Here is a 72089-nt window from a genome sequence, read left to right on the forward strand (position 1 = left end):
TAGGTGGATTGGCCATGATAAATTGCCCTTAGTGTCCAAAATTGCCCTTAGTGTTGGGTGGGGTTACTGGGTTATGGGGATAGGGTGGAGGTGTTAACCTTGGGTAGGGTGCTCTTTCCAAGAGCCGGTGCAGACTCGATGGGCCGAATGGCCTCCTTCTGCACTGTAAATTCTATGATATCTATGATCTGCTTGGACACCTCTTCATGTGCCAACAACCCCACATCCAGTCTCCACTGTGGGCGCTGGCCCCCCCGGGCCACGCGCCAATCCACCCAGTGTGGCGCATGGGACAACTGTCCCAGCTATCCTTTCCTCAACCTTGGCTCGTCCCCTATCTTTAGTGCGTCTCCTGCAAAAATGCCACTTCCGCCTTCAGACTCCTCAGGTGCGCAAACACACATGACCATTTGACTGGCCCATTCTGCCATCTCATGTTCTATGTGACCAGCCTGGTTGAAGGGGGGTGGGGCGGGGTGAGGGCCCCCTCCTGCTCCCCTACCGGCATACCATATCCCTTTTTGGGCTAGCCCCCGGCCTGTGTCACGTGACCCCCTAGGCCCACCCTCAGATGTTCACCATCATCAATCATTTTCGAACTGCACCACATCAACCACACCCTAGTCAGCAACCCTACCCCCCAACCTTGAACAAAACACCAATCCCACCCCCCCGTGCCTGTCTCCTGACAACCCCCTACTTCACTCCCGTTAATTAGCCCACCCAGCTTGCATGGTGGCCCTGCCCAAGGCCTCCAACATCCCTACCACCCCAAACTCCCCTCCCTCCCAACCATACTCCCCTAAAGAGTCACAAAAGGTGCACTCACCCTTGATGTTCCCCCATTAAAAGTCTGCCCTCCAGAAAACCCGCCATTAAAGACTTTGTTAAAGAAAAACGTTTTAAAAACACTCAAACTTCTCCAAAGTTCAATGTCCTCACTCTCCTCCCAGTCCATTTCCTCTTCTGGGATACCAAAATAGTACTCTCACTTCTGGAAAGTCACACATAGGCGGGTTGGGTGCAATACTCCGAAACTCACAGCCTTTTTAAAGAGGACCACCTTGACCCGGGTGAACACGGCCCACCTCTTCGCCAGTTCTGCTTCCAGGTCTAGATACATCCGCAGCTCATTCCCTACCCAGGTGCACCTCCTGGTCTACCTCCTCCATTGGAGAATCTTCTCCTTCTCCAGAAAGCGGTGCAACCGCACCACCATCGCCCTCGGTGGCTCGTCCGCCTGCGGCCTCCTCATCAGCGTTCGGTTCCCCCTCCAGAGGCCGGTCAAAGGTCCCTCCCCCATCAGCTTTTCCAGCATTTTGGCCACGTACGTGGCGGCCTCTGCACGCTCGATGCCTTCGGGCATCCCCACGATCCTCAGATTTTGTCTTCTGGAGCGATTCTCCAGATCCTCCTCCTTCTCCTTCAGCCTCTTTTAGGTCTCCCGCATCACCCCCACCTCAGCCACCAACGAGGCCAACTGCTGGTGGCCGCTGTTGTCACTCTATAGAGTGGCTCCAGGTTGGTACCCAGCGCCCCATCCTCCCGCTCGGAGCCAATAGGGCCCTGGGGGTCACTTTGGGTTGGGGGGGGGGGGGAAGGTGGATTGAGCCCCGGCTGCCCCTCTGGCATCTGGCTCAACCAGCTCTGGCGGCTCTCCAATATCTGCAGCATGGTGTTGCCGCTCTTGCAATGCTCCTCGGTGGATGGGACGTGCTCTGAAGTGCCCCATCTAGGTCCACCTGGGACTGGGACATGTCCTCCAGTGACTGGGACATGTTGTTGAGGCATTCAGCCATGGCCATCATTGACTGAGCTACACCTTGGACACCACCAATGCTGCTGATGTTGTGCACCAGTCTCTCCACTGCGATTGCTACTCTACCAGTGTTGGCTTCAGTGCCACGCATTGCTGGTGTATTCTCCTGTGCCCGTAGCCTCTGGGATTCCTCCAATTGGACCTGCTGGAGTCTCACTCATGTCCCCCTCTGAATATCATGGCCGCACCCTATCGTCTTCATCAGCTCCAGGTAAACCTGGTCCAGAGGCTCAGCGTCTGGCAGAGACCCAGCTGGGTCCTGGGGTCCAGCAGACCTCCGACTGCTGTCTCGCTTGGGTGTTCCTGCCTCTACCTGATGTGCACCAGCAACTGTGTGGTGCTCACTAGAATAGCCGCAGAAGCTGACCACTACTGTGTCTCTGCACTGGTGAGGAGTGAGGATGACAGCTGTGCCGCAAATATGGTGGTCTCCTCGGAGCTCCTCTCAGAGGTGTTCTCATGGGAGGCTGGGGGGAGGGGTGTGGGTGGTGGGGGACCACCCTGGATGGACCGGCACCATTGGATGGAGATCGTGTGAGAGAATAGACATGTGGTCAGTGGGTGGGAGGGATCAGTCTGGGAGCCAGTGGATCCTCACCTCTGCCCGCGACCACTCTGCGGCCTCCAGGGCACGTTCCTCATAGGGGTTGAGGACACTGATGTCAGGCGCCCGGTTTCCCATTAGGGCCCTGTTATAACCTGCCTGCTTACCATTGGCTGGGGACTAATGACAATCCCACAATCCTGTGGGAGTATGAGCTTCCCCAATGAGGGGGGTGGAGAAATCATTAGCAGACTCCCTGTATAAATAACGCTGGCCAGTTTGGAACTAGCAGGAAGGAGAAAGCAGCAAGGGAAGTTGCTGCTATTATGTATATATATATATATATGTTATTGTAAATAAATGTTATTTCTCGTATCCTTCAAACTCGTGCTGGATTCTTCGTGGCCCTCACAAAACTGGCGACGAGGGTTAAAGTGAATAGCTGTCCACACTGCTGAAGCCACCTCCCTGGATTTTTGTTGGATACAGGTTGGAAGTTGTTTTCTATTATACCATGCCTCTGTACGGACGTTTGGATGTTTTTGATGCTGCGCTGGAAAGCTGGAACCAGTACACACAACGGATACGTTACAATTTCCGGGCAAACAATATCACTGAAAACGAGCGCCAGGTGCTCATATTGCTCACCGCCTGCGGCCCGCATACGTTTGGGGTGATTAGGAGCCTTACGTACCCAGCTGTGCCGGACACCAAAACGTTTGAGGAACTTGCGAATTTAGTGGGGCAGCATTTTAACCCAGCCCCGTCCATGATAGTCCAACGTTACCGGTTTAATACCGCTGAGAGGACCCCGGGAGAATCCCTTGCCGATTCTCTATCCAGGCTACGCAGGATTGCGGAGTACTGTGACTATGGTGAGACCTTGTCAGAAATGTTACGCGACCGTTTGGTTTGCGGTATTAACAATGCGGCCACCCAGAGAAAGTTGTTAGCTCAGCCAACATTGACTTTTCAACAGGCCATTCAAATAGTATTGTCCCGAGAGAATGCAGAACGAGGAGTGCATGAGATACAGGGAATGGAGGTGCATGCCTTGGGGTGCAATCCCTTCCGTCCGAAAACATCCCCCTGCACTCCTGCGGTACCTTGGGTGAGACGACGTCCTGATCAACGCCAGTGGCCGTCGAACATTCCTCCCCGAAGGGAGCCTTCTCCAGAACCAATGGATGAGGAGCCATGTCCGTGTCAGACTTGTAGGCGCCGACCCTGTCGTGGACGCCGATCCTGGGGGCGCCAGAGGCACCGTAGTTCCAACCGAAACTGGGACCAGCCCAGGGGCCGTACCTACCATGTGGATGAATCTGCGGCGACTACTCCTGAGGACGTGGAGACGGAGGATGACTGCCTGCAGCTGCATTGTGTGGCAGCTGCCGTGTGGCCCCCATTAAGTACGCGCAGATCGAGGAGGGGGGCCTGGCAGTGGTCTTTGCGGTGAAACGTTTCCACCAGTATGTGTACGGCCGCCACTTCACTATCGTGACTGATCATAAGCCTCTGCTGGGACTTTTCATAGAGGATAAGCCAATACCGCCCATTGCTTCCGCACGGATCCAGCGCTGGGCTTTGTTGCTCACTGCATACGAGTATTCTCTGGAGCACAAACCAGGAACGCAGATAGCGAATGCCGACGCACTGAGCCGATTGCCTTTATCGACCGGCCCCATGTCGACCCCCACGACCGGTGAGGTGGTTGCAACCCTGAATTTTATGGACACCTTGCCTGTCACGGCATCACAGATCCGTGAGTGGACCCAGACGGATCCAGTCCTGTCAAAGGTTCGACACATAGACCTGTATGGTGGGCAGCATAGACAGCTCCCGGGCGAGTTGCGGGCATTTTCCTCCAAGCTGTCAGAATTCAGTGTGGAAGATGGCATCCTCTTGTGGGGGACGCATGTGATTGTCCCGGAAAAAGGACAGGAGCTGATACTAAGAGACTTGCACAATGGGCATCCAGGTGTGACCAAAATGAAAATGTTGGCCCGGAGTTATGTTCGGTGGCCAGGCCTCGACGCCGACATTGAGAAGGTGCATCAGAAGCTTCCGCCGGCTGTGCCCCTACATCACTGGGAATGGCCAGGGCGGCCTTGGGCGCGCTTGCATGCGGATTTCGCCGGCCCTTTTCAAGGATCCATGTTCGTTTTATTAATCGACGCCCAGTCTAAATGGCTAGAGGTGCATAAGATGCTAGGCACAATGTCCTGTGCAACAATTGAGAACCGCGCGGAGATAGAGACGCCGAGATGACAGAGGCAGCAGACTCTGACTCCGAGATGGAGACACAGGACGCATCAGAGGGGGAATCCTCGGGCCCACGGGCCATGGATGTACAACCGTTACGCCGTTCATCACGGAAGTGCCAGTCTCCGCCTCGTTACACACTGCCCGATCCAGCGCCTCGTGCAAATGGTGTCCGGCCTGCGGCAAAACGAGTCCGACGCCCTCCTTCGCCAGGGTCTTCGGTGGATTCCTTGGACTTTGGGGGGGAGGGATGTTATAACCTGCCTGCTTACCATTGGCTGGGGACTAATGACAATCCCACAATCCTGTGGGAGTATGAGCTTCCTCAATGAGGGGGGTGGAGAAATCATTAGCAGACTCCCTGTATAAATAAAGCTGGCCAGTTTGGAACTAGCAGGAAGGAGAAAGCAGCAAGTGAGGTTGCTGCTGTTGTGTATATATATGTTATTGTAAATAAATGTTATTTCTCGTATCCTTCAAACTCATGCTGGATTCTTCGTGGCCCTCACAAAAGGCCCTCTCCTGTTTGATGTGGGCCAACTTCTCCTGCAGGGACACAGAAAGGGGCATTGTTATCCACATGCTTTGTTCTGTTGGGGTGGGGGGTGGGGGAGGGGGAGTATGGGGGGTGGGGCAATAGGGAGTATGGGGGAATGGGGAGTATGGGGGTGGGGTGGGGCGGGCTGGTGTAGGCGGCACTGCTGGACATGGGGGGCCAGGGCACCCATGCAGATAACCTCACATTCATCTACATTATACCGCATCGGTCATGCATGTGCCCACTCACTCAGCCAGTCCAAATCCCTCTGAAGCATCTCTGCATCCTCCTCACTGCTCACCCTCCCACCCAACTTTGTATCATCTGCAAATTTGGAGATAATACATTTAGTTCCCTCTTCCAAATCATTATAATATAATGTGAACAGTTAGGGTTGTAGCACAGGTCCCTGCGGTACCCCACTCGTCACTGCCTGCCAATCGGGAAAAGGACCCATTTATACCAACCTTTTATTTCCTGTTTGCCCACCAGCTTTCTGTCTATCTCGAGTCACGACCCGAGGGCAGCACGGTGCACAGTGGTTAGCACTGCTGCTCCACGCGCCGAGGACCCGGTTCGTTCCTGGCCCCGGGTCATTCTCCATGTGGAGTTTGCACATTGTGTGCACACCCTCTCAACGCAAAGACGTGCCAGCTGATTGTACCAGTGCTTTCCAAATGCTGTGCTACGAAATCTTTGATAATGGACTCTAGCAACTTCCCTACTACCTACGTTCGCCTCACTGGTCCATAGATCCCCGTTTTCTCTCTACTTCCCTTTTTGAATATTTGGGTTATATTAGCTACTCTCGAATCTGTAGGAACCAGAGTAACGTAATTGACGTCACATCGCTTTTAAAACGACGCCACCAGCAGAGACACAGGGCAACGCAGGAAGATGGCCGCCCGACACGCAGCACCGAGGTTCCGGGACCGGGATATCGAGGCGCCCCTGGACGCCGTGGAACAGAGGAGGGAGGCCCTGTACCCCGGACACGGCTGCAGGGTCGCAGCCAACACCAGCCGGCGCCTGTGGAGGGAGGTGGGAGACGCTGTCAGCGCCGTGGGCATAACACCCAGGACAGGCAGCCAATGCCACAGGAAGGTCAATGGCCTAGTCAGGGCAGCCACGGTGAGTGCATTCCACTGTACCCATGGCACCACCTCCACCCCCTCCCGCATGATGGGCGGTACAGCACAGCTGAGACCCACATGCCTGCGCTCACCCATGCAAGCTGCATTGGCAGGATGGCCTCCGAACCAATGCCAACATACACCCAGCCGCTGGGCTGCAAGTAGTCTGCCTAAAACTGTTGATCTTTTTCTCTTCCCCCTCCCCCAGGAGAAGCACACCCATAACAACCAGGAGCGTTCCAGAAACGGAGGGGGTCCATCTGAATTGTGCCCCCTCACCGTTTATGAACCGAGGGCCCTCGACCTCGCTGGCGGACCAGAGGACCGGGAGGTTGCCGATGCAGAGATCGGGGGCGCACCTCCAAGTGAGCCCCCCCCTCTGACTGCCCCCCTCCCGCTCCTCCCATTCCCCCTTCCCCCCACCTCCCATCGCACCTTCCCCCCTTCCCCCCTCCTCCCATTCCCCCCTCCTCCTCCCATCCCCCCTTCGCCCCACCTCCCGTTTCTTCCCATCCCCCCCTCCTCCCATCCCCCTTCCCCTCCTCCCACCTAGGACACCCAAACACAGGGGACGGACGGACAGGACACACCACCCCAGGGGACCGCGGACTTCGGGTCCGATGAAGACCTCAACATAACGCCACTGCTGTCTCCTCCAGCCTCCACCATCGCAGAGACACACACCTCGGTTGGTCACCTTAGCGCTGAGGCTTCAGGGACACTCACTGGTGCGCACAACACGGTCATCCCGTTACAACAGGTGGAGGTAGAAGCAGCCGAGGGGCCGGGCGGTCGGAGGGCAGCCGGCCCCAGTAACCAGCTGCCACCCCGACGGGTCCCGGGTTCCTGGAGTTCCCACACCCACCCATAGACCCAATGTGGTCAGGGACCCTGGGACAAGTGGAGGGGGTGACGGCCGGCTTGCGGCACCTGCAGACGCAGGTGGAGGAGTCCACTTGCGTGCAGGAGCAGGGAGTGGTGCTGGTCATGCGTGCCATCCAGGCTGAAACCGCACGGGTGGCATCCGCGGTGGAGGCATGGAGACAGTGTCAGACATGGGGAGCAGTATGCGAGGCCTTGGGCTTTCCGTGCAGGCGGGGGCCGTGGCCCAGGACATGGCTGCCCTCTCACAGGAAGCCATGAGCCAGTGCCAGCGGCACATCGCAGAGGCACTCGATGCCGTGGCCCGGTCTCAGCAGGCCATGGCTGAGAGAATTGCCGCCATTGGCCTGCTGCTGGCCGGCTTCACCCAGACACAGACAGGGATGGCCAACTCCCTGAGTTCCATGGCTGCAAACTTGCAAACCCTTGTCAATACCAGGGCAGGCCTCCATGACTGGCAGTGCCAGGTGCCAGGGGTGCCTCGGGTGCAGGATCCGCTTGCACCCCTGTCCCATGGAGAACCCCGGGGACCATCGGGCACCCCGAGGGAGGAGGAGGTGCTGAGGCCCGTTCCGTGTCCCCCTGCAGGGGAGGTCCGGGAAAACCATGACACCTCGGACCCTCCCCTTCCGTCCCAGGTGCACCTGGTGGGCAACAGGCTGGCAGCTCGCCATCCCAGTCGCCCGAGTCGCAGCCTGGCCCATCCAGGCCGGGCCGCCCCAGGAAACGGCCGCCAAAGGGGTCCCTAGTGACAGGGCAGAAATCACAGGAGTCCACCTCCAGATCTGCTGTACCGTCTGGGGAAGCATCTAGACGTAGTCACAGGGACCATAAGGCCAGAAATGTAGACACTGAGTACGTGGGCACGTGTGCAGGGCACTGACTAGTTATAGTGGCTATGGCACGTGTATGAACTGTTTGTCATTAAAATCACTTTCACACCTACAGCAGCTGCCTCTGTGCTCTGCCCGATGCGTGCAGGGGTGGGGTGGGAAGTAAGCGCCAGTGTGTGGAGGGGTGATAGGACGTCGAGCTCAGGTGAGTATGGCGTACGCCCACACCCGCCTTGGGTCCCACTCGCCACCCCGCCCCCGGGCAGACGACGGGTCCGTGCGCTGCAGTGTCCAGGCCGCATGCAGGGGCCACCCAGGTGGAGGGTGTTACTGTGGCCATGAGTCAGACATTGTCTAAAGATGTAGAGTCCGGGGCTCATCGCAGAGCGGGCTGTCATCATCCTCCACGCCATGCAATAACCCGCTTCCACTGGCAACCGTGTGAGCCCTGCCAGTTGTGCTGCAGGTGGATGTGTAACGGAGGGTGGTGTGCATGCGGGTGGTTGGTGGTGGGCGGGGTGAGTGTGGTTGGTGGTGGCGGGGTGAGGGTGGTGCCGTACTGTGCAGTCGGTGCCCATGCTCAGACAATCTCCCCCCCCCCCCCACTAGTCTGTGAACCTTGCGGCTATCAACTCATCCCGTGCCCGCTGGCCCAGCCGGTATTGGTGGGCAGCCTCCCGTCCCTGTCCAGCCCGGATATCCCGTACATTGCCGCCCCCCTCCACATCCACCTCATCTGGGGAGGCATGCCCTTCATCGTGCTCCCCCCCTCCCCCTCCCCCTCCTCCTCTGCCTCCAGCACATCGCCCCTCTGTTGGGCTATGTTATGCAGGATCCAGCAGACCACAACGGTGTGGCCAACCCACTCCGACGGGTTCTGGAAGGCCCCTCCAGACCGGTCAAGGCACCTGAAGCGTATCTTCAGCAGCCCAAAGCACCTCTTGACCACACCCCTGGTCGCTGCATGGGCATCATTGTAGCGGGTCCCCGCATCAGTCTGTGGCCTCCGTATAGGCGTCATCAGCCACGCCCGCAATGGGTAACCCTGTCGCCCAGCAACCAGCCCCGCAGCCGAGGGGAGGGGGGGGTCCCAGCGAACATGCCGGGGATCAAAGCTTGTGCCAATATGATATGTCGTCTACCCCCCCCACCTGCAGACCGTTATGTTTGGCCATCACCCAGCGATGTTGGCCGCCGTGGCAGGTGCCGCTGCCCTGCATGTAGCCCTATGGGAGCTGGAGCAGGGACGTGCCAGGGAGACGGCGGAGGCGGGGTGGCGAGAGGTCCCCACTCGGCGACTGGACCGACCCCGTCATGTAGAAGTTCAGGGCGACTGTCACCTTGACGGCCACCAGGAGAAGATGTCCACTCCCAGTCCCATGCGGTGCCAGGTGTAACATCAGGTCGCAGATATGGGCGACAGTTTCCAGCCTCATCCGGAGTCTCCTCCTGCATGCCCTGTCCGTGAGGTCCTGGTAGGACATGTGGCGCCGGTACACACGAGGCCTCATCGGGCACCTCTGTCGCCGTGGCATCACCTCTTCCTCCTCCTCCTCCCCGTCCTGTCGTGCGGGTGGCCCTCCAGCCTGGCCAGATGCCACCTGCCCCTCTGTGGCACGCTCCTCTGCGGCAGCCTCCGCCGTCTCCCTGGCACGCTCCCTGCTCCAGCTCCCATAGGGCTACATGCAGGGCAGCGGCACCTGCCACGGCGGCCAACATCGCTGGGTGATGGCCAAACATAACGGTCTGCAGGTGGGGGGGTAGACGACATATCATCATTGCACATATTCCCCTCAGCAATCAGGTGCCATGGGCTGCATGGTCGCCATTGTTACCAGCTGGCACCTAGCCACGCAACCCCCCCTCACTCCCCACCCCACCCCACCTCCCCCATATCCCCTCCCAGCATTCCTCACCGCCCCCCCCCCCCCCCCCAGATCCCCTCCACGGCGGCCTCCTCACGCAGACCCCTACCTCCTCCTTCGTCGGCGTTGGCCAGCACGACTGGTTGACGCCGTTAAAAAAGATGCTTGATTTTCGCCGGCGTGGTCTCATCGGCGGTACTTCGGCCCATCCGGGCCAGAGATTCGCAGCAGGCCATGGGGCACGCCATGCCAATTCTGGCGATTCTGCGACACAGATCCCCTGTGGCGAGGTTTTTCCCGGGTCAGTGTATCGCAGTGCCGGCGTCGGAGCGGCATGGCGGGATTCGCCGCCCCCCCGGCGATTCTCAAACCCAGCACGGAATCGGAGAATCCTGGCCACTATTTCTAGGACAACTTCCTGAAGCACTCTGGGATGATGATTATCAGGCCCTGGAGATTTATCCACCTTCAATCCCATTAATTTCCCATGGAGTCCAATACATCAGAAAGGTGCCTCATTTTCTCAAGGGCAATTGGGAATGAGCAATAATGTTGACCTTGCCTGCAATACTCACATCCCATGAATGAAAACATTTAGAATAAAGATGGAAGTAGGGGCTCTTGGTGATGGAGAGAATATGGAGTTGGATGTTCTGGTAAGTGTAAAATAAGAGAGCAATTTTGCCAAAAGTCTGGTTCAGTCTTAACCTCTCACATCCTCACTTTTACATCAGAGGATTGATTTTAAACATCGTATCTGCTTAATCTACAACACCTGAACAAACATTTCATGACTTTCTAGATAGTGAATGAGTTCCAGACAACATTTTGCATTGATTGATAATGGAATATAGGAGTCAAATTCCCTATTGTGTCATCAATATTTCTTCATTTGTAAAGTTCAGCTTCGACCTATGTTCCCAGCAGATTTTTTGCCTTTGTATTACAACCATCTGGAGACAGAGATGTAGCCAAGACAAGAGAATATGTGAAAACACTCAGAAAGCATGAACTTCGCAATATGAACTTGGCTTAATTTTAGGCCACTCCTGCTGAAGACATTTTTAGAGGGCGAGAAAAGGTGCCCAGGGATGTCCGTTTAGAATGAAGGAGCATCACAGTTTAATATTGGAACTGACCTTCTGCTTCCAGACTTAGTTTTGAATCTAGCCAGAACAGGAATAATAGTTTCCATCTTTGCCAGCCACCGTGAACTGTTAAACTGCTACAGTGAGATGTGCTGGGTGTTCTGGATCACATACAGGTCACCAACACTTGAAGTAGTGCAACACTATTTTATTAAAAGGTTAACTATTTAAACATACTTGAACTGTGGGTAAATACGATACCAGCTTTAACTAAAGACCTTTGCCTTGTCCTAACCAGTTCATACACTCAACACATGGTGAATGTCTGTGTTGCAGGCTGTGACCTCTGTGCTCCTAGCTAGCTGCTACTCGAATGAGCGGGAACTCTGATGTTCCCTGTCTTTGTAGTGCGTGTGCTCTCACTGGTGATTGGCTGTGGTGTTGTGTATGTTGATTGGTCCCACTGTGTGTCCAGCAGTGTGTGTCTGCACCATGATATACTGGTATATATTATGACACAGTGGAGCATCCAAATAAAAGAGCATTACCTAGATGTTAGATTGCTATTTGCTAGGGCCTGACCTATCTACCATTCTGGAGGCTGTATCCTGAAAAGATTGAAATGGACATTAGGCAAGTCAAACCCAATGAGCAGACTACTTCACCCAATGGTAACAGTTACATTCCCACTACCTATTTATCATTGTGTGTTTATGAGCAAGGAAATTAGACGCTCCAGAAAAATATCGGGTGGAAATTTGTCAGCAAATGTTTTCTGGCATGTTGATGGTGGTGCATGCAGTTGGCACACCATGTGACCGAACCAGGACACACGAGGTTAGCCCAAAATCAGGCCTCAGGCGGCATCCAAACAATCTGGGTAAACTGCCAGAATCTGTCAGAGCTTCACAAGCCCCTCACTCTTCTGGCACAATGAATTTCAGACCTCGTGAGCAGTGATCCTAGCTAAGTGCTGGGTGGGGAGGAGAGAACAGTAGGAGCAAGGCTGCTTACTGATTGTTTGGGTTTCGAAATGTAGCCAGTCAGCTTGGTGCACCTGGCTTCCCGTTGTCATGTGACTATACCATGAGGCTACCTCTGGAGGCAGACATTTTAAAATGAGTTCAATAAAGACTCTCACTGAGTACATGCTGAAGAAGTACAGCAGCCCTTATATAGGAAACATGGTATCAGGAAGTGAAGAAAAATAGATGATTGCATCTTGGAAATTATGGAGAGAAGACACCGAGAACCCAGGAACACAGATTCAAACCTGCAAATGAACTGCTGAAAAAAGGCAAAAGAAAATCACACATAGGCTGCAAGTGAAATACTGGCTGAGAGAGAAGACACAGCTAAGAAAAGTATACAGAAAAGTTCAAATATGCAGAAAGCTACCATAAATAGAACAAAGAAAAAGTACTGAGCTGCAGAAAAAGGACAAAGGAAACACATACATAAGTTACTACATGTGCAAAATGGCTACAGTAAATATTCCACTCCCATTTTCAATCAAATTGAAAAGTGATACAGAGCAAAACTCAGCTTTTCCAATTACAATGGCAAAATTATTAGATTGCAACAGACTTAAATGAACAAGCCTGAACCAATAAGACTTTTAACATTGCTGGGGAGGGGGCTGCTAGAGCATATATATGGTATCGTAGACCAGGGCATACATTATGCTGATAAACAGTTCAAATCGCAAGACTCGAGCAATTGTAGGCAAAGGGCAGAATGGAAATACTGTGCAGGACAGCATACACAGGACAAAGGGATTGCCAGCATGGGGAGCTCAATGTTATAACTGCAAGAAGCTACATCATTTCACTCACACGTGATTGGCCAGAAAGAAGCAAAATACAAGCTTCCACAGATGACCACTGGAGAGATATCAGCAGGCGGGTCTGATGAAGGGCTATATTCCATCCAACAGGTAGGTTCAGTCAAGTCGATAGATGACAAATGGTTTGTGACTGTTACCATGATGACCGCAGGGGGACAGTATCAGTAGCAAAAAAAGCAAAAAAGACACTGCAGTCAACATAATGACCTTCACAGATCAGTGTGAATTGGCTCAGCCTCCCCAAACAGGCACTGGAATGTGGTGACTAGGGGCTTTTCACAGTAACTTCATTTGAAGCCTATTTGTGACAATAAGCGATTTTCATTTCATTTCATTTCATTTCAACATGACAATCCAGAAATGAAGTCCTCGAAAGTCAGATTGAGACCAAATGATGGTTCAAGAATCACACTGAGAGGACAAATTAGTCTGAGATCCCAATGCGAGGGCAAGCAGGAAAATCTAAAAGAGATGGGAGAGGCAATGGCTACTCATCTCAGCTGGAGCAAATATTAAGCTTGGCCTAGTATCCCTGGACATGCCAACAGAGAAAGGGCAACATAAGACCCCAGAGAGAGGGCAGAAAAAGACACCAGAGGGAGGGTAGAAAAAGATACCAGAGGGAGGGCAGAAAAAGACACCAGAGAGAGGGCAGAAAAAGACACCAGAGAAAGGGCAACAAAAGACCCCAGAGAAAGGGCAGAAAAAGACACCAGAGAAAGGGCAGAAAAAGACGCCAGAGAAAGGGCAGAAAAAGACACCAGAGAAAGGGCAGAAAAAGACACCAGAGAGAGGGCAGAAAAAGACACCAGAGGGAGGGCAGAAAAAGACACCAGAGGGAGGGCAGAAAAATACACCAGAGAAAGGGCAGAAAAAGACACCAGAGGGAGGGCAGAAAAAGACACCAGAGGGAGGGCAGAAAAAGACACCAGAGGGAGGGCAGAAAAAGACACCAGAGAAAGGGCAGAAAAAGACACCAGAGGGAGGGCAGAAAAAGACACCAGAGGGAGGGCAGAAAAAGACACCAGAGAGAGGGCAGAAAAAGACACCAGAGAGAGGGCAGAAAAAGACACCAGAGGGAGGGTATTAAAAGATACCAGAGGGAGGGCAGAAAAAGACACCAGAGGGAGGGCAGAAAAAGACACCAGAGGGAGGGCAGAAAAAGACACCAGAGAGCGCGAAGGAGGCAGAAGGTCCCTGTGAGACGGAGGCATTATTTAAGTAAACCAGAAGGTGGTTGCCACCTACATCAATGCGACATAAAGCAGGAGCTGAGCTAAGTGAAGCAGTTCTACAGGAAAATCTTGACACAGAGCTTAAATGGAAGAGTTGAGCAGCAAGACTCCAGCTGAGTCTATACCTTTGAAAATGCATCGCAAACTGAAGTCGGCAATGAACCAAGCTGTGCGAGATCTGATCAAACGCATTTCAGGTACATCATTAAGGTACTAGGAGGAAAGAATGATCCAGTTCCATATCTGGCAACTCCAGGCGAGAGTTGAAAAACTCAACCAATAAACTACTGCAGACATATAGAAGCTCAACTAGCGATGCTGTTTCTTTACTGTAATTGGCCAGTCAGGAAGAAGTGACCTCATTAACCATGTTGAAGACAGAACTACCATCAATCCCAGAGCTCAAAGAGTCCTCAACATCTGTAATGGACCAGTGACAGTCACCAAGGCAACAAATGCCAGAGGAACTACAGTCTTTGGAAGAGGAACATTACTCAAACTTACAGCCTATGTCAATGTGCATATGTAACCATTAAGAGACTACAGAATTTGTGTGCAATGCTTGCATAGTAACTGACCAGTAAAACAAACAGTTGCTACTTTATGAGAGAAGTGGAGGTAGAGTGAGTAACTTGAGTAACTCATGTTTACACAGTATCGTGAATGTAAATGTATCATTTATTCACTAGGAAAAGGGGGATGCTTGTATCATTTGTTCAATATGGAAAGGGTTTTGAATTGTAACCAGTCTGATTGACACATCTGGCTTTCCATAGTTATGTGACTATGCCATGAGGCTGCATCTGGAGGCGGATATCTTTAGATGAGTTTAATAAAGACTCTCACTGAGTACACTCTGAAGACATACAGCTGTCCTTTCACATGAAACACTAATCACTGCTGCTCTCCCTGGCTTAACAGGGATATTAGATGTTTTTAAAAACTGACCTTGAGTTGGTAACAGCTAACGAAGCTTGAGTGGTGAGCCGCACTTTTTCAAACTATTTCTGTGCAGGGACATAAAATAGGTGTGAGGCCCCTCATTTACATATGTGCAGTAAAGGGGAATAACAGCTGTTTTAGGTGGCTGGTAAGAACTATTGAAAAATGTCACAAACAAATTTCAAGTTAAAATCAAAATGTTCCTTCTAGGTGGAGCAGTGATTTGCATGTGCATCAATCAATTTAGCATGCGATATCTGCTGCTCATATTGCATTGTATTCTAGATTGGGGAGAGCAAGCACAAACGGGGCAGCTGTGTTCGGTCTCCAAGCATAACCTAAAATCTTTAGTTGGATGCCATTTTAATTCTCCACCTTGCTCTCACTCAGACGTCTCTAGCCTCGGCCTCCTGCACTGTTCCAATGATATTCAACATAATCATGAGGAACAGTTTTAAATGAGGCACTTTCCAGCCTTCTGGAATGCAACAATTTCAGACTGTAACCGTTTCCTCAATTTAGTTCCACTGGTTTTACTTTATATTCTCTTTTTTTTTGCTTTCGGACAGCAGCTTTCCATCATTCGTTCATTCACATCTCCTGTAGATAGATCTTTTAACATAAGAACTAGGAGCAGGAGGAGGCCTTCTGGCCCCTCGAGCCTGCTCCGCCATTCAATGAGAACATGGCTGATCTTTTGTGGACTCTGCTCCACTTTCCGGCCCGAAAACCATAACCCCTAATCCCTTTATTCTTCAAAAAACTATCTATCTTTATCTTAAAAACATTTAATGAAGGAGCCTCTACTGCTTCACTGGGCAAGGAATTCCATAGATTCACAACCCTTTGGGTGAAGAAGTTCCTCCTAAGCTCAGTCCTAAATCTACTTCCCCTTATTTTGAGACTATGCCCCCTAGTTCTGCTTTCACCCGCCAGTGGAAACAACTTGCCCGCATCTATCCTATCTATTCCCTTCATAATTTTATATGTTTCTGTAAGATCCCCCCGCATCCTTCTAAATTCCAACGAGTACAGTCCCAGCCTTCTCAACCTCTCCTCATAATCCAACCCCTTCAGCTCTGGGATTAACCTAGTGAATCTCCTCTGCACACCCTCCAGCGCCAGTACGTCCTTTCTCAGGTAAGGGGACCAAAACTGAACACAATACTCCAGGTGTGGCCTCACTAACACTTTTTACAATTGCAGCATAACCTCCCTAGTCTTAAACCGCATCCCTCTCGCAATGAAGGACAAAACTCCATTTGCCTTCTTAATCACCTGTTGCACCTGTAAACCAACTTTTTGCGACTCATGCACTAGCACACCCAGGTCTCTCTGCACAGCAGCATGTTTTAATATTTTATCATTTAAATAATAATCCCTTTTGCTGTTGTTCCTACCAAAATGGATAACCTCACATTTGTCAACATTGTATTCCATCTGCCAGACCCTAGCCCATTCACTTAACCTATCCAAATCTCTCTGCAGACTTCCGGTATCCTCTGCACTTTTTGCTTTACCACTCATCTTAGTGTCGTCTGCAAACTTGGACACATTGTACTTGGTCCCCAACTCCAAATCATCTATGTAAATTGTGAACAATTGTGGGCCCAACACTGAACCCTGAGGGACACCACTAGCTACTGATTGCCAACCAGAGAAACACCCATTAATCCCCACTCTTTGCTTTCTATTAATTAACCAATCCTCTATCTATGCTGCTACTTTACCCGTAAGGCCATGCATCTTTATCTTATGCAGCAACCTTTTGTGTGGCACCTCTGTTGCTAATTGTGTTTCTCTTTATTTGGTTCTGAAGCTGGCGGCCATTATGGTCGCCTCCCTTAATTCTAATTACGTTTTGCTCTAGAATCGTCAGGTAACTCTCGATGCCACCACAAGGTTCAAACCGAATACTGATCAAAGACTTGTTACACCAGTTAGTAAGTTCAAACTCAATGCTCATTTATTTACACACACAGTCAAATATACTCCTGCACAAAACTCTACAGACTAAACTATCACTACTGCTAAAGCCTACACTTAGCTTCAGGCACCCACTCAGTCAGCGGAACAATAGCCGTTGTTCGGTTCTGAGGCTGCTGGGGTGGAACTGGTACAGGATAACAGCTAGGAGCGTCTGTCTGGTAGCGTGCGTTGACCTTGGACTTACTTGCTCTGATGCGGCTTTGGCAGGTCCCTCCTTGGTGAGAGCTGGAGCCAAGAGAGCGATTCTCTCTTGGGGGTTCCTTCTCATACCCAAAGGGGGCTTTGCGTGCTTTTGGGCGGGCCTTGAACTTCGCCCCAATTAATTGGGCCGTTTCTCAATCGTTCCTATCGATTTTCTTCAATAAAGGGTGGGTGTCCTGATGGCTGGGCGTGTCCTAGGTGGCCGTTGGCCTGCTTTGTTCTAGTCTCCTCTGGCGCCGGGGTGTCTGCCTTGGTGTCGTTTACTTAAATGTTACTCTTTTGCCCCCGGGGATGACTCATTAGTATGGTAATGGCTTGCAGTTTCGGTCTTGTCTGGGAGCTGCGGCTCCAATCAACAGACAAACCCTGCACCTGCTTGCTTTCTCAGTATTGTCCATTTTCCTTGCAATCTTTGCAAAGTGTTCATTTTGTAATTGGGAAGTGGCCATCCCAGATGGCTACACGCCCTCCTTGTGATCCTCAACGCGAAGCGTGAAGGATCGCATTACTGCGTCGTCTTCATTCTCTGACCAAGCGGGGCACCCATAAGCTCTTCACGGGCTCTACACTGCCCTATCCTATGAAACGCAATTTTACCGAAAATCATTTTACTTACATACATCAGTATAAAACTCTACGGGGCGCAATGACATTCAGGCATGCATTACAAAATTTAAAAACTGGAACCTCTAACTACCCTAAATAAACTATCCTCATTCAAACAATCAACAATAATGTTACAATATTTCAAAATGTACAAATAGCAGCAACACAAGTTTCTCTGGCCTGGCAGTCAAGCACAGAGGTTTACATTTCTTCATTGAACAAAACACACAAAGAAAAACGGATGCACTTTAATTCAGTCAAGGGGTTGGGGGGTTTGGTGAAGTCCGAAAATAGGGGACCTAAACGTGTATACCGGGGTGCGAGAGCGGTAGGCTCGCCTTCGCCATTTTCTGAGTCTAAGCGTCTGCACGACACTGCAGAGTATCGCCAGTACTAAGAGTGATTCTACTACGTATGATAGTGACTACCAGGTTATGAACTCGTCACACCAGGTCGGGGTGTCGGTAACTGTTTCGGGGTTAACTATCTCGGGGTGTATGGTAGGGGTGGGAATCATTCACGGCCTGTTTGGTAGGGGTCAGGGGGGTAGCGTCCGCGTGCAACTGAAGGGATCCCGCTAAGATCCAGGTGAACATGAAGATTGTCTTCATCTTTCAGTCTTCCGGCCTTCTTCTTTTTCTTCCTCTGGGGTTCCTGAGGTTCTGGAGTTCTGTGGACACAGGCATAATATCTGTTATAATCTTGCTTAAGATCTCATATGTCTGTCTGTCTGTCCTTTGTTGTCAATTACCCATTATGATCGGTCACCATCTGTGACTCCCTCATTTTTTTTCTTAAACCAAATCTTTGGACAAGACATCCGAGTAAATTACTGACACAGTGTGAGCTGTCTCGCAGCCTGTGCGATCTACCATCCTAGTGTTTGAAGATGTAACTAGCATACGGAAGCAACCTAAGGGTTGCCAAAAACAAGCAAAAGAATTTTGATCATAACGAGCCAAAATGGGGTTTATGTGAAACCACGCAGACTTGCCATTGGGATCTTGTATACCGAGGGGCTTACTTTGTCCGAAATGGGGTACGGTCCGGAGAATTTTTGGGAAAGGAATGAACTGGGGTTGTATAGGGAAAGCATCACTTGCTGCCCTACTACAAATTCGGTGGCATGTACCTTTTTGTCAAAACTAGCCTTGCTTTGTTTCCTCCTGGTCCCAAGTCTCACAGCTGCTGCGAGTTGGGCTGCCTTTATATTCTCAAGTAACTGCTGTACAGCATTTTCATGCGTGAGGGCGGTGACTGTGGGGCTGGCCAAATCCAGTCCTAATAGATACTCTGTCCCTTTCATGGGGTGTCCGGTCATGAGGGTGTGGGGGGTGTATCCTGTGGACGTGGATACCGTGTTTCTTAGGAACATTAAAGCAAATGGGAGAATGAATCCCAGGTGCTGTTGTACCATTTTCCTGAGGGTGGCTTTTAGAGTCCTATTCATCCCCTCTACAATGCCGCTTGACTGGGGGTGGTAGGCTATGTGAAATTTTTGACTTATTCCGAAAATTGTGAGGACGTTTTTCATTACTCATCCTGTAAAATGAGAGCCTTGATCGGACTCTATACTGCGTGGGAGGCCCCATCTTGTAAAGATGTGCCGTGTTAGTATTTTAGCTGTTGTCTTGGCCGTATTCGTTCTCGATGGAAAAGCTTCCACCCATTTTGTGAAGGTGTCAATGACCACCAACACATACTTATAACCATTTCTGCAGGGGGGGTAGGGGTCCTATGTAGTCTATCTGCAAATTTGTCCAGGGGCCGTTAACGGGGCGGGTGTGACTAAGCTGAGCCTTTGTTGCATATCTGTCCGGATTGTTCTGGGCACAGATCAAGCAATTTTCAATGTAGTGAGTAACATCGGCTTTTAAATCAGGCCGCCAGCAGAGAGGTCTGAGGTGAGCGAGGGTGGGTTCAATGCCTTGGTGTCCATGATTGTCATGGAACCGACAAATGATCTGGTTCCTGTCCTGGCTGGGAATTACATAAATGCCTTCTTTCAAAATCACACCGTCGTGTGTGATTATTGTGTTCTTAAACTTGTCGTACGGGGCTGGGAAGGTTCCTTTTAAAACTTCCCTGAGTTTTTCATCTTCCTTCTGGGCCTTTGCTAGATCCTGAATGTTGGTTTGTGAGACCTGAACCGCGTGTACTGGGGTGCTCTTGGGGGGGGGGGTCCAAAAGTAACCATGCCTAGAACCTGCCTTCGCCAGGGCATCTGCTTTAATGTTACCAGGCGGAGGGAAGAACGGTGATGACTGCGAACTTTAATTATACCGTATTTCCTATCTTTAGCTGTCTCTAGGATATGTCGGAGTAATGGGGCTGAGGTTAGGGGCTGTCCGTCTGCGGAAACGAATCTTCTGGTTTCCCACAGGGGTAGGAATTCCGTTAAGCTATTACAGACATATAAGCTGTCCGAATAGATGTCTGCTGGGGTCGTAAATGAGTCAGGGTGGTCTACAATGTAAGCTATGGCTGCCAGTTCTGCTGCCTGCGAGCCTAGATGTCCTGGCAACTTGAGTGAAATCTCATCTAGGGCGCGACCCTGCGCGTCCTCTACATGAATGCCGCAACCGGTAATTCTCTTTCCATTCAAAACTGTGGAGGAGCCATCCACATAAATTTTCAAGGGTGCGCACTTGTCTGTGGGCTGGGGTCTCTGGGGTGTATTACCTGCTTTCCTGGGAGCTTACTTAGGTATAAATGGGCCTGTGTTGTGTTTTGTGGTGATGATCTCACACTCATGTGGGGTGCCTGCATATTGCAAATTGTTGGCTAGGAAAGTGTGGGTCTTGGTTCTTTTAACTGTAATATCCCGTCCCTGTAAGAGAAGGGTCCAACGGGCTGCGCGGATTTGGCTGACTGTGCCATCTTTAAGTCGACCGTCTAATAATAGCTGTGTTGGCGTGTGTTCAGTGAGAATGATGATGGGGTTGAGTCCTGTAATGTAGGCGAAGTATTGTACTGCCCAAAAAAACTGAGAGCAGGTGCCTTTCGCAGGCAGAAAATCCTTGCTCGACAGGATCTAACATGCGTGAGGCGTATGCCATGGGGCATAATCGGTCATGGCGTTCCTGGAGGAGCACGGCCGAAAGGGTTCGGTCGGTGCTTGCTACTTCGATTGCATACGGGGAAAGTGGATCTGGGACCTGTAATGCAGGGGCTGTGCTGAGTGCTCTTTTTAAAGCATCCACAGCATCCGTGTGCTGTGGAAGCCATTCCCAAGGTGCCTGCTTCTTGAGAAGGTCGGATAGGGGCGCTGCTTTTGAGGCAAAACCGTCGATATGGTTTTGACAGTAGCCAACCAGTCCTAAAAATGACCGGAGGGCTGAGACATTATGGGGAAGGGGCAATTTGACGATCGAGTCAATTCGCTTTTGCTCGATCTCGCGTTTACCATGTGTGATTACTGTACCCAAGTAAATCCCTTTTTCCTGCAGAATCTGGGCCTTCTTGGGGCTGACTTTACATTCAATTTCTTTTAGGAGTGCTAGGAGTTCGGTGAGAAGCGAAATGTGCTCTCCCTTTGTGTCTGTCTGTAGTAGCAAGTCATCTACATACTGAACCAAACAATCGGGGCGGGAAAATTTTGCTAGTCCATTTGCCGGCTGTCGGTGGAAAATGGAGGGGGAGTTGTGGAAGCCTTGTGGAAGGCACATCCACGTATACTGTTGTCCTTGGAATGTAAAGGCGAATTTGTACTGGCACGCTTTATCCAATGGAATGGACCAAAAGCCATTGCTAATGTCCAAAACCTAAAATTTTTTGACTGTAGTCCCTGTTTGAGCATGGTCTCGGGACTCGTGGTTATGGTGGGGGCTGCTACTGGGGTTATTTTGTTCAGTTCCCGGTAATCAATGGTCAGTCGCCATGATCCATCGGGTTTCCTGACGGGCCAAATTGGTGCGTTGCTCGTGGAGTCTACTGATGGGAGTACGCCTTGATCAAGCAAACTCTCTATTACTTTGGAGATTTCTCCCTCTGCCTCTTGGGGAAAACCATACTGCTTTTGGGGTCTGGGGTCGGGACCTGTAATGTTTACCAAGCCAGCTATCTTGCCACAGTCGTGCTGGGCTGTGCAAATGCTGTTTTGTGTTGCTGCAGGACTTCCCTAACCTGTCTTTCCTGACTAATGGCTCTAGGGTTGAACCAGAAGTCTCCTACTGAGCTAATCCTGTTTTCATAGTCTCCAACTGTGAGCGTGGCAGGGGCTCGTGCTACCCTTGCTATTCTCCATACACATTTATTAACTGGATCAAAAGAGAGGTTGTGGAGCTCATAAAATCAATTCCTAGGATGTGTTCAGCTGTCTGGGGTAGATCGACCAAAACTACAGGGTGTTTAGTTGTAATGTTCCCTATTTGTATCGCTACAGGGGCTGTGATGCGTCCTTGTTGTAAATGACCTGTAAAGCCGCTGAGTGTGATGGTGTCTGTTGTGGGCCACGTGTCTCGCTGAAACATAGTGGAGGGATTGAATGTGGTGCGGGACCCTCCTGTGTCCCAAAGAAATTCTACGGCGTGTCCCCGAACTTTGCCTGCTACGACCAGTCTACCGGACTTGTCCCAAAGGGTGTCGCAGACCCAAGTTAGGGAGCCCGAACACCGTCAGTCAGTGCCATTCATGTCTGTGTTCTCTGAACGGGTGCTAACGCTATGGATTGGCTTTGCCCTATTCTTATTTAGGGTGCCTGTCTGTTGGCTTCTCTGCTGCTTTTGGGGGGCTTGACACTCTCGTGCAAAGTGTCCTAATTGTTCACAGTTGTAACATTCCTGGGATTTTGGCTGTGGTGGGCTGTCCCTGTCCTCATTTACCCATGCGGGGTTCTGGATTCATGTTTGCCTGCTCTTCCTCGGGTTTTGCAAATGCGGTTTTGCCTTGGACTGATTGTTCCCAAGCACGGGACAATCTCTTCAGAACTCATTTCTCATTGTGAGCCTCACCTGAGGGGTCGTAATTTGTGCAAGCTCTCTGTCCTGCCTCTGTCGTATGAGAGACTAGGATTCGAGTCCGTTCGGCCATATTATCCACGAACAAATGGGCGTGGGCTAACTCTCCGAATACCGCTGTAAAATGTATCCACAAGCGTCCAACAAACGCTGTGGGGTGCTCGGTCTTCTTTTGCCTACACTTGTTTAGGCCTTCTACGGGGTCTCCTCTGTTATAGCCGATCGCATCCAGGATTGCTGTGTGCACCTCTTGGAGTGTGCCTCCTCCTACATTCTGTGGGTCGGGAAGGGGTGCCACGACTGAAGGGTTGAGGTTTAAAACTGTGAGCTTCACTTGCTCTTTTTCGTCCAGGCCGTACGTGGTAGCCTACTGTTTAACTCTAGCGAAAAATTGGTGGGGGTTTGATGTGGGAAGGAACGGTGCAATTTTTCCACACGCGTCCCGCAATTGGGTCACGGTTAACAGAGTTGTATACAGGAAATCTGCGTTTCATTCTGCTGCAGCCCTGCGGTGTGTGGTTCCAGGGTTCATGGGGGTGTGTTCTGCCTGTTCAGTCGAGGGTTGGGGTGCTTTACTCTTTTGGGGTGTTTCTTGCATACATGTCCCATGTACGTATCTGTGGGCAATTTCATTTAACTCCTGCCAATCGGGGCCGTTTTCCTGGTCTAACTGGGGTCCAAACGTACTTTGAAACTGATTCTGGACAGAAAGCAGAGATTGCAATTCTGCAATTTGCTTCCGGCACTTTGCGTGATCTATGGAGCTCTGCCTTTTTTCCGTCGTGGAAGTGTGGAGGGCTCGTAGGGCTGCTTTTAAATCATTGCATTGATTCTGCAATTTCTCTACCTGTTGCTCAGTTTCTTGTCTTACCAAGACCGCACAGTGTGTGTCCTGGTAGACCTTATCATACTGGGTCTGAAAACAATTCAAATTTGGATTCTCTCGGAGTGACTAGGCCACTTCTAAGTCGAGTCCCGTCAGAGGTCGCCAGTAAATGTTGTTAATTGTGATTCTCTTTATTTGGCTCTGAAGATGGCGGCCAATATGGTCGCTTCCCTTAATTCTAATTACGTTTTGCTCTAGAGTCGTCAGGCATCTCTCGATACCACCACAAGGTTCAAACCGAATACTGATCAAAGACTCGATACACCAGTCAGTAAGTTCAAACTCAATGCTCATTTATTTACACACACAGTCAAATATGCTCATGCATAAACTCTACAGACTAAACTATCACTACTGCTAAAGCCTATACTTAGCTTCAGGCACCCACTCAGTCAGAGGAACAATGGCTGTTGTTCGGTTCTGAGGCTGCTGGGGTTGAACCGGTATGGAGTAACAGCTAGGAGCATCTGTCTGGTAGCGTGCATTGACCTTGGACTTACTTGCTCTGATGCAGCTTTGGCAGGTCCCCCCTTGGTGAGAGCCAGAGCCAAGAGAGCGATTCTCTCTTGGGGGTTCCTCTTTATACCCAAAGGGGGCTTCAAGCCCTTTTTGGTGGGCCTTGAACTTTGCCCCAATTAATTGGGCCGTTTCTCAATCATTCCTATCGATTTCCTCCAATAAAGGGGTGGGTGCCCTGATGGCTGGGCGTGTCCTAGGTGGCCGTTGGCCTGCTTTGTTCTAGTCTCCTCTGGTGCCGGGGTGTCTGCCTTGGTATAGTTTACTTAAATGTTACACTTTTGTCCCCGGGGATGGGTCATTAGTATATTAATGGCTTTGCTGTTTCGGTCTTGTCTGGGAGCTGCGGCTCCAATCAACAGACAAACCCTGCACCTGCTTGCTTTCTCAGGTGATAGAAAAAAAAGACAGTGATAGAAAAATCTCTATCTCTACTCGAGCACTTCAAGAAAGTTGCAGGCCTAAATCCGTGTGAGGTATGGCCAAAGCGGTAGAAGAGATTTGCTCAATTTCATACTGCATCAGGTCTCACAGTGAAGCCAGAGTGTAAGCAGGTCAGCACACTTTTGTATGCAATGGGTGACTCTGCAAGCAATATTTTAATTACCTCGGGAGAAAGATGAGAGCAAAACCATATCTGCTGAAGTTATTGATGCGCTGGGGACATATCTCAATTTCTGCATTATCAGATAACTTGCAGCCTGAGGAGACTTAACACACGCAAAGGTGATTCCATTTAGTAAGCAAACTAAGAGGAGGCAGAACAGATTGGCATTCAGCATAGAGAGCACAAATCCCAAAGTAAACACTTGCATTAGTCCGATCTATAAAAGGGAAGCTAGGAGAAGGAGACATGTGAGCATGTGAAGCAATTAATGAAAAAATTAGCTGTATTGTGGAAGAGAAAGACATGTGTGCGGGAATTGTCCTGCTAAAGATGCACAATGCCATTGGTGCAAAAGGATGGGGCATCTTCAGGCAGTATGTTACAATGGAAAAAATAGGCAGATCACTCAAAAAGTGAAAGTTTTAAGAGGATACAGTCCTATAGTAGAGGATTCATAAGTAAATTGAGATACCCTTCTTTGAAGAGATTGAACAATTAGGCAGAAATTATTAGAGAATAGAGATCCTGGTAAAAAGTCACAAGACACACTTTAAACCAGATACTGGAGCAGCAGTTTCAGTTCTTTCAGATACTGGACCAAGGTTAAACAAGAGAGTTCTTCAGCTATCCTACAGAAGCTACATGGACCAGGAGGAACAGAGCTGAAGGATCTGGAAGAACTAACAGCTACTTTAAACCACAGCGAGAAAGTAATTACTAAAGTGTTGTACATAATCCAAGATCTGAGCTTTTCTCTCTTCAGTAGAAAGGGGTGTGTGGAATTGAATCTATTCACAGAATAGACAAAATAAAGAATGTTGAAGGTTAATCAACAGAATTTCAGAAGTTATTTACAGGACTGAGAGAGTGAAAAACAGGATATAACAATAAGTCCAGAGATGAAACAAACATGCTTATCCACTCAGAAAGGTTCCACACCCATTACTTCCAAAGATCAAGAAAGAAATCAGCTCAAGGGTAAGATAAGGAGTCATTTCACCTGTAAAAGATCCAACAAATTGGTGCTCAGGGATGATATCAGTTCCGAAGCCAAACAGTTCCATAAGAGTATGTGTTAATTCCACATACTCACTAAAGCTGTGAAAGGGAAATCCATCCATTGGTGTCAGAAAATGTGAGTTCTGCTAAATTAAGAGCTCAATATTTTCTAAATTAGATGCTAGCAGTGGATTCTGGCAAGTGCCTGTAGAAGAGGAGTCCAAGCTTCTCTCAAATCTTTCATAACACCATTTGGAAGATTCTGTTTTCAGGGGTTACCCGTTGGAATAACATCAGCACCAGAGATTGTTCAAAAACCAATGTCAAATCTTTGACAGTGCTTACAATGGGGTTGTTTGTCACATGGATACCACATTGATATGTGGGTCCACTCAAGCTAAGCATGACATAGAACATAGAACATTACAGCGCAGTACAGGCCCTTCGGCCCTCGATGTTGCGCCGACCTGTGAAACCACTCTAAACCACATGAAAGTGAAAGCAGTGCTGAGAAGACGACAAGAGGCAGAACTGTTCACACAGTGATTGGATCAGGAATAAAAGTTGGCCCACTGAACACTGGAGCCTTTTTAAAAGAAATATTTTTATTGCCACTTTCAAAGTTATATACATTGCCGTTCGTTTTCATTTATTGTACAGTCCCAAAGGTTTCTTCTTGGGTTTCTCGATTTACAATTTGTCGCCGTCTGGCTCAGCATACAATCCTCCCTATCCCCCCCCCTCCAGCTCCCCTCGCCTTGACCCCCTCTTCCCCTTTTTCACTGCTGCTCTCTATTTTTTCTTGTTGGGTTTTGCTACCTCACGACCCCCGGATGGTGAATTTGATTTTCTCCATTTGGAGAGATTCTGAGAGGTCGGACAGCCAGTCTGCAGCTTTGGGTGGTGCTGCTGACCGCCAGCCGAACAGGATTCTACGGCGGGCGATCAGGGAGGCGTCTGCCCTCCTCCCCATGAAGAGACTGGTCTGATACCCCGAAGACCTCCACTATCAGGCATGGCTCCATCCTCATCCCCACCACTTTGGACATTGCCTCAAAGAAGGCTGTCCAGTACCCAGCAAGTCTGGGCAAAACCAGAACATGTGGGCGTGGTTGGCTGGGCCTCCTTGGCACTGTTCACATCAATCCTCCGCCTCCGGGAAGAACCTGCTCATTCGGGTTCTGATCAAGTGGGCTCTATGTACCACTTTTAGCTGCGTTAGGTTAATCCTCGCGCATGTGGAGATGGAGTTGACCCTGTGCAGTGCTTTGCTCCAGAACCCCAACCCTATTTCGAAACCCAAGTCTTCCTCCCATTTCCTCCTTGTCGTGTCCAGTTCAGTGTCGGCCCTCTCTAGCAGTCGTTCGTACATGTCACTACAGTTCCCTCTGCCTAGGATGTCTGCGTCGAGTATCACTTCTAATAGTAAATAAAAGCAAATTACTGCAGATGCTGGAATCTGAAACCAAAAAGAAAATGCTGGAAAATCTCAGCAGATCTGGCAGCATCTGTAGCGAGAGAAAAGAGCTAACATTTTGATAACATCTTCTAATTGTGTCTGTCGTGGTGGTCGCGGGTCCTTGTCTCCTTCCGTAGGAGGTTTTTAAGCTGCAGGTATCTGAGTTTATTGCCTTTAGCTGGTTGGAATCTCTGCGTCAGTTCTGCCAGTGTTCTGACCCTACCGTCAGTGTATAGGTCCCTGACTGTCAGTGTCCCCCTATCCTCTCTCCACCTTTTGAAGGTAGCGCCGGTGAGTGCTGGTGTGAACCTGTGGTTATTGCAGATGGGGGCTTTGTCAGACATTTGTCAGTCTGAATTGCTGCCGTAGTTGGTTCCACGTCTGGAGGGTGGCTATTACCACTGGGCTGCTGGAGTGTTTCTTGGGAGGGATGGGAGTGCCGCCGTGGCGAGGTCCTGGAGAGAGGTCCCCTTGCAGGTGGCCTCCTCTGCACGCACCCACTCGGCCTCTGCTCCTTTATCCATTCCATCACTCTATCCCCTGTCGCTGCCCAGTGGTAGAATTTAGGTTTGGGAGGGCTAGCCCTCCCCTGGATTTTGTTTTCTGTAGGACCTTCTTTGTGATCCTAGCATTCTTTCCCCCGCCATACAAACGCCATGATTAATTTGTCCAGTGAGTTGAAAAAGGCCTTGGAGATATAGATTGGGATGGATCTTACTGGAAGAGGTATCGGGGCAGTACATTCATTTTGATCATCTGTACTCTCCCTGCCAGGGAGAATGGGACTGTGTTCCACCTCTGCACGTCCTTTTTGACTTCCTCTGTCAGACCGGTCAGGTTCCATTTGTGGATCCCCGTCCAGTCATGAGTGATTTTGATCCCCAGGTAGAGGAATTTGTGCTGGGCTTGTTAAAACGACTGTCCCACCAGTGCTGCCTTTCCCCCTTGTGGGTTCACTGGGAAAATCTCACTTTTGCTCATGTTGAGTTTGTAGCCCGAGAAGGCACCAAACTCTTTCAGGAGCGCGATGATTCCTTCCATGCTGCTCTGTGGATCCGAGATGTAGAGGAGGTTGATGTGTTGGGTGTTCTGGATCACATACAGGTCACCAAGACTTGAAATAGTGCAACACTATTTTATTGAATCATTAACTGTTTAAACATACTTAGACTGTGGGTTAATACGATACTAGCTTTAACTAAAGACCTCTGCCTTGTCCGAACCAGTCGATGCTCTCAGCACATGGTGAATGTCTGTGTTGCAGGCTGTGAGCTCTGTCCTCCTAGCTAGCTGCTACTCGAATGAGCGGGAACTCGGAAGCTCCCTGTCTTTATAGTGCGTGTGCTCTCACTGGTGATTGGCTGCGGTGTTGTGTATGTTGATTGGTCTCACTGTGTGCCCATCAGTGTGTGTCTGCACCATGATATACTGGTGTATATTATGACAGTGGTCATCCGCGTAGAGCGAGACTCTGTGCTCTCTCTCTCCCTCTTTGGATCCCCCTCTCCAGTTCTTTGCTGTTCTTTTTTAAAATAAATTTAGTGTACCCAATTAATTTTTTCCAATTAAGGGGCAATTTTGGCGTGGCCAATCCACCTGCCCTGCACATCTTTTGGGTTGTGGGGGCGAAACCCATGCAAACACAGGGAGAATGTGCAAACTCCACATGGACAACTCCCTAGTGACCCAGAGCCGGGAACGAACCTGGGACCTCGGCGCGGTGAGGCAGTAATGATAACCACTGTGCCACAGTTCTTTGCTGTTCTGAGAGTGATCGCTAATAGTTACATAGAACATAGAGTGCAGAAGGAGGCCATTCGGCCCATCGTGTCTGCACCTACCCCATTAAGCCCTCACTTCCACCCTATCCCCATAACCCCTTCGAACCTTTTTGGACACTAAGGGCAATTTAGCATGGTCAATCCACCTAACCTGCACGTCTTTGGACTGTGGGAGGAAACCGGAGCACCCGGAAGAAACCCACGCAGATACGGGGAGAATTTTCAGACTCCGCACAGTGACCCAGCGGGGAATCGAACCTGGGGTCCTGGCGCTGTGAAGCCACAGTGCTATCCACTTGTGCTACCGTGATGGTTCGATCGCTAGGGCAAACAGCAGTGGGGTCAGCGGGTATCCCTGCCTGGTGTCCCTGTGCAGCTGGAAGTATTGACAGTTGGTGTTGTTTGTCCGTACGCATTGGGAGCATTGTACAGGAGTTTCACCCATGAGGTGAATCCTTTTCTAAGGCCGAACCGCTCCAGCACTTCTGTAAGGTACATTCACTCGACTCTGTCGAAGATTTTTTCTGCATCCAAGGAGACGATCACCTCAGGTGCTCTGTCCCCGGATGGGGTCATGATCACATTCAGCAAGCGCCTGATGTTCAATGGGAGCTGTCTACCTTTGACAAAGCCCATTTGGTCCTCTGCAATCACCTCGTACACAGTCTTCTCGCCTTTTGGCTAGGATCTTGGCCAATATATTGGCATCTACGTTCAGTAGGGAGATGGGCCTGTATGAACCACATTCAGTTGGGTCTTTGTCTTTCTTAGGTATTACCAAGATTGAGGCTTCCGCTAGTGTAGGTGGCAGTGTGCCCCTAGCTAGCAAGTCTGAGAACATCTCCTGCCAGTGCGGGGCCAGTGCTATCGTGAATGTTTTGGCGAAGTCCGCCGGGAACCCGTCTAGTCCCGGCGCCTTCCCCGCCTACATGGAGTTAATGCTGTCCATGATCTCTCCTAGTTCTAGTGGTGCTTCCAGGCCCCGTTTCCTGTCCTCCCCACGACTGGCATGTCCAGTCCATCGAGGAACTGTTTCATCCCCGAGTCCCCTGGTGGGGCCTCTGAGGTGTACAGTTCCCGGTAAAAGTCCTCAAATTTGTGCATTTTCTCTGGTGGCTGCCTGCTTTCTCAGCTGGTGTGCCAACAGGCGGCTGGCTTTGCCCACATGTGAACACTGGAGTCTTAAAAGAATTTCCAGCTCCAAAGAACATCACTGAATTACAAAGGTTCATGGGAAGGGTAAATAAAATGACAACATTTCTAAAAAAAAAAAATTACCAGAGCTCAATGAACCACTGCACTGATTGTCGCACCAAGACAGTGGATGGTGTTGGGAAGATACACAACAGGATAGCAAACCGGCACTGCCTGTCCACCTCAGAGCTGGAGCCCACACTCTTTTAGGAATTCAGCCCCTGATGTGTAAAGATATTTATTTCAGAGCCGATTTGGTAAGTGTGATATGCAATGTGAGTGAATGAGTGAAATTTTGCTGCACTGTTCTGACACCAAACCATTGTTACACATGCACCACCAGGTGGAGACAGTGAGTAAAACAAAACACTTCTGAAGAGGTTCATATCGATTTGAGTTCTAATAGTTTTTGTCCTTACCTGAATATTATAATAATCATCAACACTGTTAAAAAGAAATCCAAGGCTAGAAATGCTGCTGGTGATAACAGTGGTTAGCATGTTCATGTGACATTCCTCTGTCCATTAATTAGTGACATCTGTTCAAAATAATTATCATTTTAGTCCTACCTCAGTTGGGAACAGATAGTGGGGCCTTTGTACAGGAGGCTGTATAACTCTCCTGTGCTTACAGTGGTGAGAGTTAGATGCGTTTGTGAAAAAGGGCACTTCTCTTCACCAATCTCCAATGAGATACCCTATGAATCTCCGTTCACTATTCAGTGAGGATCTTCAAAATGAATTCCTCCTGTGATCTCTGGGCACTGCGACTGCAGCACGTCAGGCATGATAACATGATTGATTGCTACGCCTGGACACAGTACTCTACAGTGAAGATGGTAGTACACTTGCGAAATGATGTATAAACCAACCTTCAGGTTTTTGAGTAGGCTCCAAACAAATGTGAATTGAAGTAGAACTGTTCTATATTAATAATGAATGCAGTACTGTCTGTTATGGCTGTGTCACGGTGATTTGCTAAATTGCTTTCTTGCACGTCATTGCTGTGGATTCAATCAGCTTATCTATGGAACTATAGATTCCAACTAAGAGACACAGGAATACACAGTAGGATAAAATGAACTCAGGTTTATTTAGGTACACACAACTAACTCTCCTCGCCCCGAAGGGTCATCTTTCCTGACCTGCACCTAGGTCAGGGTTTTTATTCAGTGAGGTCCCCTCTTGTTAAGGTGAAAGTCCGCCCCGTTATACCGGGAAAGTTCATACTCAGTGGTAGTCACGGGGAACAGGATGGTGCATAGTCTGAGGTTCAATTTAAATTTGTTATGTACAAAGAAATAGACAAGTTGCAAAAAAAAAAAAAAAAAGGTTTTCAATTAGGGGAGAGTAAATGTTAACAAAATAGGGCAGGATCTGACCAAGGCAGACTGGAAAGAATTACTTGTGGGGAAACCTACATGAGAGCAGTGGGGGGGGGGGGGGGGGGGGCGCGCTCAAAGATGAAATGGGGGGGGGGGGTACAGGCTAAATATGTTCCCTCTAGGGTAATAGGAAGTTGTAACAAATCCAGAGAACCATGGATGACCAGAGACATTCAGGATACCATGAGAAGGAAAAGTGAAGCTTTTAACAAGTATAAGGGGAGTAAGTCTGCAGAGGCATTAGTGGAGTACAGAAAGTGCAGGATGGAGCTTAAGAAATCAATTAGGAGAGCAAAGAGGGGATATGAGAAAGCTCTGGCTGGTAATGGTAGGGGAAATCCCAACATATTTTATCAATGGAAAGAGGATAACCAGGGAAAGAATAGGGCCCATTAAGGACCAAGGGGGAAATCTGTAGGTGGAGCCAGAAGATATTGATAAGGTGTTGAACGAATATTTCACATCTGTCTTTACCCAACCCAAGAGGATGAGGAGGTAGTTATGGAACTCAGGGAGAGAGATTGCGAGGTTCTTGAACAAATTGTCATAGGGAGTGACAAAGTATTGGAGATATTGACGGAGTTAAAAGTGGACAAATCTCCAGGTCCGGTTGAATTGTGACCCAGGCTGCTGTGAGGGGCGAGGCAGGAGATTGCCGGGTCTCTGGCCCAAATTTTAATTCCTCTCTGGCCACGGGAGAGATGCCAGAAGACTGGAGAACAGCTAATGTGGTCCCACTATTTAAGAACAGCTGTAGGGATAAGCCAGGGAGCAACAGACCAGTGAGTCTCTCATCATTAGTTGGGAAACTACTAGAGAAGATTCTGAAGAAGAGAATCTATCTCCACTTAGAGAGGCAAAGTTTGATTAGGGATAATCATCATGGCTTTGTCAGAGGGAGGTCATGCCGAACAAATTTGATTGAATTTTTTGAGCATGTAACCAAGTGTATAGATGAGGGTAGTGCAGTTGACATGGATTTCAGCAAAACCTTTGACAAGGTCCCACATGGATTGGATTAGATTTGTTTATCGTCACGTGTACTGAGGTACAGTGAAAAGTATTTTTCTACGAGCAGCTCAAACAGACCATTAAGTACATGTAACGAAAAGAAATTAAAAAAAAAAGAATAGTACGATTATAAGATATGTAAAAAGAAGATCTGTTCGGGAGTGCTCGCAGAGAGTCGCCACGCTCCGGCGCCATCTTGAGCTCAACATGGGAGACTTATTTAGAAGTCAAATGCACGTGAGATACAGGGTGATTTGATAAGGTTGATTCATAATTGGCTTAGCAGTAGGAGACAGAGGGTAATGATAGACAGCTGCTATAATGTCTGGAAGCCAGTATCCAGTGGGATACCACAGGGATCTGTGCTGGGCCCCCTATTGTTTGTCATTAATATAAAATGACACAGATGACAATAGGGGGGTAGGATCAGTCAGTTTGCGGATGACACAAAGATTAGCTGGGTGGTTACCAGTGAGGCTAAGTGTCCTGTGTTACAGGAAGATAGAGACAGGATGATCAAATGGGTAGATAAGTGGCAGATGAAATTTAACCCTGAAAGCTGTGAGGTGACACACTTTGGAAGGAGCAATTAAAAAAAAAAAAGTATTTTATTACAAACATGTATCAAAACAGGTTACTGCGAATAAACACCCCGGGAAACATACTTCCCAACAATCAACTATACAGTCGGTACAGATTTTTCCCCTTTTTCACCCCCCTCTCCCCCACGACGAACAGCCCCTCAAACACGGTCACAAACATCCCCCACCTTTCCTCAAACCCCCCTGAAGAGCCCCTTAATTCATACTTTATCTTCTCGAATCGCAGGAAGTCGTACAGGTCACCAAACCAAGCTGCTACCCCCGGTGGCGATGCCGACCGCCACTCCAGCAAAATTCACCGCCGTGCAATCAGAGAGGCGAAGGCCAAGACATCGGCCTTCTTCCTCTCCATGAGTTCCGGCTTCTCTGAAACCCCAAATATCACCACCAAAGGGTCCAGTCCTCCACCTCCTTCACTACCCTGGCTAAGACCGCGAATGCTCCCGCCCAGAATCTTCCCAATTTTTCGCAACCCCAAAACATGTGCGCGTGATTTGCTGGAAGGAATAATTTAACAAGGAAGTATACTCTGAAAGGTCTTACACCGGTAAGTTCTGAAGAACAAAGGGACCTTGGCGTGTTTGCCCAGAGATCTCTGAAGGCAAAAAGGTAGGTTAATAGGGTGGTGAAAAAGGCATATGGGACACTCGCTTTTATCAATCGGGGCATAGATTACAAAAGCAGGGAGGTTGTGTTGGAGCTGTACAGAACTTTGGTGAGGCCACAGCTGGAGTACTGTGTGCAATTCTGGTTGCCACATTATAGGAAGGATGTAATTGCACTGGAGGGGGTGCAGAGAAGATTCACCAGAATGTTCCTGGGATGGAACATTAAAGTTATAAAGAGAGGTTGGATAGGCTTGTGTTGTATTCTCTTGTTGCTAACTTTTGGTTGGTTCAATTTGGCTCTGTTTTATAACCTTTGCTCTCGAGTCGCAAGGTATCTTTATGATACCGCCATAAGGTTCAAGTTCAAGTAATGATCAATAACTTAATACGCCAATTAGTAAGATCCAAATCAAAGCACATTTATTATACACAGTAATCGCTACTCATGCATAAATTCTACTTCTAAGCTACTTCTACAACTAACAGGCCAATACTTAGCTTCGGACTGCCCACCAGGTCAGGGGAACAAATGGCCTTTCGTTCGGGTTCTGAGTCTGCGGGACTCGAAGTTGGTACGGACTGGTAGCTAGGAGCGCCTATCTCGTAGCAAGTGTTGACTTAAGACTTACTGGACCTTGGCGGCAGCTGAACCGGTCACTGCCAAGGGTTGGTTCGCGTTGCTGAGTGAGCCGGTCAAGAAGGACGATTTGAACTTGGGGGCTTAACTTTATAGTCCCCAGGGGCTTCCCGCCTTTCGGGGCGGACCCTGTACCTGGTTCCAAGTGATTGGACTTCGTTCCAATTGCTTGGTTCGATTTCTCCAACACTGGAGCAGTTCCCTGATCGATGGGCGGTCTTGAGGTGTCCGTTAACCTCTTTTGTGTTGGCTCCTGCTGGCACCGAGGAGTCTGGCTTGGCTTTGTTTATCCCAAATGTTTCGATTGTACCCGGGGATCGCTCATTAGTATGTAGATGGCTGCTACATTATTATGCAGATGGCTGCTTGTATCGATGCTGTCTGGGCTTTTGCAGAGTTAAATACACAGTAACTTGCACCTGCTGGTTTCTGCCTGTGTTGGCTGAATTTCCCTGCAGCCTTTGCTGTTCTCCATTTTATGTCGGGAGTTGGCCACCCCAGGTGGCTACACTCTGGAACAGAGAAAACTGAGGGGTGACCTGTCTGAGATGTTCAAGATGTTCAAGAGGGGCATGGACAAGGTGGATAGGGAGCAGCTGTTCCCCTGAGTTGAAGGGTGAGTTATGAGGGGGCACAAGTTCAAAGTGAGGGGTGTAAGGTTTAGGGGGAATTGGAGGAAAAAGGTTTTTACCCAGAGGGTGGTGACAGTCTAGAATGTACTGCTGGGAGGGTGGTAAAGGTGGAATGCCTCACATCTTTTATAAAGTACCTGGGTGAGTACTTGGCACGTCATAACATTCGAGGCTGTGGGCCAAGTGCTGGCAAGTGGGATTAGCTGGGCAGGTCAGGGCCTTTCATGCGTCGGTGCAGACTCCATGGTCACCCTACACCACTGGCTCTCATGATGCATTTTAGTATTCTGTGATTAGGAACATTTAGCGTTTATCTGCATTTTATACAGTCTTGCTCGGATATATGGGGCTGGATTCTCCATCGGCGGGATCCTCCGTTTCGCCAGTAGCACACTCACGCCCGCGGATTTCCAGACGGCATGGGGATGGAGAATCCATACCAGGAAACGGGTGCGGCGGGATGGAGAATCCCACCCATGGGGTTTACTGCAAGGGGCTGATTTATTTATAAGCAATGCCAAGTCTTTCTTCCAGATGACTAACCTTTTTTTTTATTCCACATGATCCTATTCAACAGGGCTGTTATAATAAGTACATGTTTATTTATTTTCATTTTGTGGTTTGGAATTTTGTAAAGTTACATTTCTCCTTGTTCCTTTCAGGTACTAAAGCTAATTAACTCCAATTTGACAGTATATTTCTAATTTTAACAATGGTGCACGGGGACTGTGGAGTTTCAAATCCTGGCCTGGTAAAATGAAGCAGAAAGGAAGTGGTGAGACTGGCCCTGTCAGAAAGCTATTGTTTGACAGGAGGGGTGATACACAGAGAGCAATGCCAGATGTCAGCACAATGAAGGAAACGGCACCAGCACTGAGGGAGCATGTGGTCAGGGCCACAAAGGGGCAGAGGCATATGCTTCAAGGAAAGCACAGGTTTGGCATTGTGGGGGAGCAGACATCTTGGCAGAAGACCTAGGAATCAGAGAGGGGTCATGGGCCTCATCCACCCAGGCCTTGGGAAACACTTAATAATAATAATTGCTTAGTGTCACGAGTAGGCTTCAATGAAGTTACTCTGAAAAGCCCCTTGGGAAGGAGAGACAGTCAAAGGGAGGAAGGTCCAGGCACCAGTGAGGTATGTCAACAGAATACTCAATAGATCCTGGGTGGGATTCTCCATCCCGCCGCACCCGTTTCCTGGCACACCCCTGCCAGCAGTGGGATTCTCCGTCCCAGCAGCGGGCCAATGGGGTTTCCCATTGTGGGCATCCCCATGCTGTCGGGAAATCCGCGGGCATGAGTGTGCTGATGGAGAATCCAGCCCCCTAACTTTATATTTTGTTCTGCTGGCATGGAGGGACTCAAAGCCCCCGAAGTCGGAGGCCTGGCTATCGGATCATAGATCATAGAATTTACAGTGCAGAAGGAGGCCATTCGGCCCATCGGGTCTGCACCAGCTCTTGGAACGAGCACCCTACCCAAGGTCAACACCGCCACCCTATCCCCATAACCCAGTAACCCCACCCAACACTAAGGGCAATTTTGGACACTAAGGGCAATTTATCATGGCCAATCCACCTAACCCGCACATCTTTGGACTGCGGGAGGAAACCGGAGCACCCGGAGGAAACCCATGCACACACGGGGAGGATGTGCAGACTCCGCACAGACAGTGACCCAAGCCGGAATCGAACCTGGGACCCTGGTGCTGTGAAGCAATTGTGCTATCCACAAGGCTACCGTGCTGCCCCGTGGATATGGCGAGCTTTCTCGGTCTGGAGAAAATTAAGTTCACTCTGAGAGGGTCACTGTCAGGGTTCGCCCAGAGGTGGCAACCATTTATCGACTTCTTTGCGGAAAATTAATCGTCAGCGGGGGGGGCATGGTTAGGGCAACATAGATTAGGGGGTAGATAGGCGGGTCCTTGTAGGAGGGGAGCTGGTTTTTGCACTATGTTGATTGTTCTTTGCACACTGTTTTATATTGTTGCTGTTTACTATACCAAAATGCCTCAATACAATTGTTTAGCGAAAAAAAAACTTTATATTTTGTTTTGTGCCATGAATGAACAGAGTTGCAGGACTGCTGATGAATGTTTGACAAAAGGATAAAACATTTATTACAGAAGAAAAAAATAGCTATAATACACTACTCCTTCACCCCAGGCATACCTTTACAGATACACACAGATTTATGGGGATAGCACAATTTACAAAATAGATCTTATGCTCTAATGTTCTCAGTAAGTATACAGTCCATGCAAACCAATAGGTGAAATGTAGTCAGACACACACCACAGTCTGAAACACACAGGGCAGGGTTCTCCATTGGCTGATGCCGAAATTGGGGAATGCGATTGGGTGGAGAATATGTTCCGATCCCAAAATTGTGGCATGCAGCGATTTGGCACCAAATTGCAATTCTTTGTCACCGCGACAGCCACGTCAATTTGGTCCGGAATGCTGGTTGTGCTGGAGCTGATGGGTAGGCTGGGGCTAGAGGGCACCTATGGGGGTGGCCTGGGGGACACCTATACGACCCATGGCCCTAAGTTCACAGTGGGCTGTTAGCGGCGTGTGCAGCTACACGAGTGCCTTTCCGGCTGTGGTAATGGTGTACCGTGCCTGTTCACCCCGACCCCACAGCCCACCTCCTACTGCTCTCCCCGGCCCTGGCAGAAGCAACCGGCCAGCAGCACAACTGTCAGAAAACTATGGTGATGTTGGACACTTTCCTTCCCCCTCTCTCTCCCTCCCTCAGCAGCCACGATGCCGATTTCACGATTTTAAAAAGCACAAGTGAACTGTGCCTTCAGTCCATCGGAGGTGGAGCATTGCGGAGGCCCCGGAGAATACCAGGTCAGGCCCGCTAATGATATGCAAATGGTGTTTACTGTTTGTGCATTCCGGACCAAATTGACGTGGCTGTCGCGGTGACAAAGAATTGCAATTTGGTGCCACAGTAAGGAGGATAAAAAAACCTTCTACTGCTTCAATTTAGGTTAATCTCAAAGGCAGATCAAGTTAAAATGATAGTGTGCTAAGCTCCTATGCTACCCCAGCTCCAACTACATTTATTTTGTTAAATGCGATTTGAAAAGCACCAAAATAACTTATTTAATTTGAGTTTCAATTATATGCACTCCACAGTGCCTCAGTATTGTTGGATTAAGAATGGTAATGTTTCCCCAGGGTCCCAGACCCTAAATTGCTGTTTGGGGAACCCCACTGGGAATACATCTGTGTGTGTACATTGAGTAACTACAGATTTAGGCTATATTTGCTGCCCATGCAGTCAAACAGCACACTGACATTTGCTCATAAGAAATAGCAATTGTACCAAAGGACACTGGAGATACCTGGAACAATATCTCAGTTAAGGAGCCAAATGGGGAGTAAAGGGGCAGAAGAAAACTGAAAAAAGAATAAAAGAATCATGAAGATTTCAACTCTTACCTATCTGTTGACAACTGCTTCCAATTCTGTTTGAGCATCATGGAAGCTTTAAACATTAATCATACATTTTACTTGAAGAAAAATTGTTGAAAGGTTGTGCAAAGATTGAGTTTCCAAACTTTACTGTTGCAATCTGCCACGTCAAACATGCCAAGCCAGCCTTGGTAAACAAATACTCAACTTCTAGTCTCAATTCTGTCTATCACAGTCTCTCTCTAGAGTTATAACTCACAATTGAGAGTTCTCTTTGGGATGTGAGAGGCAATTTCTGTCAAGGAAGAATAATATTAATTAGTGTGAGAGGCAAGAGAGGTGCCAGCTGGTCATTTGGAGCATCTGTGCAGTTTACGCACTTCCCCTTCTCACAGTTAGCTGTCAACCGCAGTGTGCAGAGCCAATGCATAAGGTCAGATCACCTGCGGTTCACACGACATAAAATCATCCTTGTTAACTTGGAATCCGAATGATGTAACTTTTAAACATGCATTACATTTTGGCGATGCTGTGACAGGAAGGAGAAAATAAAAATCATTTGTATTATTGATTTTTAAGTGGTTATGATTCAGGTAGATATGGCCCATTGCTGCATAGTTCTACCTTCAGAGGTTACAATGCAGCCTGAATATTGGGATAAAGACCAAAGATCCCAAAAGTGGGAAATTATTCAAAACTGTGCAGTGAAAAATCATGGGCGGGATTCTCCAATAATGGGGCTATGTCCCCACTCCCGCGAAAAAACGCACACAAATCACTCTGGACTTACCTGGAGAAAGTCCAGGGTGATTCTCCGATTTGCAGGGGGGCTAGCAGAGTAGTGCTCGCAGCTCCGGCTGCCGATACGGGGCCCTGCACTTCCGGTCGGGGCTCTGTGCATGTGCACGGCAGCAGCGTGCGTCGGCCGCCCCACGGACTAAGTCTGCAGTCGCCACGCCGAGTGCCACCGTGTGGAACCATGAGAGAACCACGCTGTTGGGAACACGGCCTGCTGCACTCGGTGAATGGCCCCCGACAGGCGCAGTGTCAACCACGCGCGCCCGATTGGCGCTGATTCTCCAGGGACTCGTAGGCCACCATCATACCGGTACCAAAGAAGAAGCAGGCAATGTGCCTCAATGACTATAGTCCAGTGGCCCTGACATTAGTCGTAATGAAGTGCTTTGAGAGGTTGGTCATGAAGCGCATCACATCCATACTCCCAGAATGCCTTGATCCACTGCAATTCGCATACCGCCGCAACCGGTCCACCACAGACGCCATCTCCCTGGCCCTACACTCATCCCTAGAGCATCTCAACAACAAGGACTCCTACATCAGACTCCTATTTATTGGCTACAGCTCCGCCTTCAACACCAAAATCCCAGCCAAGCTCATTGCAAATTTCCAAAACCCAGGACTTCGCTCCCCACTCTGCGACTGGATCCTCAGCTTTCTAACCCACAGACCACAATCAGTAAGAATAAACAACAACACCTCCTCCACAATAGTCCTCAATACTGGGGCCCCGCAAAGCTTCGTACTTGGACCCCTACAATATTCCCTGTACACATGACTGCGTGGCAAAATTTAGTTCCAACTCCAGCTACAAGTATGCTGATGACATGACCATAGTGGGTCGGAACTTGAACAACGACGCATCACGACAGAGAACCTAGTGGAGTGGTGCAACAACAACAATCTATCCCTCAACGTCAGTAAAACTAAGAGCTGGTCATTGACTTCAGGAAGCAAAGTACTGTACACACCCCTGTCTGCATCAACGGGGCCGAGGTGGAGATAGTTATCAGCTTCAAATTCCTAGGTGTGCGCATCACCAAAAATCTGTCCTGGTCCACCCATGTTGACGCTACCTCCATGAAAGCACAACAGCGCCTATACTTCCTCAGGAAACTAAGGAAATTTGGCATGTCCAAACTGACTCTTACCAACTTTTACAGATGCACCTGGCCTGATTCGATCTGCCAAAATGCATCACAGCCTGGTATGGCAACTGCTCGGCCCAGGACCACAAGAAACTTAAGAGAGTCGTGAACATCGCCCAGTCCATCACAAGAACCTGCCTCCCATCCATTGACTCCATCTACACCTCCCGCTGCCTGGGGAATGCGGGCAGCATAATCAAAGATCCCTCCCACCCGGCTTACTCACTCTTCCAACTTCTTCCATTGGACAGGAGATACAAAAGTCTGAGAACATGCACGACCAGATTCAAAAACAGCTTCTTCCCCGCTGTTACCAAACTCCTAAACGACCCTCTTATGGACGGATCTAATGAATATTACATTCCTGTATGCTTCACCCACAGCCGGTGTTATGTATTTACATTGTGGACCTTGTGTTGCCATATTATGTATTTTATTTTATTTTCATGTCCTAAATGATCTGTTTGAGCTGCTCACAGAAAATAACTTTTCTTTTTTGTTAGAAAATATTTTATTGAAGCATTTGTTATATTCAATATTTAACATAGACATTTCTAAAACAACCACGCGGGTCGACGCACAAAATACCCCCTAGAATAACAACAAACAATAAACCACGTCCCCCACTTCTCCCATCCTGTCCCCAATTACCCGTATATTAAATTCCCTGTCCTTATTTAACATTACCATGCCTCCTCCTTTCCTCTCCCCCCCCCCCCCCTTTCCCTTTCACCCCTTATTGCTGACGTTCAGTTTTTGTTAAAGAAATCGATGAACGGCTGCCAACTCCGGGCGAATCCCTGTATTGATCCTCTCAGAGCGAACTTGATTTTCTCCAGGCTGAGAAACTCTACCATATCGCTGACCCACACTCCTGACTTTGGGGGCTCCGAGTCCTTCCATCTCAGCAAGATCCGAGTCCGGGCCACCAGGGAGGAGAAGGCTAGGATATCAGCCTCCCCCCCCCCCCACTTTGCCCCCGGATCTTCCGACACCCCAAATATTGCCAATTCTGGACTCGGAGTTATCCTACCTTCTAGGACTTCTGACATAACATCCGCAAACCCCTGCCAGAATTCCCTCAGTTTCGGACATGCCCAAAACATATAGAATCATAGAATCATAGAAGTTTACAGCATGGAAACAGGCCCTTCGGCCCAACCAGTCCATGCCGCCCAGTTTTTTACCATTAAGCTAGTCCCAGTTGCCCGCACTTGGCCCATAACCCTCTATACCCATCTTACCCATTTAACCATCTAAATGCTTTTTGAAAGACACAATTGTACCCGCTTCTACTACTACCTCTGGCAGCCCATTCCAGACACTCACTACCCTCTGAGTGAAGAAATTGCCCCTCTGGGCCCTTCTGAATCTCTCCCCTCTCACCTTAAACCTATGCCCTCTAGTTTTAGACTCCCCTACCTTTGGGAAAAGATGTTGACTATCTACCTTATCTATGCCCCTCATTATTTTATAGACCTCTATAAGATCACCCCTAAGCCTCCTACGCTCCAGGGAAAAAAGTCCCAGTCTATCCAGCCTCTCCTTATAACTCAAACCATCAAGTCCCGGCAACATCCTAGTAAATCTTTTCTGCACTCTTTCTAGTTTAATAATATCCTTTCTATAATAGGGTGACCAGAACTGCACACAGTATTCCAAGTGTGGCCGTACCAATGTCTTGTACAACTTCAACAAGACGTCCCAACTCCTATATTCAATGTTCTGACCAATGAAACCAAGCAAGCCGAATGCCTTCTTCACCACCCTGTCCACCTGCGACTCCACCTTCAAGGAGCTATGAACCTGTACTCCTAGATCTCTTTGTTCTATAACTCTCCCCAACGCCATCCCATTAACTGAGTAGGTCCTGGCCTGATTCGATCTGCCAAAATGCATCACCTCACATTTATCTAAATTAAACTCCATCTGCCATTCGTCGGCCCACTGGCCTAATTGATCCAAGATCCCGTTGCAATCCTAGATAACCTTCTTCACTATCCACTGTGCCACCAATCTTGGTGTCATCTGCAAACTTACTAACCATGCCTCCTAAATTCTCATCCAAATCATTAACATAAATCACAAATAACAGTGGACCCAGCACCGATCCCTGAGGCACACCACTGGTCACAGGCCTCCAGTTTGAAAAACAACCCTCTACAACCACCCTCTGCCTTCTGTCGTCCAGCCAATTTTGAATCCAATTGGCAACCTCACCCTGGATCCCGTGAGCTTTAACCTTCTGCAACAACCTACCATGCGGTACCTTGTCAAAGGCTTTGCTAAAGTCCATGTAGACAACGTCTACTGCACTACCCTCATCTACCTTCTTGGTCACTCCCTCAAAAAACTCAATCAAATTTGTGAGACATGATTTTCCACGCACAAAGCCATGCTGACTGCCCCGAATCAGTCCTTGCCTCTCTAAATGCTTGTAGATCCTGTCTCTCAGAATACCTTCTAGCAACTTACCTACTACAGACGTTAGGCTCACCGGTCTGTAGTTCCCAGGCTTTTCCCTGCTGCCCTTCTTAAACAAGGGCACAACATTCGCCACTCTCCAATCTTCAGGCACCTCACCTGTGGCTGCCGATGATTCAAATATCTCGGTTAGGGGACCCGCAATTTCCTCCCTAGCCTCCCACAACATCCTGGGATACATTTCATCAGGTCCCGGGGATTTATCTACCTTGATGCGCTTTAAGACTTCCAGCACCTCCTCCTCTGTAATATGCACACTTCTCAAGACATCACTATTTATTTCCCTTAGTTTCCTAATATCCATGCCTTTCTCCACCGTGAATACCGATGAGAAATATTCATTCAGGATCTCACCCAACTCTTGTGGCTCTGCACATAGATGCCCTTGTTGATCCTTAAGAGGCCCTACTCTGTCCCTAGTTACTCTTTTCCCCTTTATGAACATGGTTGGCCAGGCTACCCCCACACCGCCCACATCTGTCCTCCAGCTCCTCGAAGAACCTACTCATCCGGGCTACTGTCATGTGGGCCCTGTGGACTACCTTGAACTGAATCAATTTAAGTCTAGCACAGGACGAGGATGCATTTACCCTTTTCAAGGCTATTTCCCCACAGTTCAATTTCCAGCTTCCCTCCTAGCTCCTCGTCCCACTTCCTCTTCACCTCTCTGATAGGGGCCCCTTCCCACTCTAACAATTCCCTGTATATGTCCAAAACATTCCCACCTCCAACCCCTGTTTTTGACAGCACTTTATCCTGTAGTCCACTCAGGGGGAGGCAAGGAAAGCTTGGGACCTGTCTCCGTACAAAGTCCCGCACTTGATGATACTGAAACCCGTTCCCACCCAGCAAATCAAACTCCCCCTCTAATGTCTCCAAGGTCGGGAAGCCCTCTTGGATGAATAAATCCCCAAACCTCTCAATCCCTGCCCGCTGCCATACCTTAAAGCCCCCATCCAGACCCCCCGGGACAAACCGGTGATTGTCACAGATCGGTGACCACACCAACACCCCCTCCAGTCTCATATGCTGCCTCCGTTGCCCCCACCCTCAGGGCTGCCACCACCAGAGGACTTGTGGAGTACCGAGCCGGCGAGAACGGCAGGGGTGCCGTCAGTAAAGCCTTCAGACTCGTACCTTTGCAGGATGCTTCTTCCATCGGCTCCCAAACCAACCCCTCCCCCACTACCCACTTCCTGACCATCGATATGTTGGCAGCCCACTATTAGTGAATAAAGCTCGGAAGTGCCAATCCCCCTTCCCTGCGGGCCAGTTCCAGGAGTGCCCTCTTTACTCTCGGGGTTTTGACTTCCAGTTGCGGCGATGCGGAGCTAAGCCACACGTTTCTGCAGCTCCCGCGATAACGGACTTTCGGGCTCTCCAGAGGAGCCCCAACGGAACTTTTTTGATTTGATCCCGTGTGGGAAAGTGCAGTAAGATCCCCCCTTACGGTATATGGCCGAGATCAGCTGTGGAGCGGCGAGAAAAGAGGCTCTGGAGCAGCGGCAAAAAGGAGGGGGAAAAAGCAAGATGGCGGAGGGTGGAGATCGAGCAGCATGGAGGCCGGAGCAGCAGGAGTTCCTTAAGCGCTGTGTGGAGGAGCTTAAAAAGGAGGCGCTGGCGCCAATGCTGTTGGCGATCGAGGGGCTGAAGGAGACCCAGAAGACCCAGGCGGTGAAGCTTCGTGAGGTGAAAGATAAAATGAATGATAACAAGGACAAGATCCTGGGCTTGCCAGTAAAAATGGAGGCGCACAAGGCGGTGCACAGGAGGTGGGCCGAGAGAATCGAGGTCCTGGAGAACAGGTGGAAGAGGAAGAACCTCCGGATGTTGGGTCGAAGGAGTGGAGGGAGCTGATGCCGGGGCGTATGCGAGTACGATGCTCCATTCGCTCATGGGAGCGGAGGCCTCTCCGACTCCCCTGGAGTTGGAAGGGGCTCACCGGGTCCTGGCGAGGAGACCCAAGGCCGGCGAGCTGCCAAGGGCGATAGTGGCGAGGTTCCATTGCTTCGCGGACAAAGAAAGTGTTCTGAGATGGGCCAAGAAGGCGCGGAGCAGTAGGTGGGAGAACGCGGTGATCCGAGTTTACCAGGATTGGAGTGTGGAGGTGGCAAGAAGGAGAGCTGGCTTCAACCGGGCCAAGGCGGTGCTGCATAAAAAAAGAGTCAGGTTCGGCATGCTGCAGCCTGCGCAACTGTGGGTCACTTATCAGGACCGACACCATTATTTTGAAACGCCAGAAGAGGCTTGGACCTTTATTCAGATGGAAAAACTGGACTCGAACTGAGGGGTGTGGGTGTGTGTGTGTGGGGGGGGGGGGCGGTGTTGGTTGTATATGGGGTTGTAAATAGGGGTAAAGAATACTTCATGGTTGGGATGATGGATGGGGATGTGGGTAGAGATCTGCTTAAAATTCCTAAAATTCCTTTTTTCTTTTCTGTAGACGAGATGATGATGAGGGGGAATGTGGGCATCGGTGCCGGAGGGAGGTGAGACTCGGGGATGGGGGATGAGGGAACTGGGATAATGGCCGCAACAGGAGCTGCGCCACAGGGGGCGGGGCTGGTTCAGGAAAGCGCAGGCTTTTTCCTGCGCAAAAAGGGAAGGTAAGGAGGAGGAGAGACTCCCACACGGGGGAGATCAACGGGAAGGCGGGGGAAGCCGGGGTCAGCAGAAGTCAGCTGACTCACGGAAGTAATATGGGGGAGCAAAAGAGCTGGATGTGGATCTAGCGGCGGGGGGGGGGGGGGGGGGGGGGCGCGGGGGAGGGTAACCCCCCAATCCGGCTGATCACGTGGAATGTGAGAGGCCTAAATGGGCTGGTTAAGAGGGCCCGAGTGTTCGTACACCTAAAGGGACTGCAGGCAGACATGGTCATGCTTCAGGAGACACATCTGAAGGTGGCAGATCAGGTCAGGTTAAGGAAGGGATGGGTAGGACAGGTGTTCCATTCGGGGCTGGATGCGAAGAATAGAGGGGTGGCAATACTGGTGGGAAAGCGGGTGTCGTTTGAGGCCAAGAACATAGTAGCGGACAAGGGAGGCCGATACGTGATGGTGAGTGGTAGGTTGCAGGGGACGGAGGTGGTACTGGTGAATGTATATGCCCCGAACTGGGACGATGCTGGATTCATGAAATGGATGTTGGGGCCTGTTCCAGACCTGGAGGTAGGGAGCTTGATAATGGGTGGGGATTTTAACACGGTGCTGGACCCAGCATTAGATTGCTCCAGATCTAGGATGGAGAAGAGGTCGGCTGCGGCCAAGGTGCTTAGGGGGTTTATGGACCAGATGGGGGACGTAGATCCGTGGAGATTTGCCAGGCCTTTGGCCAGAGAATTTTCTTTTTTCTCCCACGTACTAGATTGTTTTGTTCTGGGCAGGGCACTGATCCCGAAAGTGGAGGGAACGGAGTATTCGGCCATAGCCATTTCAGACCATGCCCCGCATTGGGTGGAGCTAGAGCTGGAGGAGGAGAGGGACCAACGCCCGTTGTGGAGGTTGGATGTGGGACTGCTGGCAGACGAGGAAGTGTGCGGGTGTGTATCGAAAGATATCTGGAGGCCAACGACAACGGGGAGGTGCAGGTGGGAGTAGTATGGGAGGCGCTGAAGGCGGTGGTCAGGGGAGAGTTAATCTCCATCAGGGCTCATAGGGTGAAGAGAGTCGGGCAGGGAAAGGGAGGGGTTAGTGGGGGAGATTTTAAGGGTGGACAGGAGCTATGCAGAGGCTCCTGATGAGGGACTACTCAGGGAGAGACGAAGTCTCCAGACGGAGTTCGACCTGTTGACCACAGGGAAGGCAGAGGCACAGTGGAGGAAGGCACAGGGGGCGCTATAAGAATATGGGGAGAAGGCGAGTCGGATGCTGGCACATCAGCTCCGTAAGAGGATGGCAGCGAGGGAAATAGGCGGAGTCAAAGATGGCAGGGGAACTACGGTGCGGAGTGCGGGGGAAGTGAATGAGGCTTTTAAGGCCTTCTACGAGGAGCTCTATAGGTCCCAGCCCCCAAGTGGAAAAGAGGGGATGCGGCGATTCTTGGACCAATTGTACATGTTGTGTTGCCCTATTATGTATTTTCTTTTATTCCCTTTTCTTCTCATGTACTTAATAATCTGTTGAGCTGCTCGCAGAAAAATACTTTTCACTGTACCTCGGTACACGTGACAATAAACAAATCCAATCCAATCGAGGTTCCCAAGGGTGCAGGAGCAGGAGGTGGCTGGTTTGGGGGCGCCAATTGGGGTGGAGGAGCTGGTTAAAGGACTGGGGAACATGCAGGCAGGGAAGGCCCCGGGGCCGGATGGGTTCCCGGTGGAGTTTTATAGGAAGTATGTAGACCTGTTAGCCCCGTTGCTGGTAAGGACCTTCAATGAAGCAAGGGAGAGGGGGACCCTGCCCCCGACAATGTCGGAGGCGACGATCTCTTTGATCTTGAAGCGGGATAAGGACCCACTGCAATGTGGGTCGTATAGACCGATCTCGCTCCTTAACGTAGATGCTAAGTTGCTGGCAAAAATGTTGGCCACAAGGATTGAGGACTGTGTCCCGGGGGTGATTCACGAGGACCAGGCGGGATTCGTAAAGAGTAGGCAGTTAAATACTAATGTGCGAAGGCTCCTAAATGTGATAATGATGCCATCGGTGGAGGGAGAAGCGGAGATAGTGATCGCCATGGACGCGGAGAAGGCCTTTGATCGGGTAGAGTGGGAGTATCTCTGGGAAGTGTGGAGGAGGTTTGGGTTCGGGGGAGGGTTTATTAGTTGGGTTAAGCTCCTGTATAAAGCCCCGGTGGCGAGTGTGGTCACGAACCGGCGGAGGTCGGAGTATTTCCGGCTGTATTGTGGGACGAGGCAGGGGTGCCCCCTGTCCCCTCTGCTGTTCGCATTAGCAATTGAACCTTTGGCCATGGCGTTAAGGGAGTCAGGAAAATGGAAGGGGGTGGTTCGAGGGGGACAGGAACATCAAGTGTCGTTGTACGCAGACGACCTGTTGCTGTACGTGGCGGATCCAGTGGAGGGGATGGTTGAGGTAATGCAGATCCTACGGGGGTTTGGAGACTTTTCTGGCTATAAGCTCAATGTGGGAAAGAGTGGGCTCTTTGTGATCCATCCAGAGGACCAGGGAAGAGGGATAGACGACCTACCGTTGAGGAGGGCGGAAAGGAGCTTTCGATACTTGGGGATTCAGATAGCTAGGAGCTGGGGGGCACTGCGCAAACTTAATTTGACGCGGCTGGTGGAACAGATGGAGGAGGATTTTAAAAGGTGGGACATGTTGCCACTCTCGCTGGCGGGTAGGGTACAGTCAGTTAAAATGGTGGTCCTCCCGAGGTTTCTTTTTGTATTCCATTGCCTCCCAATTGTGATTACTAAGGCCTTCTTTAAGAGGGTAAGCAGGAGCATTATGGGATTTGTGTGGGCGAGCAAGACCCCGAGGGTAAGGAGGGGGTTCCTGGAGCGTAGCAGAAATAGAGGAGTGTTGGCGTTGCCGAATTTGGGTGGGTACTATTGGGCAGCCAACGTGGCAATGATCCGTAAGTGGGTGATGGAGGGAGAGGGGGCGACTTGGAAGAGGTTGGAGATGGCGTCCTGCAAAGGAACGAGCCTGGGGCGCTGGTGACGGCACCACTGCCGCTCTCGCCGACAAGGTACACCACAAGCCCGGTGATGGCGGCAACGCTAAAGATCGGGGGGCAGTGGAGACGGCACAGGGGTGCGACAGGAGCCTCAGTGTGGTCCCCGATCAGAGACAACCATAGGTTTGTCCCAGGAAGGATGGATGGGGGGTTTCAGAGCTGGCATCGGGCAGGGATTAGAAGAATGGGGGACCTGTTCATTGACGGGACGTTTGCGAGCTTAGGAGCGCTGGAGGAGAAGTTTGGGCTACCCCCGGGAAACGCTTTCAGGTACATGCAAGTGAGGGCGTTTGTGAGGCGGCAGGTGAGTGAATTTCCACTACTCCCGGCACAGGGGATTCAAGATAGGGTGATTTCGGGCGTATGGGTCGGAGAGGGCAAGGTGTCGGCGATATACCAGGAGATGAAAGAAGAGGGGGAGGCTTTGGTAGAGGAGCTGAAGGGTAAATGGGAAGAGGAATTTGGGGAGGAGATTGAGGAGGGGCTATGGGCTGATGTCCTAAGTCGGGTTAATTCCTCTTGTGCCAGGCTTAGCCTGATACAATTTAAGGTGGTTCATAGTAGAGCGCATATGACGGGGGCGAGGCTGAGTAGGTTCTTTGGGGTGGAGGACAGATGTGGGAGATGCTCAGGAAGTCCGGCGAACCATGTCCATATGTTTTGGTCATGCCCGGCACTGGAGGGGTTCTGGAGGAGAGTTGCGGGAACAGTATCTAAGGTGGTGAAAGTCCGGGTCAAGCCAAGCTGGGGGCTAGCACTATTTGGAGTAGTGGACGAGCCGGGAGTGCAGGAGGCGAAAGAGGCCGGCATTCTGGCCTTTGCGTCCCTAGTAGCCCAGTGAAGGATCTTGCTAATGTGGAAGGAGGCGAAGCCCCCCAGCGTGGAGGCCTGAATAAATGATATGGCAGGGTTTATCAAGTTGGAGAGGATAAAGTTTGCCCTGAGTGGGTCTGCGCAGGGGTTCTACAGGCGGTGGCAACCGTTCCTAGACTACCTCGCGGAGCGTTAGAGGAAGGTCGGACAGCAGCAGCAGCAACCCGGGGGGGGGGGGGGGGGGGGGGGGGGGGGACACTCCACAAATCCCTGCCCAAACCATCCCATAGATAATTCCACTCCACCCGGTTGAAAGTCTTCTCGCCGTCCATGGCAACTACCACCTCAGCCTCGCGCCCCTCTGCCGGCATCATAATTACATTAAGAAGCCGTCGAATGTTGGATGTCAGGTGCCTGCCCTTTACAAATCCCGTCTGATCCTCCCCAATCATCACCAGGACACAATCCTCTATTCGAATGGCCAGCATCTTTGCAAATAATTTGGCATCTACAGTCAAGAGGGAAATTGGCCTGTACGATCCACAGCTCTCCAGATTCTCGTCTCGCTTCAGGATGAGAGAAATTGATGCCTGTGATAACGTTGGGGGAGTACTCCCAGCTCCTTGGACTCGTTGAAAGCCTTAACCAGGAGCGGCCCCAGTAACCCAGAGAACTTCTTACAGAATTCCACTGGGAATCCATCAGGTCCCGGGGCTTTACCCGATTGCATCGCCCCCAGTCCATCTGTCACCTCCCCAAGCCCAATCAGGCCCCCCAGGGCCTCCACCAGCTCCTCATTTACCTTCGGGAACTCTAGCCTCCTCAGGAATTGGTTCATACCCTCCTCCCCAACTGGGGGTTCTGACTCGTATAGCTGGCTATAAAATTCCTGGAACACTTCATTCACCGCCCCCGGGTCCGTCACCATCTTCCCCCTCATATCCTTTATTTTCCCTATTTCTCTCGCCGCCTCCTGTTTCCTCAGCTGATGTGCCAGCATCCTGCTAGCTTTCTCCCCATGTTCATATATTGCCTCTTTTATCCGCCTCAGCTGAACCCCCGCCCTTCCTGTGGAAAGGAGCCCAAACTCCATTTGAAGTCTCTGACGCTCCTTCAGGAGCTCCTCATTATCTGACTATCTCCTGTCCACCTGTAAGATTTCTCCTACCAACCTGTCCAGCTGTGACCGCTCAGTTTTATCCCTGTGGGCTTGAATCGAAATACATTCCCCTCTAATAACCGCTTTCAGTGCCTCCCATACCACCCCAGCCGCAATCTCTCCTGTGACATTGATCTTTAGGGCAGCACGGTAGCATTGTGATTAGCACAATTGTTTCACAGCTCCAGGGTCCCAGGTTTGATTCCGGCTTGGGTCACTGTCTGTGCGGAGTCTGCACATCCTCCCAGTGTGTGCGTGGGTTTCCTCCGGGTGCTCCGGTTTCCTCCCACAGTCCAAAGATGTGCAGGTTAGGTGGATTGGCCATGATAAAATTGCCCTTAGTGTCCAAAATTGCCCTTCGTGTTGAGTAGAGTTACTGGGTTATGGGGATAGGGTGGAGGTGTGGACCTTGGGGTAGGGTGCTCTTTCCAAGAGCCGGTGCAGACTCGATGGGCCGAATGGCTTCCTTCTGCACTGTAAATTCTATGAAATTCTATGTATCCCCGAATGGCCTTGCTCACAGATCTCCTCATCCGCTAACAGCCCTGTATCTAGTCTCCACTGTGGGCGCTGGGACATTCCCGTGTCTGCCCGTAGGTCTATCCAGTGTGGTGCATGATCTGAGACCACAATTGCTGAGTACTCAGTGTCCTCAACCCCTGCTGACTGTTTCATCGAGCACAAAGAAATCTATCCTGGAGTACGCCTTATGTACATGGGAGTAGAATGAATATTCCCTGCTCCTTGATCTCTCCAATCTCCACGGATCCACCCCTCCCATGCGCTCCATGAACCCCCACAGTTCCTTTGCCATTGCTGATAGCTTCCCCGACCTAGCACTCGAACGGTCCAACCTCTGGTCCAGGACCGTATTAAAGTCACCCCCCCATGATCAGCCGGTGCGAGTCAAGGTCTGGGATCTTCCCCAGCACCTTCCTGATAAATGCGACATCATCCCAGTTTGGGGCATATAGATTCACCAGCACCACTGCCATTCCCTCTAGCTTCTTGCTAACCATAATAAATCTGCCTCCCGGGTCTACCTCTATCCTCCCCACCTCAAATGTCACCCTTTTATTCATCAGGATAGCCACCCTTCTTGTTTTAAAGTCCAGTCCTGAATGAAATACTTGCCCGACCCATCCCTTCTTTAATCTAATTTGGTCTCCCAGCTTCAAGTGAGTCTCCTGTAACATGGCCACGTCCTCTTTTAACTGTCTCAGGTGTGCGAACACACGGGCCCTCTTAACCGGCCCGTTCAGTCCACGAACATTCCATGTAACCAGTGTGGTCAGGGGGGCTTTTGCCACCCCCCCCCTCCCCTGTCGGTCAACCATGACCTTTCCTGGGCCGGCTCCAAGTCCGTTCTCCGAACCTCACTTGATCCGCCTCTCAGCGGCGACTGCCATCTGATCTCCATCTCCAGTCTCCTAGCTGTCCCTTACCCGTCAGCAGTACCCCCCTCCTCCCCCCACTTCATCTTTCCTCAGCTCTCCCCCCCACTTTGCTCCCATGAACCAGCTATCCAGCTAGCTCAGCATCTCCCACCCTCTGGCGTCAAAAAAACTGCCGACTGTCAGATTCTATCACACCTAACAATAACACAAGTACTCAACACAGTAACAACAATCCCAAAAAGCAAACAAACCATCCCCCTACGTGCAGGCAACGAGGCAAACCCCTCCTCCTTTAACCGATTATCAGTCCCATCATCAATCAAACAGAATCAAACACAATACAAGAAGCTTCAAGCAGCTTAAGCAAAATTATGCCTGCAAGAATCAACCATCTTTCTTTGTTTTTAACAAACAATTTTATTGAAGTATTTTAGGCATGTGACATTGTACAGTACAAACACAAGAAGTCAAGACACAAATTAAACATAGTGCAAACCACGGCTCTGTTCACACAAGGACCTGCCTCAATATCCCCCTACTCTACTCTACTCTACTCTACCCTAGCCCCCCCCCCCCCCCCCCCCCCGCCACTGACGCTTACTCCTCGGAGAGGAAGTCAATAAATGGCTGCCACCTTCGGGCGAACCCTAATAGCGAAGCCTCTCAAGGTGAACTTGCCTTTCTCTAGACCAAGAAAGCTCGCCATGTCCGGTAGCCATACCTCAGCCCTCGGGAGCTTTGAGTCCCTCCATGCTAACAGTATTCGTCGCCGGGCTACCAGGGAAGCAAAGGCCAGCACGTCGGCCTCTCTCTCTTCTTGGACTCCCGGGTCCTCCGAAACATCAAAGATTGCGAACTCAGGTCTCATTACCACCCCAGTTTTCAACACCCGGGACATGACATCTGTGAATCCCTGCCAATACCCCCTGAGTTTAGGGCACGACCAGAACATGTGTACATGGTTAGCCGGCCCTCCGGCGCATCTAGCACACTTGTCCTCCAGCCCGAAGAATTTGCTCATCCAGGCCACCGTCACGTGGGCCCGGTTCATGACCTTAAACTGGATAAGGCTGAGCCTGGCACATGTTATGGTCGTGTTTACTCTGCTCAGGGCTTCTGCCCAGATACCGTCCTCCATCTCTCTCCTCTCCCTCTTTCCCCCCCCCCCCCGAGCTACTCCTCCCACTTAAGCTTCAGGTCCTCTGTCTGCGTATCCTCAGCTCCCATTAGTTCCTTGTAGACGTCTGAGACTCTACCCTCTCCCACCTCTCCCCTGGAAACTACCCTGTCCTGCCTCCCCTTTGGCGGGAGACGTGGGAAGGACGGCACCAGTCTGCGTACAAAATCCCGCACCTGCAAGTATCTAAATTCGTTCCCCCTCGCCAGCCCAAACTTCTCCTCCAGCGCCCTCATGCTCGGAAAGCTCCCTTCCAGGAACAGATCCCCCCATCCTTACAATCCCCGCCTTCCTCCACAGTCGATACCCCCCGTCCATGTTCCCCGGGGCAAACCGGTGGTTGCCACAAATTGGGGTCCACACCGATTCTCTTACCTCCCCTACATGCCTCCTCCACTGGCCCGAGATCTGAAGAGCCGCCACCACTATCGGGCTGGTGGAGTACCGTGCCGGCGGAAGCAGCAGAGGCGCCGTGACCAGGGCTGCTAAGCTAGTGCCCCTGCACGAAGCAGCCTCCATCCGCTCCCAAACCGACCCCGCACCCACCATCCATTTCCTTATCATCGCTATGTTGGCCGCCCAGTAATAGTTGCTGAAGTTCGGCAACATCAGCCCCCCTTCTCCTCTGTTCCTTTCAAGCATCACCCTCTTCACCCGCGGGGACTTCCCCGCCCATACAAATCCCAGAATAATTTTATTCAGCCTCTTAAAGAAGGACCACGGGATAAAGATGGGGAGACACTGAAAAACAAACAAGAACCGCGGGAGAATTGTCGTCTTAACAGTCTGCACCCTCCCCGCCAATGACAGCGGGAGCGCATCCTACCTCCGGACCTCCTCCCTCACTCGTTCCACCAGTTGGGACAGGTTGAGCTTATGCAACTTGCCCCAGTCCCGTGCCACCTGAATCCCCAAATATCGGAAACTCTCCCCCACTAGCCTGAACGGGAACTCCTTCAGCCTACTCTCCTGCCCCCTCGCCTGAATTACAAACAACCCGCTCTTAGACATGTTCAGTTTGTATCCAGAGAACCGGCCAAATTCCCTCAGGGTTGCCATGATACCGTCCATCCCCACCATTGGGTCCGATACATATAACAGCAGATCATCCGCGTATAATGAGACTCTATGTTCCACTCCCCCCCCCGGACCAGCCCATAGAAGCAATTGCCAGCGGCTCTATGGCCAGCGCAAACAGCAGTGGGGAGAGAGGGCAGCCCTGTCTTGTCCCACGGTGCAGTCTAAAGTAGTCCGATGTCGTCCTGTTCGTCCTTACACTCGCCTCCGGGGCCTGATACAATAGCCTAACCCAGTCGATGAACCCCTCCCCGAACCCGAACCGTCCTAGTACCTCCCACAGATAATCCCACTCGACCCGGTCAAAAGCCTTTTCAGCATCCATGGCTACCACTATCTCTACCTCCCTACTCTCCGGGGGCATCATAATCACGTTAAGCAGCCTTCTTATGTTGGCCACCAGCTGCCTCCCCTTTACAAACCCGGTTTGGTCCTCCCCAATTACATCCGGTACACAGTCCTCAATTCTAGTCGCCAAGATCTTGGCCAGTAACTTGGCGTCTACGTTGATCAAAGAGATCGGCCTGTATGACCCGCACGCCTTCGGGTCCTTATCCCGTTTCAGAATGAGCGAGATGGTGGCCTGCGACATCGTCGGGGGGTAAACTCCCTCTGTCTCTTGCCTCATTAAAGACCCTGACCAGCACCGGCCCCACTTTCCCGGCAAAGATTTTGTAAAACTCCACCGGATACCCGTCCGGCCCCGGGGCTTTACCCGACTGCATGACCTTCAGGCTCCCCAATACCTCTTCGAACCTGACCAGGGCCCCCAGTCCATCCACCAACCCCACTCTTTGGACGGTCAGTCCGTCCAGGAATCGCCTCCCCCCCCCCCCCCCCCCGGTCCCCCGGGGGGTTCCAAAGTGTACAGCTTCCTATAAAAGTCCCTAAAGACCTTGTTCAGCCCTGCCGGGTCACCCACTAGATTACCTTTCCCATCCACTACCCTCCCTATTTCCCTGGCCGCTTCCCTCTTCCTTAGTTGTTGCGCAAGCATTCTACTGACCTTCTCCCCATGCTCATAAATCACGCCTTTTACCTTTCTAAGCTGCTCTACAGCCTTGCCTGTAGTCAGCACCCCAAATGCAGGCTGCAGCCTCTGTTGTTTCCTGAGTAACTCTGGCCTCGGGGATTCCGCGTAACTCCTGTCCGCAAGTAGAATTTCCGTAATCAGTCGTTCAGTCTCTGCCCGATCTGTCCTGTCCCTGTAAACCCGGATTGAAATCAGCTCCCCTCTCACCACTGCCTTCAGTGCCTCCCAGAGCACCACTGCCGAGATAATTCTGGCAATTCTGCATGCATTTCCTCAGCATCTCGCACACCGCCTCGTCCGCGAGTAATCCAACTTCCAGCCTCCATGGTGGGCGCTGAAAGCTGTCCTTACAAAACTGCAGGTCTACCCAGTGCGGAGCATGGTCCGATATGGCAATTGCCAAATATTCTGCCCCCACCATTCCGGCCAGCAGGTCCCTCCTCACACCAAAGTAGTCAATTCGGGAATACACCTTGTGGACGTGGGAGTAGTACCAGAACTCCCTCGCTGTTGGCCGGCTAAATCTCCACGGATCTGCTCCCCCCAGTTTGCTCCATGAACCCTCTCAGTTCCTTTGCCATCGCTGGCAACCTGCCCGTTCTTGAACATGACCGGTCCAGGATCAGCCATCTTTCTAATAGAAAGGAAAACACCCCGTCGCAACTTAAAAGTCTTGTACATAAAACAATAAATCAAAATCAAATTACACAAGAAGAGGAGAAAGAGAAAAAAAAACTCATTCTTCTTCTCGAACATCGCGACTTATCTCACAGAATTAAAAAGACTGACATTTTAAACAAGCCAGAACAGAACACAGAACCATTTTCCTTACCTCCCCGCCACCCCGTCCCTTCCCCCAAACTCAGGCCACCACAGTTTGAGTTTAAAAGTCGTTAAGCCAGATTGCCAGATTCTATCCCTCCCCCTTTGACAGATTCTTATCAGTCCCATCACCTGCAAACAGAATCAAACACAAAAGAAGCTTCAAGCAGCTTAAGCAAAATTATGCAAGCAAGAATCAATCATCTTTCTTACAGAAAATAACACACCCCATCGCAACTTTAAAGTTCTTCCCTCTGTAATCAGTACATAAAGCAATAAATCAAAATCAAATTACACGAGAGAAAAGAAAAAAAAAAAGAAAACACCAAAACCCTTTTCTTCCCGAACATCGCAACTTAGCTCTCAGAATTAAAAGACTGAAATTTTAAACAAGACAAAGCAAAACACAGAAGCATTTTTTTCACCCTCTTGCCACCCTGTCCCTTCCCCCAAACTCAGACCACCACAGTTCGAATTTAAAAGTCCTTAAGCCAGATTATTGTCTTTCATAAAAGTAGCCACCTCTACTGGAGAATTAAAGCACAGCTCCCGGTTCTCGTGGGTCACCCAAAGACGCGCCGGGTATAACAGTCCGAATTTAATGTCTTTCTTAAACAGGGCCGCCTTAACTTTGTTGAAACTTGCTCTCCTCTTTGAGAGTTCTGGTCCCCAGTCTTGGTACACTCGGATCTCTGATTCTTCCCACATGTACCGTTTCGTCTGCCTGGCCCACTTCATGATACGCTCCTTGTCGAGGATTCGATGTAGCCTCACCACCATGGCCCTTGGGGTTCACGATCCTGGGGTTTACGTACGAGCACCCTATGTGCCTGGACCACCTCCAGCGGCTCGTCATACACATCGGCCCCGACCATCTCCTGCAACATCTTCCCCACATACGCTCCCACATGGATCCCTCCTTTCCCTCCGGCAGCCCGACGATTCGGATATTTTGCCTGCGAGACCGGATCTCAAAGTCTTCGACTTTATCCAGCAGTCGTTTCTGGCTGTCCTGTAGTATGCTAATTTCCAAAGCCAGTGCAGTGGACTCCTCCTCTCGTTCAGTCGGCAGCTCCTGCAACTTTTGAATCTCCTGTCCCTGGGTCGTCAATTTCTCCTCCACCCGGTCAACCACCTCTTTAATTGAGGCTATCACCTGGGTTATTGTAGCGCACAATGACTTACGAGAGACGAATAGAGGTGAAGTCGATGAGGCTTTATTAAGCGTGACTTGTTCCCCGCAGTTCAACAACAGACTGGAGCTGCGGGGAGAACTCCTGGTTCTTATACTCCGCCTTCAGGGCGGAGCTAGAGATCAACAGCCAACCAGGACCCGAGATCTGTCAGCCAATGGCATCACGGCTTCAAAGAACAAAGAACAAAGAAATGTACAGCACAGGAACAGGCCCTTCGGCCCTCCAAGCCCGTGCCGACCATACTGCCCGACTAAACTACAATCTTCTACACTTCCTGGGTCCGTATCCCTCTATTCCCATCCTATTCATATATTTGTCAAGATGCTCCTTAAATGTCCCTATCGTCCCTGCTTCCACTACCTCCTCCGGTAGTGAGTTCCAGGCACCCACTACCCTCTGCGTAAAAAAACTTGCCTTGTACATCTACTCTAAACCTTGCCCCTCTCACCTTAAACCTATGCCCCCTAGTAATTGACCCCTCTACCCTGGGGAAAAGCCTCTGACTATCCACTCTGTCTATGCCCCTCATAATTTTGTATACCTCTATCAGGTCTCCCCTCAACCTCCTTCGTTCCAGTGAGAACAAACCGAGTTTATTCAATCGCTCCTCATAGCTTATGCCCTCCATACCAGGCAACATTCTGGTAAATCTCTTCTGTACCCTCTCTAAAGCCTCCACATCCTTCTGGTAGTGTGGCGACCAGAATTGAACACTATACTCCAAGTGTGGCCTAACTAAGGTTCTATACAGCTGCAACATGACTTGCCAATTCTTATACTCAATGCCCCGGCCAATGAAGGCAAGCATGCCGTATGCCTTCTTGACTACCTTCTCCACCTGTGTTGCCCCTTTCAATGACCTGTGGACCTGTACTCCTAGATCTCTTTGACTTTCAATACTCTTGAGGGTTCTACCATTCACTGTATATTCCCTACCTGCATTAGCCCTTCCAAAATGCATTACCTCACATTTGTCCGGATTAAACTCCATCTGCCATCTCTCCGCCCAAGTCTCCAGACAATCTAAATCCTGCTGTATCCTCAGACAGTCCTCATCGCTATCTGCAATTCCACCAACCTTTGTGTCGTCTGCAAACTTACTAATCAGACCAGTTACATTTTCCTCCAAATCATTTATATATACTACAAAGAGCAAAGGTCCCAGCACTGATCCCTGTGGAACACCACTGGTCACAGCCCTCCAATTAGAAAAGCATCCCTCCATTGCTACCCTCTGCCTTCTATGGCCTAGCCAGTTCTGTATCCACCTTGCCAGTTCACCCCTGATCCCGTGTGACTTTACCTTTTGTACTAGTCTACCATGAGGGACCTTGTCAAAGGCCTTACTGAAGTCCATATAGACAACATCTACTGCCCTACCTGCATCAATCATCTTAGTGACCTCCTCGAAAAACTCTATCAAGTTAGTGAGACACGACCTCCCCTTCACAAAACCGTGCTGCCTCTCACTAATACGTCCATTTGCTTCCAAATGGGAGTAGATCCTGTCTCGAAGAATTCTCTCCAGTAATTTCCCTACCACTGAAGTAAGGCTCACCGGCCTGTAGTTCCCGGGATTATCCTTGCTACCGTTCTTAAACAGAGGAACAACATTGGCTATTCTCCAGTCCTCCGGGACATCCCCTGAAGACAGCGAGGATCCAAATATTTCTGTCAAGGCCTCAGCAATTTCCTCTCCAGCCTCCTTCAGTATTCTGGGGTAGATCCCATCAGGCCCTGGGGACTTATCTACCTTAATATTTTTTAAGACACCCAACACCTCGTCTTTTTGGATCACAATGTGACCCAGGCTATCTACACCCCCTTCTCCAGACTCAACATCTACCAATTCCTTCTCTTTGGTGAATACTGATGCAAAGTATTCATTTAGTACCTCGCCCATTTCCTCTGGCTCCACACATAGATTCCCTTGCCTATCCTTCAGTGGGCCAACCCTTTCCCTGGCTACCCTCTTGCTTTTTATGTACGTGTAAAAAGCCTTGGGATTTTCCTTAACCCTATTTGCCAATGACTTTTCATGACCCCCTTCTAGCCCTCCTGACTCCTTGCTTAAGTTCCTTCCTACTTTCCTTATATGCCACACAGGCTTTGTCTGTTCCCAGCCTTTTAGCCCTGACAAATGCCTCCTTTTTCTTTTTGACGAGGCCTACAATATATCTCGTCATCCAAGGTTCCCGAAAATTGCCGTATTTATCTTTCTTCCTCACAGGAACATGCCTGTCCTGTATTCCTTTCAACTGACACTTGAAAGCCTCCCACATGTCAGATGTTGATTTGCCCTCAAACATCCGCCCCCAATCTATGTTCACAGTCCCACATGACCCCTAATGCATACTACCACATTCACCCCTTGTTAAAAATGAACCCGGCGGGGTGGCGCTTCGCATGGTGGTAGGAGGAAAAACTTTTGCATGTCATTACAGTGCCCTACACTTTGCCCTACATTGGGCTATGTACAGGGTTTGTGAACTATTTACAATATTCGTAAGAAGAAAAAAAGAACATTCTCATTAAAGTCCACAACATTCTTGTGTTACACCGATGCCATGAGTCGAGCGGGCGGTCTGGTCGTCCTTGTCGATCGCCTCAGATCCGGTGGTGGTGGTGCTTGTTCCAGCGTTGTCGTCTCCGGGAGCTTTACGGTGTCTGCTTCTGCTTCACTCCTGGTCGGACATGGGAGGAGGACCGATCCTCCCGGGAAGGGGGCGGTCGCGGGGTGCGCCGGTGGCAGGGAGGGGGTGATTGGTGTCGGGGAGGGTGTGCGTGGTGCCGGTGGGCGCCAGGTCTCGCAGGGAGACCGTGTCCTGTCGGCCGTCGGGGTACGCCACGTAGGCGTACTGCGGGTTCGCGTGGAGGAGGTGAACCCTCTCGACCAACGGGTCCGACTTGTGCGCCCGCACATGTTTCCGGAGCAAGATGGGTCCTGGGGCCGCCAGCCAGGTCAGCAGCGACGTTCCAGAGGACGACTTCCTGGGGACGACAAGGAGGCGCTCATACGGCGTTTGATTAGTGGTAGTACACAGCAGCGACCGGATGGAGTGGAGAGCGTCCGGTAGGACCTCCTGCCACCGTGAAACTGGGAGATCCCTGGACCGTAGGGCCAGTAGGACGGTCTTCCAGACCGTGCCATTCTCACTCTCTACTTGCCCGTTCCCCCGGGGGTTGTAGCTGGTCGTCCTGCTCGAGGCTATACCCTTGCGGAGCAGGAACTGGCGCAGCTCGTCACTCGTGAAGGAGGACCCCCTGTCGCTATGGATATATGCAGGGCAACCGAACAGTGTGAATATGGTGTTAAGGGCTTTAATAACTGTGGCCGCTGTCATGTCGGGGCAGGGGATGGCGAAAGGGAAACGAGAGTACTCGTCCACCACGTTCAGGAAGTATGTGTTGCAGTCGGTGGAGGGGAGGGGCCCTTTGAAATCCAGACTGAGGCGTTCAAAGGGACGGGAAGCCTTGATCAGGTGCGCTCTATCCGGCCTGAAAAAGTGCGGTTTGCACTCTGCGCAGATGTGGCAGTTCCTGGTGTCTGTACGGACCTCCTCCACGGAGTAGGGGAGGTTGCGGGACTTTATAAAATGGGAGACCCGAGTGACCCCCGGGTGGCAGAGGTCCTCGTGGAGGGTTTGGAGACGGTTTATTTGTGCGTTGGCACATGTGCCGCGGGATAGGGCATCGGACGGCTCGTTCAGCTTTCCGGGACGGTACAAGATCTCGCAGTTGAAGGTGGAGAGCTCGATCCTCCACCTTAAGATCTTGTCATTTTTAATTTTGCCCCGCTGTGCATTATCGAACATGAAAGCTACCGACCGTTGGTCAGTGAGGAGAGTGAATCTCCTGCCGGCCAGGTAATGCCTCCAATGTCGCACAGCTTCCACTATGGCTTGGGCTTCCTTTTCCACTGAGGAGTGGCGGATTTCTGAGGCGTGGAGGGTTCGGGAGAAAAAGGCCACGGGTCTGCCCGCTTGGTTAAGGGTGGCCGTTAGAGCTACATCGGAGGCGTTGCTCTCGACCTGGAAGGGGAGGGACTCGTCGATGGCGCGCATCGTGGCCTTTGCGATATCCGCTTTGATGCGGCTGAAGGCCTGGCGAGCCTCTGTCGACAGGGGGAAGGTAGTGGTCTGTATTAGGGGGCGGGCCTTGTCTGCGTACTGGGGGACCCACTGGGCATAATATGAAAAGAACCCCAGGCAGCGTTTCAGGGCTTTGGAGCAGTGGGGGAGGGGAAATTCCATGAGGGGGCGCATTCGTTCGGGGTCGGGGCCTATTAACCCATTGCGCACTACATATCCCAAGATGGCTAGCCGGTTTGTGCTAAACACGCACTTGTCCTCGTTGTATGTGAGGTTCAAGGCTTTAGCGGTCTGGAGGAATTTTTGGAGGTTGGCGTCGTGGTCCTGCTGATCGTGGCCGCAGATGGTTACGTTGTCGAGATACGGGAACGTGGCCTGCAACCCGTGTTGATCAACCATTCGGTCCATCTCCCGTTGGAAGACCGAGACCCTGTTTGTGACGCCAAATGGGACCCTTAGGAAGTGGTATAGTCGCCCGTCTGCCTCGAAGGCTGTGTACTTGCGGTCACTTGGGCGGATGGGAAGCTGGTGGTAGGCGGACTTGAGGTCCACGGTGGAGAAGACCTTATATTGGGCAATCCGATTGACCATGTCGGATATGCGGGGGAGAGGGTATGCATCTAGCTGTGTGTACCTGTTGATGGTCTGGCTATAGTCTATGACCATCCTTTGCTTCTCCCCTGTCTTTACTACTACCACCTGTGCTCTCCAGGGACTATTGCTGGCCTGGATTATGCCTTCCTTCAGCAACCGCTGGACTTCGGACCGAATAAATGTCCGGTCCTGGGCGCTGTACCGTCTGCTCCTAGTGGCGACGGGTTTGCAATCCGGGGTGAGGTTTGCAAACAAGGATGGGGGTTCAACTTTGAGGGTTGCGAGGCCGCAGATAGTGAGTGGGGGTATTGGGCCGCCGAATTGGAATGTTAGGCTCTGCAGGTTGCACTGGAAGTCTAATCCCAGTAATGTGGGCGCGCAGAGTTGGGGAAGGACGTAGAGCCTGTAGTTTTTAAACTCCCTCCCTTGCACCGTTTGGGTCACTATGCAGAACCCTTTGATCTGTACGGAGTAGGATCCTGCAGCTAGGGAAATCTTCTGCGTACTGGGACGGATGGTCAAAAAACAGCGTCTTACTGTGTCGGGGTGGATGAAGCTTTCTGTGCTCCCGGAGTCGATCAGGCATGGTGTCTCGTGTCCGTTGATCAGCACCGTTGTTGTCGTCGTCGTCTGGAGCGTCCGGGGCCGTGCTTGGTCCAGCGTCACCGAGGCCAGACGTGGTCGCAGTGTCTCAGCATCTTCTTCGAACCCCGTGGAGCCGTCGATGCTGGGGTCCATTGTTGTCGTCCGAGATGGCGGCGGGGGTGAACAAAATGGCCACCCCCATGCATCGCACATGGCTGGGGGGTCACAAGATGGCGGCGCCCATCCTCCCCTCGTGGTGGCCGGGACCCAAAATGGCGGCGCCTGCGGGTCGCACATGGGGCGCTGGGGGGGGGGGGGGCGGTTGGGGAGCGTTTGGGATGCGCTGGACTCTTTCTTCTCCGGGGACAGCTGCGACCCCCCGGGACCAGCACACAGCCGCGAAATGGCCCTTTTTGCCGCAGCTCTTGCAAATCGCTGCGCGGGCCGGGCAGCGCTGCCGGGGGTGTTTCGCCTGGCTGCAGAAATAGCAGCGGGCCCCCCCGGGGTGACCTGGCGTCTGAACCGCGCAAGCCTGTGAGGGGGGGGGGGGTTTGTCGCGACGGGGGTCCACGGAGCCCAAGGGGCTGCCGCGCGGTCGGGGCCGTGCGCGCTAGCGTTTTGCGCGGCCACATCTAGGGACGCTGCAAGGGCCCGTGCCTCCGAGAGTCCTAGCGACTCTTTTTCTAACAGTCTTTGGCAGATTTGGGGAGAGTTCATACCTGCCACAAACGCATCGCGAATTACCATGTCCGTGTGTTCAGCCGTGTTTACCGGCGGGCAGCTGCAGGCCCGTCCCAAAATTAGCAGCGCGGCGTAGAATTCGTCTAGCGATTCTCCGGGACTTTGCCGTCTCGTTGCGAGTTGGTAGCGTGCGTAGACCTGGTTCACTGGGCGAATGTAGACGCTCTTCAGTGCTGCGAACGCCGTCTGGAAATCCTCTGCGTCTTCTATGAGAGGGAAAATTTCCGGGCTTACCCTCGAATGCAGGACCTGCAGTTTCTGGTCTTCTGTGATCCGGTCGGGGGCCGTTCGGAGGTAGCCTTCGAAACAAGTCTGCCAGTGTTTAAAAATTGCTGCTGAGTTCACTGCGTGGGGGCTGATCCTCAGGCATTCCGGGACGATCCTGAGCTCCATAGTCCTTTAAGCACGCTTAATAAATTATATCGCACAATGACTTACGAGAGATGAATAGAGATGAAGTCGATGAGGCTTTATTAAGCGTGACTTGTTCCCCGCAGTTCAGCAACAGACTGGAGCTGCGGGGAGAACTCCTGGTTCTTATACTCTGCCTTCAGGGCGGAGCTAGAGATCAACAGCCAACCAGGACCCGAGATCTGTCAGCCAATGGCATCACGGCTTCACAGTCCCACATGACCCCTAATGCATACTACCACAGTTACGCCTTCTGGGCACTCCTTACGATGCCGGGCGAACTTCTCATCCAGGTACTCGACCCATTGCTCCATCGACCAGTGAGCTGGCATGGACACGCTTGGTCTCGTTACCATTGAGCTCAATGACCTCTGATTCTTGCTTTCACTCATCTTTTGGTTTCTCCTTTTTCGACTCTTATTTGGGCACGATTCCATAAATTGAGGGTCACCTCTTTTCCCTCTCCCTTCGATCAACTTATGTTGAGAAATTTTCTGAAAAATCCGACTTAAACACCATTAAAAAAAAACAGTAAGGGCGAGAGCTGCTGAATGTGTGACCGTTTACTCCATGGTCGCCTCCGGAAGTCCTCAGAAAAATACTTTTCATTGTACCTCAGTACACGTGACAATAAACAAATCCATCCATCAGTGAATATCCCCACTTCTAAGCTTCTGATGACGGGAAGGTCATTGATGAAGCAGCTGAAAATTGTTGGGCCTACAACACTACCCGGAGGAATTCCTCCAATAATGAACTGGGACTGTGATGATTGACTATCAAAAACCAGAACCATCTTAGTTTTGTTCTAAGTATGACTCCATCCAGTGGACAGATTGCTCCCTGATTCCCATTGTATTAGAGCTCCTTGCGCTAGCAATCTCCTTTAAGAGGACATTCAGTTCCTTAGCTAAGCAAGGAGGTTAAAGTTAACATAAATGCAAAACTAAGGCATACCATTTTGCAAAGGTCATTGGCAGGCTGGAGGATTGGGAAACTTTTAAAGACCAACAGAGGGTTACTGTAAAAATAATAAAAAGAACAAAGGTAAATTACGAAAGAAAGCTAGAACAAAATAAAAAATGGATAGCAAAAGATTTTATAAGCATACAAAAATAGAAAATCTAAAGTCAACATGGATCCCTTAGAGGATGTGACTGGGGAGTTAATAATAATAATCTTTATTGTCACAAGTAGGCTTACATTAACACTGCAATGAAGTTACTGTGAAAAGCCCCTAGTCACCACACTCCGGCGCCTGTTCGGGTACACTGAGGGAGAATTCAGAATGTCCAAATTACCTAACAGCACGTCTTTCGGGACTGTGGTGAGGAAACCAGAACGCCCGGAGGAAACCCACGCAGACACGAGGAGAACGTGTAGAGTCCGCAGACAGTGACCCAAGCCGGGAATCGAACCTGGGACCCTGGCGCTGTGAAGTAACAGTGCTAATCACTGTGCTACCGTGTCGCCCATGTTTGATTAATTTGCTGGAGGTCTTCGAAGATGTAACGAGCCAAGTGGATAATGGGGATCCTGTAGATCTAGAGTGTATCCAAACTTTCAGAAGGCATTTGATAAGGTGCTGCACAGAAGGTTAATACACAAGCTAAGTTCCCACGGGGTTGGGATAATACATTAGCTTTGATAGAAGACTGGCTAGCCTACAGGTAGCAGAGAATGTGGATAAATGGGTCATTTTCTGGATGGCAAGCTTTAACTAGTGTGGTGCCACTGGGTTCCGTCCTCGTGGCCCCAAATATTTACAATATATTAATGACTTGGATATAAGGATAGAAGGTATTACAGCCAAATTTGCAGATGTCACTAAAACAGGTAGGACAGTAGTTGCAATGAGGAAATAGGAAAATTACAAATGGATATAGATAGGTTGGGTGAGTGGGCCAAAATTTGGCAGATGGAATTTAATGTGGATATGTGTGAGGTTATCCATTTTGATTGAAGGAATAAAAAGACAACTTATTATCTAAATGGAGAGAAACTTCAAAATACTTTGGTGCAGAGGGATCTGGGTGTCCTCGTGTATGAATCACAGAAAGTTAGTATGCAGGTGCAACAGGCAATAAGGAAGGCAAATGGAATTTTGGCATTCATTGCTAATGAAATAGAGTATAAAAGTAGGGAGGTGCTGTTGCACCAGTATAGGGCATTGGTGAGACTGCAACTGGAGTACTGCACACAGTTTTCATCCACTTAGGTGAGGAAGGATGTAAATGCATTACGATTCAGAGAATGTTCACTAGATTTATTCCAGGGATGAAAAACTTGTCAAATGAAGAGAGATTGAAAAGTTCAGGCTTATACTTGCAGGAGTTTAGAAAAATGAGAGGAGATCCAATCGAGGAATATAAAATGCTAAAGGGGATTGACAGGGTAGACATTGAGTGGAGGTTTCCTCTTGTTAGACAGTTTAGAATGTGAGGCCATAGTTTCAGGCTAAGAACTGGCAGATTTAAAATAGAAATGAGGAGGAAATACTTCACTCAAAGGGTCGTGAATCAGAGAGCATTCGATGCCGGAACACGAAACACATTTAAGGAGGAGATAGATAGGTTTTTAATAGTAGTGGGATGAAGGTTTATGGGGAGAGGACGGGAAGGTGGAGATGAGGCCGGGATGACATCAGCCATGATTGTATCGAATGGTGGAAAAGGCTTGAGGGACTGAATTGTCTACTCCTATGTTCTTATGTTGATGCCGCACCTCGGTCAAAAGCTGCCAGGATGTCAAGGGCAATAAATCTTGTTTTGTTACCTGTGTGGTAGGTAACATGTGCTACTCAATCCTTGGTTAGTGATGAGGTATTCTGAATCCCGATGAAGAAGATTCGAACTCTTCCAGTAGTAACAAAAGGTTTATTGAGTAACTACAACAATATTTCCATGAGTTCTTTACTTTAACTTTGATACTAGTGATAAGGTTAACAAGATCTAATTATGGTAACGATACGTAACTCCACTGGCCATCTAAACTAGTCTGCTGTTGCTTTGATCACAGTGCACCCAAGAGAGAGAGAGAGCCCCAATGTGGCTGCCTTTTATACCCCTGTTGGTCCAGTCCTCTAGTGATCATGTGGTGCTACTGATTACACATTAATCCCTTGTGTACATGCACACATAGAGATCACTACAAATCTCACCTTACCTCTGGAATTCAAATCTTTTGTCCAAGCTTGGACCATGTTTGTAAAGAGGACTAGAGTCGAATTGTACTGGTGGATTCTAAACAAGACACCGATTAGCAGATTATTGGTGAGTCAGTGCCTCTTATAGGGCAGTTGATGACATTTTCCACCAGTTTGCTAATTTAGAGTAGACTGATGTGGCAGTAATTGGTCAGATTGGGCTTGCCCTGCTGTCGGTGGGCAATACATACCCGGACAGTTACCCACATTGTTGGGTAGATTCCAGGGCTGTAGCTATACTGGAACAGCTCGACTAATGGATAGTCTAATTCTGCAGCATACAACTGCAGGGCTGTTGGGCTCTAAGGGATCGATGCGCTACACTACAACTGTTTCCACTCAAATAAATGAAATCCAACTGACAAGCTTGGGTTAACATTGAGCATAAAACTTTCCTTATAGGGTTAGTCTATGGTAGACATCTGATTTCTAAAAGGTTATGCTTTTTGGAAATTAAAACCATTGGGTGTGACTGAGCATCTGTGTTGCGCCGGCACGGATCGGGCACGCTGGGTGAACAGCAGGAGGGGGCAAAATTGAGATGGGCACAAACCATTTTGCGATTCACCTGGCCGACTCCTGAAGGTGAGTTCCGGATAACGTCCAAAAATGGCAAGAATATCGTTCACCCCTATTTGCATTCATTTCAATCTCACAACTACCCAGTGGGAAGCTACACGGGCATCGTTTAGTATACTTTTCAAAAACAGGAACCTGGCGCAATGGCTAATGAGGGGATTCATTTCCGGCATGCAACTCAAGGGCACCGCAGCTGCTACCCCAGTGCTTGGGGTGGGGGGGGTGGGGTCCCCTCCTCAGGGGGGTTGGCCTTGGTCAGGAGGCTGAGGCTTTCCAGGTTGGTGATCGACTCTGGCCGTGGGGGGGGGGAGGGGGGCAGCCTCCTGCACATGGGATGCCGCCTCCATTCTGTGTTGTGGCTGCTGCCTTCTCCGGCATCTGGCTGCTACCGGCAATGCGAAGGCAATCTCCGCAGGATCAACTCCAGCGAATTTACTTAGATCTGGAATAAATTGGAGGAGAGAAACGGACAATCCGATCATGTATGAGCACCATCTCAAAATCATGCACATGTGTGCCTGCTACCCTGGGAGCATGCATGACAGCTACATCTTGGGGCATTCAGAGATCCCGGTGACCTTGAGGGCCACCCCAGGATGAAGCGCTGGCTTGTGGAGGGCAAGGGATAACCTCGGAGGTCATTGTGGACGGGGACGGGCACATGCACACACACGTCTGAACCTTCTTTTGTCAGAGCATACATCAAGGAAGCAGCTTACGCTATAAGAAGAAGCATAACACATGGTTCCAGGAGTGCCTGTTGGATCTACATAGTTCAACTCAACATATCCGTGACAACCAGCAACAGCACCCAGGCAAGATGTTCGAGATTCCGGTTCCAGAGCAGCTCAGGTACCACTGCAATCTCAGTGCAAACTGGCATGTGTTCAGGCAGAGATTTGAGATCTATCTGGTAGCGTCCGACCTAGATGGCGTAGGGGATGCAGAGAAAATAAAGCTTCTGCTCACTATTGGGGGTGCAAGTGCAGCAGAAATCTTCAAGACCTTCAAATACTCAAAAGGGCAAGGCAAGAGAGACTTATAGACAGTCCTGGAAAAGTTTCAAACATACTGCAAGGAAAACACACAAGAGAGATCGGTAAAAGAGGCGCCAATACTCACCACGAGGCGAAGGTAGGCCTGCAAATGCAGAAAACGGCAGTTTTGATTGGCAGCCATCTGGGGAAAGGAGCCCCGCACATGCGCAGTTCCCCAAAAGCGTACCGACAAAACAGTGTTGCGCATGCGCGAGGAGCCGCACATGCGCAGTTGCAAAAAGAGTGCAAAGTACTGGAAAAGCGATCTGCGCATGCGCGATCCATTCCTACGCTCCATGTCACCAGGGTCATGACGTCAGAGGCCCCGGGCCACGCCCACTTAAAGGGAAAATGTCCCAAAACAGTTTTTAAGAAAAGTTTAAAGCCGGAAAACACAATTCTTTCACCTAGAATATCAGCACAATGCCTGAACTTCGACCAGTAGCTGAAAGTAACCTCCGCAGAACCCTGCAACAAGCAGTTAGCACCGCCCTAAGAGATAATTTAGTCCTTGAAGACTACGACTCAGACATTGATTTCTTCCTTGGACATAGCGAGCACAATGACAGCTCCGACACAAAAAGTGATGATATGGTTCTTGAAGACTACGACTCGGAAGATGATTTCATCATTGGACGTGGCGACCTCAGTACCAAATCCGAAACGCAACGAGATGTGTTGTACAGTGAAGCATCCGACACAGACATGGACGAGTTCTTTGGGTTCGAGGATCCTCAGCCCAGCACAGACGACACCCTAACCCAGAAGTACAGGATTCTGCTGCGGCCTGACGCCATGAGTCAGAGAGAGATACAAGCCCACAGAGAGCGGCCTGACGCCAAGAGACAGAGAGAGGTACAAGCCTACAGAGAGCGGCCTGACGCCACACCAGTGGTCCACGCACCCGAACAGTGCCCCACGCACCACAAAGAATCCCCGACTCCACACAGAGTGGTCCACGCACCACAATGCCTAAACTTTGACCAGTAGCTGAAAGTAACCTCCACAGAACCCTGCAACAAGCAGTTAGCATCACCCTAAGAGATGATTTAGTCCTTGAAGACTACGACTCAGCCGTTGATGACTTATTTGGACAGACTTCTGCCTGATGGAAGAGGTTGGAAGAGAGAATAACCCAGGTGGGAGAAGTCCCTGATTATGCTGCCCGCTTTCCCAAGGCAGCGGGAGGTGTAGACAGAGTCAATGGATGGGAGGCAGGTTCGCGTGATGGACCTTGGCATCATTGATGCAGACAGAGGTGTGTAAAACACTTCACTTCTTGAAGTCAATGACCAGCTGCTTAGTTTTGCTGATATTGAGCGAGAGATTGTTGTCGTTGCACCATGCCACTGGATTCTCCGTCTCCCACCTATACTCTGACTGATTGTTGTTTGAGATCTGACCCACTACAGTCGTGTCATCTGCAAACTTGTAGATGGAGTTGGAGCCAAATTTTGCCACAGAGTCATGTGTATAAGGAGTATAGTATGCAGCCTTGCAGGGCCCTGGTATTGAGGAGGAGGCATCTTCATTTATCCTCACTGATTGTGGTCTATGGGTCAAGAAGTTGAGGATCCAGTTGCACAGGGAGGAACCAAGTCCTAGGTTTTGGAGTTTGGATATTAGCTTGGCTGGGATTATGGTGTTGAAGGCGAAGCTATAGTCAATAAATAGGAGTCTGATATAGGAATTCTTGTTGTCGAAATGCTCCAGGGTTGAGAGTATGGCCAGGGAGGTGGCATCTGCTATGGATCGGTTGCCGTGGTATGTGAATTGCAGTGGATCTAGGCATTCTGGGAGAATGGAGTTGATGTGTCTCACACATCTTCTACACACTTACTGATGAAGTCTGTTACGGTGGTGACATACTCGTTTAGGTTGGCCACTGAGTTCTTGAATATGGGCCAGTCCACGGCCTCCAAGCAGTCGGGTAGGAGCTCTTCCATTGCACAACCTTTTTAACTGGATTCTCCCGCTTTAGTTTCTGTTTATCTGCTGGGAGAAGGAGCACCCTCTTGTGGTTCGGTTTTCCGAAGGGCGGTCAGGGGATGGATCGCTAGGTGATCTTGTTGAACTAATTTCTCAACTTGATATGCCACATTCAACAATTTGCCATACACCCCCAGGATCGCTGCACCTGCATCATTTTAGTGCTGTGCAGTCATGCCACTGAACAGGGAAGCTGTTTAAAACATTTGGTTTAGAAAGGTTACTATGTCCACAAAATGACAGCTGAATGTAAGGTGACACTGCAGTGTGGATTCCATAACCCAATTAAGGAGCTGACTCTGTCTCACAAGGACAAAAGGTGCATTCCAACCTGAAAGGTGTGAATTGCACATATCCTGAAAAACCATCAAAAGGTATCCCTTGATTGAATGAGACCTTTGTGGAAAAAAATAGAGAGAGAAAGAACAACTTTTAAACCACGAAGGTGGATGTCTTAATCAATGGGACAGTAAAACAATAAAGCAGTTTGCAGCTCACTCAATCAAGGGACAACCCCGTATTTGATAAAGAACTCACTGATGAGGAGTCATGTGGCAAACAGCTGTGTTCCTATTAAATCTTTTAAATAAGAAATTCTGAATGCAGAAAAAGAGAGACTCTGAAAAGGCCTGGGAGAATATTGAACTATGAAGTCTGTGCTTAGTCTGGCCTATTCAACAAATAACGGTCTACCTGGATGTTGACCTATACAAGGACTGACTGTTCATTGGTTGAAGAAACGGCCAGAAACCAACCTTATCCCTTCAAGAGGATTCCTGCAATCCCCATTAATCTCGGCTATTGAAATCCCTTAACTGCCTCTTTGACCAGAGAGGACCTCTCATCTGGCCTTGATCTTCAGATTACAAGACATATCTTTTTTCCTTATAAGTTATAACAGCGCATTATCTTTTACCCTGTAAGTTTTCTTGACTGTTTGTGTGAGGGAATGTGCGCGAGTGAAGTAGTGTTCATTTTTGGGTTATTTTGTTTATTTTTTTAAAAACTATCATCTTTGTCAGAATGAATTCTTAAGATTGCTGTTGTACAATTTCCTGACCAGTTTGAGACACCTAGTCAGATCGCTGCAAAGGTTAAGGTACTCAACAAGGTGGGTAACATTTTAAGGCTGTGCAGAAAAGATAGATTCATTCCGAGAATGATAATATAAGAAACTGGGCTTTGCTATTTTATAAACAAAATGTTATTTAAAAAAAAAAAAAGAAAACATGACTTAACTTTCAAACTTCACAGTTCTAACACTAACAGATTATATACAGTTTAACTTTAACACAAATTCCCATCAACAACACTTAGCCTTGAACTCAGCTCTTGTTCCACTTACTCATCCAGGCAAAGGCAACACTTGGAGCTTTCTCTCTCTCTGGCTTTTCTCTCTCCCATGGCTGCTTGGATCTTTAAACTTGCAGGTTTCCTGACCAGACTGGCTGCTCTATACATGCTTCTTTGCATGTTCATGACTTCCTTCTGTGGGTCTTTGTCATAACCTCTTCCACTGGCTGCTTACCGGCTTCCCTTTTTCCCCAAAACGGATGCCTCTCTCTCACTCTTAAGCTCCGCCCAGTCCTTCAAACAAAGCTTCTCCCATGAGGTGGTCAAACCTGAATC

At 50.1% G+C, this 72089-nt stretch overlaps 1 long non-coding RNA gene across 1 annotated transcript; it reads right to left on the reverse strand.

Annotated features, from left to right (window-relative positions):
* Positions 1-16931: 16931 nt before the first annotated feature.
* LOC140385338 (uncharacterized) lies at positions 16932-38883 on the reverse strand. The gene is made up of 2 exons (XR_011933338.1): positions 38515-38883; positions 16932-18453 (listed from the first exon to the last, which is right to left on the reverse strand). It is a non-coding gene; the product is annotated as an uncharacterized lncRNA (long non-coding RNA).
* Positions 38884-72089: the final 33206 nt, after the last annotated feature.

The sequence above is a fragment of the Scyliorhinus torazame genome, chromosome 11, assembly GCF_047496885.1.
Source record: "Scyliorhinus torazame isolate Kashiwa2021f chromosome 11, sScyTor2.1, whole genome shotgun sequence".
In the NCBI taxonomy this organism is placed as follows: domain Eukaryota; kingdom Metazoa; phylum Chordata; class Chondrichthyes; order Carcharhiniformes; family Scyliorhinidae; genus Scyliorhinus; species Scyliorhinus torazame.